This window comes from Falco rusticolus, chromosome 5, assembly GCF_015220075.1.
Source record: "Falco rusticolus isolate bFalRus1 chromosome 5, bFalRus1.pri, whole genome shotgun sequence".
Lineage (NCBI taxonomy): Eukaryota > Metazoa > Chordata > Aves > Falconiformes > Falconidae > Falco > Falco rusticolus.
Genome location: NC_051191.1, coordinates 1,985 through 74,073, shown reverse-complemented (window position 1 = coordinate 74,073; position 72,089 = coordinate 1,985). Strand labels below are relative to the sequence as shown.

General features: G+C 42.6%; 1 protein-coding gene and 1 long non-coding RNA gene across 6 annotated transcripts; both read right to left on the bottom strand.

Moving 5' to 3' along the window:
- Positions 1 to 33,436: 33,436 nt before the first annotated feature.
- LOC119148142 lies at positions 33,437 to 60,807 on the bottom strand. Of its 5 annotated transcripts, XR_005104315.1 has the most exons (4): positions 48,879 to 48,982; positions 47,746 to 48,235; positions 40,992 to 47,640; positions 33,437 to 39,892 (listed from the first exon to the last, which is right to left on the bottom strand). It is a non-coding gene; the product is annotated as an uncharacterized LOC119148142 (long non-coding RNA). The 5 variants fall into 5 exon arrangements; XR_005104314.1 differs by lacking the exon at positions 48,879 to 48,982 and adding an exon at positions 60,795 to 60,807 and having other exon boundaries at positions 33,593 to 47,640; positions 47,746 to 48,604; XR_005104317.1 differs by having other exon boundaries at positions 33,593 to 47,640; positions 48,099 to 48,235; positions 48,879 to 48,988.
- On the bottom strand, positions 52,989 to 61,197 carry LOC119148141 (casein kinase I homolog 3-like). Its single transcript, XM_037387854.1, has 7 exons — positions 61,053 to 61,197; positions 59,698 to 59,880; positions 55,245 to 55,308; positions 54,595 to 54,621; positions 54,149 to 54,224; positions 53,834 to 53,982; positions 52,989 to 53,328 (listed from the first exon to the last, which is right to left on the bottom strand). Exons 2-7 carry the CDS (start codon positions 59,727 to 59,729, stop codon positions 53,320 to 53,322), a joined length of 357 nt encoding a protein of 118 aa, XP_037243751.1. The 5' UTR covers positions 59,730 to 59,880; positions 61,053 to 61,197; the 3' UTR covers positions 52,989 to 53,319.
- Between the last annotated feature and the right edge of the window lie 10,892 nt (positions 61,198 to 72,089).

The window sequence follows — 72,089 nt, the reverse complement described above, 5'->3', positions numbered from 1 at the left end:
GCTTTTTTGCACAGATACCTGGGAAGAGCTTTTGGAATGGGTTTGGATTTGGGATTCAAATGCGGGATGAGGGAGGGCCTGGCCCAGGTGCTCAGGGCAGCCGTACGTGTGGGAATGGGCAGGAACCAGCTCATGGGCTCGCCCCCAGGCTGGAGAAGTGGAGGGACACTTGGCTGGTCTCTCCAGCAAAAGGCAGGCTGGCACCTTCCGCACTGCCATGAAGGACGTTCCTGAGCGTTCCCGTTCTTGCCCTGTTGGCTTTGCTGGAGCGATCACAGTGCCATTCCTTCACCTGCCCACCCTTTGCTATTTCAGCTGCCTCTTCCCTCTTTCACCCTTCCCCTTTCTAGTGAGGTGGAACCCAAAATGGGGGAGGAGCTGTTAAATACAGATTGTCTCACAAAGAGCCTGGAGACAGGAGCTTTCCCTTCGCCTTTCCATATCCCACAGAACTGATGCCAGCACTGTGGCTGCGTCCCAGACAGAATATACGTCCCTTGTTACTAGTGGCAACCATTTTCTGCTAGTCTAATTTTTGTCTTTTCAAAGAGTGGGAGGGGATAAAGTAGCATTTCTTGTTTGCTTGGGAAGCTCCAGTGTCCTTTACTTTCCTGCACAGATTGGTTCCCCCCCCCGCCCCTGCTTTTGCAGACCACAGTAATGGCCACTCGTTTATCAGCTTGGCTGCCCCTGGCACAGAGGGTTTTCCAGACACCTGCTGCAACCCTGTCTTTCCCCACACCGGTCGGTACCTGCGTGTGCGGCATGAGCCCCAGCTCTCCTGCCTTCTGTTAACCGGTCACTCAGCCATCCTCATTTTCTCTCTGCAGAATTATTTTGTCTAGCTTCTAGATAAAAATAATTTGGTTTTCTGGGGACAGATCCTAGAGAGATGTTCTCAAGAGAAAAACACTGAGCAGCAGAACAAATAACCAAAAGGGTACAATTTTGTGATAAAGTAATACCTTTGAATATACCTAGATGGTCTGAGAATAAAATGGTCAGACATTAAGGCAACAATTTTTGGGTTTCCAATTGTTTTTTTTTTTGTTTGTTTGGGGTTTTTCTTTCGTTTTCGTTTTTTTTGTTTTTTGTTGTTGTTCTGCCTCTCACAGAATAGGCAAATTCTCACAGTGCTTGCATCCATAAAGCACTGGGTGTAGTGCACCTTGTGGAAAGGTTTTGACCAGTTTATTGGTCACAGACCAGAAAGACCAAACGCCACCATCTGATGTGATGTGAAATCAGCTGGAAGGCCGCATTATGAAGGGATTATATTGCTGGTGTATGGCTTCCCAGGGACTTTTTAGTTCTTGCCTCCCATGGTCTGCTGCTACAAGAAAACCAGAGCCCTGTTGCTTAGGCATAGTTTCTATTAATTCAGATGATTTATAGATAGCTGTTGGAATATGTTGAGTTTCTTGCACTGCTTGAAAACCTCATAACTAAAGCAGGGCTTAAAAAATTAGGGTGACATAATTCCCATTGCAGCCTATAAAGTCAGTTACTGGGAGCTATGGATATGTTTTGTTGTCAGACTTTTACACTCACACATGAACATTTTGATCTCTCTAAGTTAGCTTTTGTGCATCTCGGTGTTGTGCAGGAGGCGTGAAGCCTTGCTACAGAAATCCCGAGATGTCCTGGTGAGCCAGGTGAGGTGCTCGGGGGCTTGCCCGGCTCATTCTCCGCTGCCATGTGCCTCTGCTGCCGGCCCCTCACCAGGGGGGTGCTGGTTGCAGCACACTCTGAGGGGTTTTCCCTCTGAGCTCAGCCAAACCTGCTCCCACCCCAGTCCTGGCAAGATGACATGAGGCACCCCACAGCGTGGATGCATGGCTTTATAGGACAAATTTCTTCCTAACATGGAGTAGGCTTCAATGTATTTCATCTTCACCGACTTCACTTCCAGCATCAGCTGAGGCTGTGGCATCTATTTTCAAGATTAGAAGAAAAATTGTTGCGTAAATGCAACTCAAAGTGCCAAACCCACACCCCCTTAGAAACCAGGGACATTTTTAGTGGCTTGATATCTCTCACCTGGGATCCTTTCTTCTTTCCTAGTTGGAGGCTCCAGTTCAAGCATTGCTCTGCTTGCCACATCTCCCTCAGAATCTGGTTCAAGGTTGAACTAATGGGTTGGCACTCAGCGCCCCTGTCCCCTCCCCAAGTCTTTCCATGATGGTGGCCGCTCCACCATCTCACTTTTGAAACTGCCAGTTCCAGTCCCCTTTGGTTTTACTTTAAATCTGATCCCTTGCTTATTACCCAAACCCAACATATTTATACTGGGGTCACCAAGTATTCTCAGGGAAACAGCTTTTCCTCCTATCCCACAGATTTTTTCCGGGCTTGTATTTTGTCTGGGATTTTAGAAACACAGTTGGAATACGTATTTTCTTCTTGTCTGCCCCTCTCAGAACATGGTCACGGGAATCACCCGCTGCTCCCCAGCTGGACAGTGGTGAGAGGGTTCAGAATACAACACAGACAGCATGTCCCACATCCTATTCCTTTTCTTTTAAAGTCCTGTCCCTCAATGCATACCATTTTTGACCTTTTCCATTTCATGCTGTGCAATTGCAGTTTGGATGAGTCCTATCTCCATAGGTTTGGAAAGAAAAAAACAAATGTAGCCTGTGGGGCCCTTTCTTGTCCTCTTTCTTGGTTTGGCTCTTGTGTGCATATGTCTCTTGAGTTCTTCAGTTGGCAGACTCCTTCCAGCCAAGGCAGCACTGGTATTTGTTCAGGAGGTTTTCTGGGTGTTACCACACTCCTAAAGACTGTTCTTCAAAAGATGTATCACTGAATGATTCATTGCTCTTGCATCCTCCTTGGTTGTCGTTCTGTAGTTACTCAGCTTTCTACATGCTTGCTTTGTGCTTTTTAAATGTCTTTTCCACACTTAGGATGAATTTAGGGGCTCTCAGTGTGATGCATTGCCTTCTGTCTGCAGAGAAATGTCAGCGTGACAGGTGGCACTGGTTCAGAGAGAGGCATGAGATGTTCACCTGATCCGACTGCTCATTTTATCTCTCTCTGAGCTAAACACGGGGAAGCCACTGTAGTCACCCACAAGCTCTGGGGTTTGGGGGCATTGCAAGGAGGTGGAGAGGAAGGGTTCATTGCTATGGCAGTGCTTTCCCATAATTTATTACTAAAAAACTTGACTACACTTCTCAGCCAGTTTAAACAAAGTAAGAGATGTGATGGATTTATGCACTGGTGACACCAAAGAGCATAATTGTTCTTTTCTGTCTCGATTCCCAGTCCTTGTCCGTCCCCATGGTGTGACCCTTGATGCCTGCTGATGCACATCATCTCCTTCTGTCCAAGGCCAAATTCCTCAGCGCTGGAGATAACGTGTCCTTGGTCACTGGCCCTTGCCCGTGCTGGCCCTTCCCTTACTGGGAAGTCATTACTAGATATGACAGAGCCAAATCTGCCCTTCAAGAATATGGTTTTGCATGCATTAAGTTGGAACAAAGAAAAAAATAATTCACGGGAAAAGAACCACAACAGTACAGTATCTGCCAGCGCTCAGGGTGGTGAAAGGCAGGCTCCGGTGATGATAATCCTATGAGACAATATTGTATTTGGCACTCAGACACTTGTGTGATCTGTGTTTTGGGATTCCTTTATCAAGATGATGAAAAAGTTTCCAATCTAAAAGTAAAAAAACCTACAGAAACTGGGAGTAAAAACTCACCTTGTTTAATTTATGGCATGTCCATGTTTACATCCTCCATAAATCTTGGAGAAGAAGGAGCCATTCCTTGCTCTCCTGCTCACCTTTAATCCACAGTGTTCCTCCTCTGCAGACTTGAAGTTCTAGAGAAACAGCATTTATCTTCAGAATTATGTGTCGGTTTGTTGGTGGGAGAATTCTGCTGTTTTCTTAACTTCAAAGAAAATGAGTCACTGTGCAGTGGGAGGCTTGGACACGAGGTTGAACAAGAATGAATTTCTTGGTTTTGTGAACTACAGAGTACAAACCCCAACACCTTTTAGTAAGCATTTGTTCACAAAGCTTTTCATAGTCTTTTGCTGTAGTTGAAACACTAATAGTTCACATTGCCAACAAGAATTTCAGGCACTTGTCAAGATTTTATTTTGTAAGTGTACAATCATCTCAAATATAACCATGTATCTCCTTCCATTTACTGTTTTGCTATTTTGCTATTTTAATTATAAAGCATTCAAAACTAAATCAAAGCCTACTCTATAATTTTTTTAAATTAAAAAGTTAGAAATTTTTCATAAATTCAAAGCCTAAAAAACTTCAATATATATTTTACATATCAGCACACAAATAAAATACATTGTAGAACCTTTGTTATGTGTGAAATATTTTGACTCACATAGGTGGTGATGAATAGTGATAGATATATATGTATGTGTGCATGTATATGTATAAAAACAGATTTGGTATGTGGTGACTGTAGCACCTCCTTAATCAAATATGATTCAATTACAAGTCATGGTGCATTTACTCTCTGGAAATGGCATACTGCTTTAATAAATTAATTCTACAAATGTGTAAAAAATTCAGATTTCAGATTTTGTACACATTTGACAAGATGTTATGCATGGTCATTTCTGCTCTTTCTTCTCTATTAGAAAGTAAGTAGTAACTTACTCTCTTATTTTTCTATATAACCAGAGAAACATTCTTACATACAGAAAATCAGATTGTGAAATTCCCAAAGTTTGCAAGGAGTCCAAAAGGCAGACATAGCACTTGTAAACATGCTGAACTGACTTTAAAAGCCAATAAATTTCAATTTGTGTGTGTCCATTGAAATCCATGTATAACCTTGCTATGGCAACAGCATCGCTGGGGAGAATTAACATAGAGATAGACTTGGTATTACTTTATGTCTTGTTTCAGACTGCTCAAATAACAATAGCAACAGAATGGAAGTGCCCTTTGTGCCAAGAACAATAAAGTGGATGCACAGAGTCTGAGAATTCTTGGCAACAAATACCTCACACAAATTAGGCTGTAATATGAAGTATTTTTAGATTTGGATTCCTGTCATTGGATGTGCAAAGGATAAGGCTCATTGGAGCACGTCCCTAGTGATCTTTTCCCCTTTCTGGAAAAGAGCGCAATTCTTGGAAGTAGGGCCTACATTTCATTCCAGGAGAAATTCTTAGTCATTTTAGTAAAAAACTTTGGTTTTTTTTTTTATTTCAGCACAGAAACTCAAAATGCAAATTGTGATATTCTGACAAACTCCAAAATGTGGTGAGCAACCGGTGAGAGAGAAGACTTTCTTTGAAGTCTCATGAGTTATCCAGTTATCCAAGGAAATCACGGTGTTCAGCATTTTTGATGAACCTTCAACAACAGGTCTGTGTGGGTGGTCATATGTTGCTACCATCTTGTGCCTCAAAATATTTTTTCACATTGTAGCACCAAGAGTTCTATTATTACGTGACACTAAATTTTCATTAAAAGAGGAGGGGGAGAAAGTCCATGTATAACCCTCACAACTGTGGAGCATGTGAATTCCAATCTCTTAAAAAAGAAGACAATTCTAATGCTTATCTGTTTTCAGGTCTTATGGTTAGATCAAGCACAAGATTTTCAGGATCTGAGTGGGGGTTTTTTGCATGGCATATTGTGCTTTACTTCCTTAAAAATAATTGTCTGCTTCTAGAAACAAGAGCTAGACTTAAGCATGCTTTTGCAAGGATTTCATTGTCTTAATTTTCTAATTGTTATGTTAACCACAACACAGCCATGGTTCCTGGGTAAGAAGGAGGATGATTTTGGTTCTGCTCTGCACAGAATTCTGTTCTTTTGCTACTGACATTAGTGACGAAAACCCCTCTGAATTCAGTGGAAGCAGGGTTGAACTAGTGACTCCTAACAAAGGCAGTATTGTTCAGCGTTGCAGGGGTCTGGGATGCTGGTGATGCCTTTTGTCTTTGTGCTCACTTCCTCTGGCCCATTAGGGCTGTGGCTTTTGGTTTTTCAGCTCCAGGGTGTATCTTTGCTATTGGGCATCAGTGATGTTTTGTGGGCTCTGGTGTCTACTGCACTATAAGGCAGATGTTCCAGGGATCCTTTCAAATGCAACATCTATTGCAGGGGAGTGGGGTCTCTTCTCCTAATTTAAATGCATGAAATCCAAGATTGGGTTTGCATTTCACTTTAGATTAGATTTGCATGATTTGTTGATTATTTTTGCCTGTTGTTTTTTTTTTTTCCCCTAATGTCATCAATGAAAGATAACTTAAACCCCAAGAGGCTGCCTTAAGTACCTGAGTTGCTCTTGTCTTTCTTGATGCATCAATCAGCAGTGCTTTCCTTCATGCAGGATGCCAGCAGGCTTCATTTTCTGTGCTGAAACAGTAGTAAAATACCATAAAGAGAGGCTGGGAAATTGGGAATTATGGGAGGTATCAAGACCTCAGTCTTGTAAAAGGTCCCTGGAGGAGCACTGATCAGTTGTTCCAGAGACTGCATAAAAGCACTAACACCCTGGTTAAGTAGGTGCAAGCAAGTCACAGAGAGTATTCAGGCAACTGCAGCGAAGAGAGTGGACAGTCAGTGTTAAGACGATGGTGGCTATTTTTTGTAAGCACATGCATAAGCTTTCAAAATGCTTATTTTAAAATTTTGATATGCAATGATACTGATTTTGCAGGCTAAACTATTGAAATTAATTACCTTCTATTTTCGTTCCTTATAATTACTGTAAAGGTTACAGAGATATATTTGTTCCAAACCAGATTTTATTCTCATGCTCAAGTACGTGTTTAGATTAATTCTACCTGAAGTGGATGAACTATTTTGGTTTTATGAAGCAATCTGGTCAAATTTCCCAACTGGGCATTTTATGAAGAGGAATCTGAAACATCAAATGTGCTAGTCATCCCTTGATGAAGAGACCTTTCCCCTGCAGGGAAATCTGCATTTATTGTTGTTCATACCACATTTCAAAAGCACTTCAGCTATGAATTGCAAAGATATAGTTGAAATACTTTTTTAATTACTACTAGCATTTCTTTCAGTCTTTCAAAGATGGCAGCTAGTTTGTTGAAGTGTCGTCGTATCTGGGTGCATCTGCTACCAGTGGAAGATAAAAAAGTCTCTCTGCTTTGGTATTTCCAGGTTAGAAATTAATTTCTATATTTCATTCCCAATTTCTTTTGTCCTCTCTTTGCAAGACTGCATGGCAGCTAAGGAGGTCTTGTCCCCAGCTTCCCCCAGCTTCCCCCAGAGCCTGTGGGGAGCCATGGCTGTGGGCTGTGCTGGCTCACTCTCCCTGGATAGGTCTGGGTGTTGCGGCTGCACAGACCAGCCCTTCTTTTCCACCCAACCCATGGTCCCCAGGGATGCAGGGCGAGGCTGGAGCATCTCCACAGCTTGGGAAAGAACCCTCCCTGAAGCGGTGCAACTACTACTGCCCATGCCCTGCCTCTTCTGAGCACATCTGGCTCCAGTACCCAAGGTCAACACCCACCACTCTCTCCTTTTAAGCTGCCTGTGTTACAGAGCCTGTGTATTGTATCCTGCCTTGGGAGAGTTGGAGGAAGCGGTGTGAAACATGTGTTTATAAAAGGATGTGAGATATAAACTAACACCCCTTTCTGTATCTGAAGATTTATCTCTCGGTAAAATTCTCAAGGGAGTGCTGCAAAAAACTTCAACCTTCATGTGTAATTAAGAACCCATAAACCACATTTATCGGAATTTACATATGGAAGAGAAGGTGGTATGATAAAAGAGATTTAACTATATAGCCCTCTCTGCAAGCATAAACACAGTTTCCGCTGTGTTTGTTCTAGACTGTCTACAAATGCATTTTAATACAGAAAAGGGATGCTTGGACCCCCGAACACAGCTCTGTGCCAGGGCTGAGCACTTTGTCAAGCACAGTGGCTGTTGCACACAGAGCAGTTTGCACACAAGGGCAGGAGCTACACCCATGACATGGAAGGCAAATCCAGGGCAGGATTTTGAGTGGGAAGAGCTGTGGTCAAAGGTGGGAGATGAGCAGTTGGGTAGGAGGACGTAAAATTATTCTGAATGAGAAGGAAGCATGCCTGAGCAGCAAGGATGAGCAAACAGGATAATTACCAGGAATTTACAGAACTGTTAGTGCAATCGTGGGATGGCCTTTGTTTGAGCAGAGAGAGGGTGGTGCAGGAGCCAGAAATAAGCTTCAGGTTAAGAGCTGTAATGATGGAAATTTTACTGGAGTTTTAATAGTCGTGGAGAAAGTGGGAAGGAGAAAAAAAATATGAAGTCAGTTTGAGATATTAGAGACCTTGCAGGAGAAGAGAGCAAGAAAATACATGAGTCGTCTGCTCACTCAGAGTTGTAGTGCAGATATGTAGTTATAACTGAGAAAAGGATTCACATAAGCAGGTATAAAAGGAATAGTGGATAACACCTTCCATCAAAGATAACCCTGAAGGAGAAGTCAAAAGAAAAAACAGGAAGAAAATCTCAATGAGCAAAGGATACACCTGGCTGTTGAAGGCGAGGGAGAAGTAGGGAAAAATGAAAAAGCAGCGCTTGTTCTTAAGAAAGAGGTGGAGATGCTGCTTCAGTGCCCCAGAGAGGGGGAAGCTGGTAAGAGGAAGAAAAGAAAATCAAAATACTGGAAACAAAAGCCTTGAGGTTTTGAGAATCCTGGATATGAGGGGGAGGAGGGAGAGCAAGCAGCAAGCAGAACAGGAGGTGGAGCTGGGCAGGCAGCTAAGGCCTCCTAGGCTCCCAGGGAGGAGGAAAGAAACCCAGGAAAGAACTGGTTAGTGAGAGGCTGAGTGGAAGGGCAGGGGGGGAGTGGGGACAAGAGCTACAGGATTAGGTCTGGAACCATGGATTGCACTGGGATCGTAGCAGGAGGGAGGGCTGGTAGTAACATCCTCACACAAAGCCTTCTCTCTTTGTGTCTGAATGTGTCCATTTCTGTTTATTTGATTAAACTAAGCAGTTGATCTCATTATCGAGGTGATGAGTGGGTGCTGATGCATAGCCCTCAGGAGCGCATAGAGCCTATAGGAATAATTGGGTCAGTGGCCAAATTTTTTAAAAATCTCTAAAAGAAAAAGCAATGTGGTCCCAAAGGAAACTGTTTTCCCATTTCCTTTTTTTTTATCTTTCTTTTTTTCTTACTTGGTGAAAGACCAGAGGCAGAAACAAAATTCTATGCGTCTGATGAGAGAGATTTTATATGTATCTTATATATATATATCTTATACATATATAAAAAATATCTGATTCAGGTCTTCATAATTAACACTGGAGGAACAAAGCAACAGATTTTTCCTCAGCTGCTGCTGCAGGAGACAAAGCCTTGCTATCCCCCATGGGAGAGTGCAGACCACACGCTGAGGAGCCGCATTTCCCTCCTGCCAAGAGGAATTTGACCCCCGCAGCTCTCTGGTGACTCCCTAAGTGCTGGGCTGGTGAGTTTCTGCCCACCACACTCTGTGCAAGGCACAAAGTCCCACCAGCGAGAACCGGTGTGTGTCTCTCCAGAGAGAGACAGGCAGGTTCACACCCACTGGCTGCCTCGTTCAGGTCATCATTCTTAATCAAATTCCTCTATCATGCACAACCCGGACCCTGCAGGGTGGTGTTTGGGGGTAGCTCTCCCTCCTGCTGGCAACCAAAGCTGGCCCACAGAAGAGCTGCTGGGACCGAAAGCAAGTGAGAAGAAAGAGGATGACTTTGGCTGAGCATGGTGTACTGTTTGAAGACCAGGAAAACAGGTTACATTTGTTTTAGATGGGCTGATTCTTTTTAAGACAGCATGGTTATTTGGGATGGTCTAACACAAGCTAGCCTCCCTGAAAGAGGCACGGGACTCCGTCACAGCTGTCATGCTGTGTCTGGTGGGTGCTGGGAGGCAGCTGGAGTGGTGCAGTTAGAACCATACGGAGGCGATGAAACCACCTAGATGCACACCTCGTTGGTGGGGGCTTGGTGTCTTCCTTTAGGAAACACCACAGGTCCATTTGCTGAGCTTATGGTACTTTGGGGCAGCAAATATATATTCTGGTGTCTAAATGTGGTGCTCAGAAAAGAAGAAATTAAAGGAGATCCTAGATATTGCCCTGTGCCCTGCCTCCCTCACCGCTTTGAAGCTGCAGTCTGCCCGCAGGGAAGCAGGAGTCACTCCTCTGCACAGCTCTTTGCTGCCAGCGGCAAAGAGCTGCTGGGTCCCAATTCTCAAAGCAAGAGCACACCAGCACCCACTTGCCAAAGAACCCCTCTGGGCAGTACCAGGGACCTCACACTGTCCCTGCAAGCCTCAGCCATGTTCCCCAGTGCAGCTGTTGCTCTTCAAGCGTGGTGTATTCCATGGGTTGCTTTGGACAGGTTTATGTAGACCTGCCAAGCGTCTCACCATGTGTGTGGCCCTGGCCCTTGCTGTTCCTCTCCAGCCCTGGTGAGGTGCATGTGCTTGGTGCCAAAGCTTCCCCATCACTCACCGACTCCACCACAGGCTTCCCCTTATCCCAGCTTCAAACTCCACGCCCAGGGCTGAGGCTCTTGGTCAGTTGTTCCATTTGGTCATATGAAGGTTTGAGCTCCCTGGCTCTCCGCTCCATCCCCGTTCAGTGGAGCTCAGTGCCACCTCTCCTACTGTGTGCTGCCCTGGGCTGACGCCGAGCCTGCCCACAGCGGCACTCAGCTGGTGCTGGCTAAGAGCTCAGTGTGTCTCATTGCTGAATTGAGGTCTGTTTAATACTTCTCTGCACTCAATGTGTAAATATTATGAGAAATCTGTAAAAAAGTCTGCTGAAAGCCACTTTACGCAGATGTTACCACAAATAGATTATTGTCCATTTATGGCCGAGAGAAAGACTTTGTAATTTACAGTGCATTTTATATCTCTCTGATTTCTGTGGCACTGGGAATAGCCAGCAAAAATCTATTAATAACAAAGAGGATGAGTTAGAATCTCTGTAACAGGAGAAAGAAGGATGGTGGAAGGGTGATTTATGATCACTCAAACAAAAGAATTTTATCTGTTTGCTCAAAGGTAGATTGTCTTCTTAAGAAAAAAATACTGCTATGTAAACAGGTGATAATTTATAATGAGGCAATTTAAACAGGTGATATGAATTACTTCTTCATGAAAGTACAAATACCATTTACTGCTGTCTTGGCAACAGTCTCATTAATGGTCCCATTTAATTAGCCCTGGCATATACTGCTTTAGGCCTTCCTTTACCCAGTCCACATGCTGCATGACCTCCTCCCAACAGCTTTATCTGGGGAGGTGGTTTTTGTACAACTGAAACTCCAAAATCCTGCCAACATTTAAAAGAATTGCAGCAGAAGAAAGCCCAGAGATTTTCTGATAACCTTAAAAGCAATGGGGAATGTAGCCTCACTCCAGGCATCAAACCCAACGTGGTGCTAGATCCAAGGGAAGCTCGTGGCTCAACTTTTGCTCATAAATTTGTGTGGTAAATCCAGGCTGTTAACGCTATGTAAACTGTATGTTAACAAATATGAACGCAGAGCCATAAACTTGGGCCGCCTTGTCCCTGGGAACATTGCAGCACTCACAGAGGAGCATAAGAGTTGGAATCAGTTGTGAATTTGGAGGGCTGAGGACACAGGGGACCAGCTGGGATGTACCTGACACAGCAGAAGGCCCTGGGCTCTGGTGAGTCTCAACCCCTCTGAGGGTTATGAACGTGGCAATGGTTTGGGTTTGTTCTTTATACTTAGTAAACTCCTATTTTATGAACACTCCTGGCTCGGGAATGTGTATCCAACTAAAAATAACTTGAAATGAATGTAAGCCAAAGTCAGCCCACCTGGCGGCTGCAAACACAGTTATCTCTTGTTCCTTCCTTCCTTCCTTCCTTCCTTCCTTCCTTCCTTCCTGCCTGTCTCCCCCAGCTCAATTTAACCAGAGCACAGGTGTCTTCCTGCACACCGGCGCTGGAAAGATGAAGCAACCACTCTTCTCTTAAACCAGTGGGGGTTTGATCACTCGTGTTCATTTACTTGTGAATCAGAGCAGGGCGAAGCTAATGCTTTGCAGATGCTTCCCTTCCAACCCTCAGCAGTCCCCAGAGGGAGCCGGTGAGGTGGGGCACAGGGGATCTGCGCCCCCCGCCCCTTCCCCCCCCCCCCCCCCCCCCCCCCCCCCCCCCCGAACCACAAAGAAACAGATCCTCACAGTGACTGTAAACAGATCTGACAGAGGGAGGAGGCAGTACTACATTGGCCAAAGACAAATATAACCATGAGTAATGTCAGCAAAGGTAGTAGGAAGTCCCATCCTGGGGTCTCTACCTTTCCTCTACTCCCTTCAGCTTCTCTTGGACTCTCAACGGTTACTAGTTGAGACCTTCTTTCCATCATAGTTGAAGGGAGATAAGGAGACGTGGACACTTGGATGGTTTTATTGAGCTAGACCTTTTTATGTAAAACAGATCTGATTCATGTTCCTTTGGAAGAACAACTTAAAAGACAGCAATTTCTTTTGGCACAACCGTGTTGATCCAAATCTTACCTGAATGCAAGGCAGGGCAGAGCTGCTCAGCCAAGTCCTGTCCTTGGAAGCAGTTACCAGCTGTGGACACTTTTCTAGACGTGGGATTGTGTGGAAGGGAGCACTGAGCTCTTTCTCAGCTTTCCCAGCAATTCCTGTGCGGACATGAACACATCACCTAAACCTCTGCATTTCCATATATGAAACAAGAGTAAAGATCACTTTTGAGTAAGGATTCACTTTTCCAACTAGCTTTTGGATCTACAGCAGAGAGGTGGACACCATATAGAGGACTTTGGAACATATAATCAGGACCAACAGGTAGCCTGCAGGCCATCCACTGCCTTCACGTTTGAGGTGTTCACTTTAGAAATCCTCCAAGGACATGCTACTGCCCTTGCGTGTGAGCTGGTGCCTGGACCTGTGAGCAGTGTGGGGTATATGGGGGGTCCAAAACAGGGGCCACCCCACACTGCTCTAGAGGCCAGCTCACCCTGAAAACACTTTGTGTTTGCATGGAAAATGGAGCTGCACAGTGTTAGCCCCATGTTTCAACACAGGTTTTATTTTTATCTTTGCATGCGGAATGGTAATTTGAAATGTCAGGTTTAACCCTGAATGAAGGACAAAAAATATGTTGGCAAGAAATCAAAACCTACAGCTGTTCTCATGTCTTTTGCTTCCTTTCCGTAAACTTTGAGAAGAGGCAGCAGCGGTGTGTCAGCAGCAGTCCCACCCAGCCACTGGTGCAGGGAGGAGGATGGGACTGTGTCTGCTGTGGTGTCTCCTCTCCATGTCCCCACCAACTCAACTACTGCTGACCTTCCTGAAATCTCATTTCTCAGCCTGCCTTTTTGTACGGTAGGGCTACATCTACACGGGGGGCAGAGATGGCCTCTTCTGCTTATCCAGCCCAGTCCAGCGATGGGCATCTCACTGATGGGCATGGGTTTGCCCCTCAGGGACTGCCACCACCTTTCCTGAGCAAATGCATTTTCCCCCAGCCACTGAAAGAAGCAGGACCTCCTTCTCAGGCCTCCTTTTTAACCAGAAGGGATGTGGGAGAAGGAGCCCAGGAGAACTGAGCTGTCACACCTCTGGAAGATGTTTGGGAGCCACTTCGTGCCATGCATGTCTGTGTACACCCCTCTTGGCTTGGCTTGTGCTTGGCAGGCAGGCTGCTTGCACTGGCAGTTGGAAGCATCTTGGTTCAGGAGGGGTTTGCATGGCCCTTTGGGGTGAGGGCCCTGGTCCCGACCTGCCCAGCACAACAGTGTATCTGTCTGTATCAACTGCAGCCCTCTCAGCTGGGAAACGGCTTGGTTACCTACTGCCTCCCCACAGAGCCCTAACATCACTCATTAGATTTCAGAAATTGGGCCATGGTGAAGAACCACTCAGAGCTAGTCAGAAATGTTATGGGGCAGCAGGAGAAGGGTGCCAGATGAGTCAAGGCGGCAGAGGAGAGGGGTGTTCTTCAGGGGAGCTGCAGAGAAAACAAAAGGTTGGGCAAGCCAAAGGGAAAGGAATCCTCTCTGCTGTGCTGGTTTTGGCTAGGATAGAGTTAATTTTCTTCATAGTGGCTAGTGTGAGGCTGTGTTTTGGATTTGTGCTGGAGACAGTGTGATAACGCAGGGATGTTTTCGGTGCCGCTGAGCAGCGCTTGCACAGAGCCAAGGGCTTTTCTGCCCCTCACCCCACCCCACCAGCGGGTGGGCTGGGGGGGGCACGAGGAGCTGGGAGGGGACACGGCTGGGACAGCTGGCCCCAGCTGACCAAGGGGATAGCCCAGACCATATGATATCACGCTCAGAACATAAAGCTGGGGGAAGAAGAAGGAAGGGGAGGACATTCAGAGTGATGGTGTTTGTCTTCCCAAGTAACCATTACACGTGATGGAGCCCTGTGTGCCTGGCAGGCTGAGCCTGCCTGCTGATGGGTAGTGGTGAATGAATCCCTCGTTTTGTTTTGCTTGTGTGTGTGGCTTTTGCTTTTGCTGTTAAACGATCTTTATTTCAACCCACAAGTTTTCTCACTTTTACCTTTCTGGTTCTTCTCCCCCAGGTCCCATGGCGGGGGCAGTGAGCGAGCAGCTGCGTGGGGCTTAGCTGGCCCAGGTTAAACCACAACAACAGCTATTGATAGAACAAATCAGAAAGGCAGAAAGAGGGAAACTCTGAAACTGCAAGATGCCATTACTTACCATTCTTCAGCTGATCTGTAAACATATTAATGCCCAGCACATTTTTTTTTTCCAGACAGACATCCAGCCCTCTTGTGAATCCAGAAGAATGATGTCTGTGCTCTCATTACTCCCTCTGTTCATACTACCATAAAACATGCAATTGATTTCTTACAGCATGAGGTGCTCTTTTACAGTTCATGGCTCCCTGCTACATGGAGAGACTCTTGCTTTAGTCTTTTTCCTGTTGCTTTTCTCCTGAGTATGATTAGATTTGTCAAACACAGCGGTCACCACCACCACCACTCTTACTGTGTCTTTTGAAAGCTTATATTGCTCTCAACTTGCTTTGATTTGAGTCTTGATAGCTCATGAATTCCTCATGACTATACAAAAGAAATTATTAGCATTTTAGTTAGGGGTTCATTAACAAATTTTATTAACTCTGGAGGAGTCTAGTCACTGTGCAAGGTTCAAATCCTACATCCACACCACATCTTTCCCCATCTTTCCTTTATTATTACTTTAATGAACTGCTCTTCATTTTGTTAATGCACATAATTTTCTTACTGAGCACAGGTTGGAACAAAGGGTTCAATAATATTTAATGGGATTTTTTTTGCTTTTGTCTTCACTGAGACTTTCAGCTGGGACCTGAACACTACCACAGTTAACACAGATGAGTACAGTAAATGCTGAAGCCTGCATAGGTGAAGAATAAGTTGCAGAATACATAGAAAGGGAGGTGTTTTCAATCTTCTGGGCTTGCAATTTATGCTGGAGTTGTTAGGAGCCAGCAGAAGCAACTGCAGACCCAGTAGTAACTGTCTTTGGATACTCAAGGAGGATGATGTTTAGGACTGGAAAATACATTGAAATATACTCAGAAAGCAGGGAAAGAAGCTTTCAGGGCATTATAGACCAGTTTGCCAAGCCTCAGTTCTCAGAAAAGCACTGGGAAAAACAAGAACATAGACAAAAAAATTGAAAAAGATGAGCAATAGCCAGCACATATCTGTCCAGAATATGTAATGTCAGATGCATTTAATCCATTTCTGAAAAACAGCAAGCAACTTTGTTGATAAGAAAAGAGCAGTTGACTTCACATTTCTTGGAGCGGTTGTCTACAGATCCATTCAAACTGAACAGGCACCGCATCTCATGGCCATAGTCTTTTCTAGCCTAATCATCATCAAACAAGTGCCTGCCCTGCCTTTGCTCTGTCAGGCAATGACCATGCATAATGTATAGTTTGGTTATTGCCCGTGCATCCTCAGATCACCTTGCACATCTAGATGGAACCCTTTTTATGACTGAAGCTTTCTTTGATCTAGCCTTAGATATTCAGCTTGGATGTTAGCTTGACTTACCCCTTTCATTCATTCTCCCCCTTTGGCACATTTCTCCCTGAAAAAGGAGAGGCATTTTTATTTAATCTTTGATATTCAGACCGTCAGAGCTGCTGAGCCTCCAGTCTGCCCAGAGACCTGGTGCATATGGACACAGTCTGTTTTTTGAAGTTCCATTTGAAGTCCAGATTCAGTGACCACACCCAAAGCAGGAGGATGTATGGGAACGTATGGGAATCCTCTGGGATGCATGGTTTAGACATATAACCCATTTGCTACAGGTAAAATTCCAACAGTATCAAGAGTTTAACCCTGGGATTCAAAACCAGTATGCAACAGAAAACTCTGGAGAAGAAAGTCTGCAGAAATTTCTCATTAAAATTTTCTGTGTCTTAACAGAGCCCTGGGCTTTGCAATGCCAGCCCGGTCCATATCAGCACCGAAGATGACATCTATACTAGTGTAATAAACAGGGTCTGGGTGTAGGCTGGAGCATTTGCCTGCAACTATCCCAGCTGCGCAACTGCTGGCATACTGCCTGGCATGGTTTTGACCTGTGTCAGTTGGCAGTCCCCAGACGATTCCTCAGGCTCAGTGTGAAGCTGCTCCCTACAGGCAGTACAGACAGGAGTGAAGGAGTTTAGGCCGGTGGATGTGAACCGTGCCACGCCATCTACCATCTGTCCTTAAGGCAAAAGAACAAGTCCTGTCCCAGTTTTATTTACCAGTATTAGCGAAGAGGCTGCCTTTTAGGATGACACAAGGACTTGCCCATTGGCCAAATGGTAAATGGATAAGAGGTCTTTGAGTTTACCTCTGGCACAATACAACCCTGCTCCACATTTCCTGGCCCCCAATGGCCACTAGTGAAGCTCAGCATTGGTATTCCAGCTCTCAGAGATGCTCACAGAACCAAAAACATTGGCTCGACAAATGAAGCTAAAGCTTAAGGACAAATAAACCCTACAACATTAAATGATGGGGAATGCAGGCAAAATGGATCCTAATGGGGAGCATATTCCCCATGCCCCTTGTCAATGTCAACTAAAACAGCTGCTTGAGTTCAGCAGGGTGGTATCCCTCCGCAGGGTCATTGTGGAGCTCTCCAGCTCCTCAGATCCTTTGGAGAACAGGCAGAAAGCTAAAGACAATCTAGTCCCTGGACTTCACAGGGGCAATCTGAATGTGATTCTGGTCAGGACTTGTCTTTCCTGAGGCTCTGTCCCTGTCCCTGTCAGGGACAGACATACTCTACAGCTCACCTGGGAGTACACTGTAAGTACACGGCTGCCTGTCTCTTGCTGGTGTGTGTTATTTAACTCTGCAAATAATACTGCACTATGCCAATTTCTCAGGAAAACACCCCATATAACAGGGTCTACTCTTCTGTATTGTCAAACTGATTGGCATGCCATGCCAGTCTTCCTCACATTTCTCTTTATCATGACTTATTCTTCCTTCTCTGCTGGAATGGGGACACTTACTTGTAAGACCTGAAGGCCCAGAGCCTTTGGTGACCCTAGGAAAGGGCTAGCCTACAAATTCCAGTTTTTTAGCCCCCAGAACAGTGAGGAAGGTCTCTTGATGTTGCCATATCCAAGTGTTGACAAGCCTTACAATACTCTGTATGAAGCAGCTGAGGATGCTCAGTTTCCTCTATTGTGCAGAGAAGACATTTATTTTGGGTTTGTGCATGACACATGTACATGTTTTTCCTCCCAGTGCTGTAACAACCAGACACTGAATACATTGCCAACTACCGCAGCCTGTTCTGCCCAGAGTTTCAGCAACAGCTATATGCAGTTTTCCAAAATACTCAAAGCTCATCTGTTTCCTTGGACTTCTACAGAAAAAAGGCAAAAATCTGGGCCTTCTAATAAATACTTTTTGATACTTTTTGCAGGACACATGTGAATTACCTCGAACTCTCTTTAACCTCCAGTACTCTGAAAGGTGAAGGTAGCTGTGATTGTGGTCAGCACAATCTTGTGGATGCAGTTTGATCCCAGAATGTAAAGATGCTATTGGCAAGGGACCATCTTCTCTGGGAAGATAACCTATAACCTATATTTCATAGCAGGAAGACCTATTTTTTGATTCACCTGGATCAGGAGACAACTTTTGCCTGGAAGTTTGAATAGGTCTGGCTCATCTTGGTAGAAACTGATTCTGCTTATCTGAGGTGAACAGCCTGTACTGAAGGAATCAAGCTTCCCATTAGTTATGGCAACTTGGAGCCCCTTTCAGGCCTTCACAGAGCCTTGTGTCCTTTCAGAGCACTGAAAAATTATTTTTCCTTGGGAAAAGGTGTGCTGAGATCCCTGTTCATTTGAAGCAACCTGAAACAAACCACCACGCACTTGTGAATACCTGGGGCACTGTGTGTGCTCACTGAGAGTTGACAGAGTGAGTGATATTCTTCAGCGCATGTTGATCCATGTACTAATTAACTTTCTTTTCTCCTTTTCCTCATAGCAGTCTAGTAAGTGTCTCCACAAACTTAGACTGAAAGAGCTTGTGGGCTTATGAATTCATGCTATTCTTGATCTTGGCTTGGCTTGGCCTGCTCCAATAGATACTGCTAGTACTGATAAAGTCTCCAGTCTCAAGTGCTTACAAGGCACATCCATCTAGAGACTGGATATGCATATGTATGATGTTCTTAGAGAAATACCAATGAGTCAGAGAAATGACCTACCAGTGACTTCAGCAAGACTTTGGTATTGCTCCATGAAACTCTCCCATGAGCATGTTAAGAAAATATGGACTAAATAAGTCATAAATCTGCTGGAAAACTGTGCTCAAAGGGTAGTTATCAGGGGTCCATGATCAGACTTGAAGGCCTTATTGAACAGATTCCCTATGGACCAGTCCCAGGCCAAGCAGAAGCCAATGTATCCATTAATGGTCCTGACATGGGAATAAACAACGCTCTCAGTGGTGTTGTGGATGATCAAAGCTGAGAGAGGAGAGAAATGCAAACACTTCGAAAGGCAGGATTAGAATTGAAAAGTTCCTGACCAGCTACAGCAAGAACCTAACATGGGTAGTAATAGGGAACTACATAAATGCAGACTGGGTAACTGCCTAAGCAGCAGCTCTTCAGAGATGGAGCAGATGATTAAAAGTGAGCATGAGTCATAGGCTTGGTGCTGCTGTGAAAGGAGGCAGATGCCACGCTCAGATACAGGAAGAAGAGTGGAAGGTAAGATGCAGTCAGTATTTCTTTCTTCACTTTATTCATCTTTTCAAGACTTCTGAAATTTCATGCATTTTCAATTACTACATTTCACAACTCCAACTGGACAGTGCCCTGAGGAAGGCATGGAGGAGTGTTTTGCTTGGAGGCCAAAAAGAACCTGGCCTGGGAAGAAGAGAAAGAATTTGGTTTGGTTCTTCTAGAGAAGATAGGGCTGAAGGGAAGGGCAGGGTGGAGTATGCTAATGCTTTTTGGGTTATGGTAAAAGATTGCTAAGTATAGTAGGGGGCCAAACTGTGTGTGTACCAAGTGTAGAGCAGCAAGTCATGCAGAAAAACATTAGGACAAACTCAAGGATAAGTAAGCTCTGGAACAGATGGCCTAGACGACCAGCAGTATTTTAGAAACAGATTGTAAAATACCAGTAAAGGCTGATCTAGGTATAATAAGATTTAGACACAGGGCAAGATAGCCTCTCTACTTGCTGTCACTCCCATCATATATATGATTCTGTGATCCTGTGATTATTTTTTAATTCAGTATCATACCAACGTCATTACATGTTCTACCTGACTTATTAACCTATTTACCTTTTCTCTAGCATTTCTTCTGCTGGTATTGTCCCTCTCTTCCTCTCCTGCTCTCTGATGGCTTTATCTCAGTGTCTTTGTTGTCTGTTTTTTCTTTTCCCTGAAAGGCAACCTCTTTGATATCATTAGTTTTTCTCACACCACCACCTCATAAACAGTAATTTTCTTCAGTTACACATTCAAAGTAGGTGTTTTCACCCTCAGATGTTTAAGCACACAAAGGTGAATCATTGGGTTTTTTTCCCTTCTTCTTCTTCTTTACATTCACATGCATTTACATGGGTTGTGCCCTCCCAGTGACATGCAGCTTGCTTTCACACCCACAGGCCAAAATCTCTGCATTAAGGATTTAAACAAAAGTGTGGTCTACAAGCTGAGAGTCTTGCAGATGCCTGTTTTCATCTTGTGTTATACATTTAAACAAGAACCTTAAGTGGCAAGCCTACTTGGCTCTGTAAGCATTTCTGGTGGATGATTCATCCTGACTAACACCCCAAACTATTTTCAACATGTAGCTGGGACAGGCTTGCTATCTGTCAGGCAACATGCAAGTTGCAATCAGGGTACTTAAAACTTTCTAAACCAAATAAATGACTTTCTGTCTGCTCTACTAAACTTTTAAAAACTGTGTTTGTATGTATAAAGTGTATGTATGCTAACCTATGATCATTGTAACAAACTTTTTAATTTATGTCTTTACTCATGAAGATGAATGATGTAAAAAAATACAAAAGTTTATAAATACTTGTGAAGAGCTACAACCAAAAAAAAAAAAATCCCACTGTGTACAGCTTGGTTGCAATGTACCTAATCTCTTTCAGTGTAAGGTGGAGCACTTAATGCAGGCTTCTCATCAGACTCAATTGATTTACTTTTTTATTTCCTTTTTTTACTTTGCTTTTGAGCATAATATTTTTGAATTTTCACTGAATCCACACAGGTCTGGCAAGAAATATTTGAGGCTCAATACGCATTCTATTCTTGCACCTTTATCTCTCCTTAGTGTGTCTCCATAAGCCCTACTGCAGCCTTCCCCCTTTGCCAGCCCAGGATCCCAGGCCGTGACCAGCCCCAGTAGTACCACCTGGGCTCAGACTGTAGAATAAATTCCTCAGTCTTGAGAAAGAGTTCTGAGAGGGTCTGTAAAAAGAGAAGGTAGAGGTGGGATTGGTGAGTCAGGATTGTTAGTAACTCAAGGGTTCAAGAGGAGAAATACCAACTTGGAAATGTATATAATACTAATGAAAAAAAAGTCTGCTAGAGGCTGGTTAGGAAGCTTTGGGTCAAGTCATCAGTCACCAGTATCCATGGAGCTAGGGGACAGTGGCAACTCAACAAGACTGAGAACTTGTCCCCAGAAGCTGCAAAGGCCAACCTTCCCCTCCTGCGTAGCCAGCAAAGACTTTCTGGGTGTTGTAATGGGGTACTGAGCACATGGATGCTTAGTCTAACAGCTTCTCAAATCCTCAATATTTTTTTGTGTGATAGTCAATTGAAAATTTCTTTTCATTTTCAAGTTGTATATATCCTGCCTACACAGTCTCTGCACCAACTTAAAGGTGTCCAGACAAATTGAGCCAAAACAAGGGAGGTAACATTATCCTCCTTCCATCTGCTGCTGTTCCCCCTTCACTCTCCACCTTGGAATTGCTACCTCTTTTCCTAGACAGCAGCAGCAGGTGAAACTCGGAGCTATTTGACTCCTTTCACTAACCCCTTTTGTAGTCCCATGGCAGTAACACTACAGAAATATCAGTTGGGAAGTATTTTTCCAGCCTGTCTGCTGTGGGTTTCTGTTAGGAAACAGCTGGTCCCAAACATTAAAACCCATTTCAGCCAATGTATGGAAATGTTATTCTTAATTAGGTAGCTGTTTTCTTGAAGCTGAAACCAAACCTTCTTCTGTATAGTAGTGTAAATATAAAATTTAATTCCTATGTTCCAATTGTGATTGTTTTTATATAGACTTTGTATAGATTTCAGATCAATAATGCTTGTGCAGTCAAAGTGGCATTGAAACCAGACCTTGATTTTGCTGTTAATAGCTCTAGAACGAATGAGAAACAAACAGTGAGAACAATTTAGTGAGGTTCACTGCTTCAGTAGCTAAACTTAAACTGATGCATTTAATAGAACTCTGAAGGTGTGAAGATGCTTTCCTTTAACACAGCACTTTTATTTTAAGGTTACTTGCAGTTTCTGGGTAACTTTGTCTCATCAAAGGAAGATACGGATCTGTTGCAGAGGTGCATCTGATACCTTGCAAAACTCAAAACTTCCTGCCTCGATGTTACGAACTGTAGAAAGAATCACCAACAAAGAACATAAAACTCACTTGGAGTTATTGGTTGTGGACCAGGACAACCATTTCTGAAGAGTGGAATTACAATTCTTCCTTAAATAGTGCCAGAAAATTGATTTGTGGTCATTACATCAGAGAAGTGGTGCTCTTTACCTACACTTTCTACCATTTCACATAAGATAATAATAATTTATCATTGCTTCATTTGTTCTCTGCTGCTTACAGTTCTCTACTGGAATTCAAATCTGCTTTTATGTGGCTTCAAGTGGCCCATATTTCTTAAGAAGCATGGTGATCTGTGGCAGAACTTCTGGTGGAAAAGCCATTTTGCTGCCAGTATACCAAATATACTGGAGCTATTCAAATCCTTAGTACCCTTTTTAAGGTTTTCTCGTTTCATGAGCCATTTTCCTGGCATCCGAGAATGGCTAAGTTCTGGTTTTATAAGGGGAAAGTACTGGATTTTTTCCCCCTTCTCTAATTCACTCTATCACAAAGGCGCTTTTGCATATGTAGTTTTGTTCCTCAGTGGGAACATGGTCTAAGCAGATGTTCCTGTACAATGATGATGCAAAGAAGCAGCATTTATATGGCTGGCTTTCATTAGTTTGAGATATCAGATGCAGAAATCTTAATTTTGGCTTGCAATTTCAGGTAATTGCTGTATAAAATTGTCGATTCTTTATAAACAATTGTTTTTCCAAAACAACAGAAGTCAAAAGTCAATGTTCTTACTCTGGCTTCTGTAGTAGCCTGACAATATAGGTCTGTGGATTTATCTGGGCTTTTCTTGGCCTGAGCTGATATTAGCTCATTTCAGTTGTGGCAACAACTATCTAAGAGTCAGGTTATGAATGTCTAAGGTTGTTGCAGTTTAGTTTACATTCATGACAGGTAGTGATTCTGTACGGAATGAACTGTATATGTCTAGAAAAAAATGCAGTGCAGAAGAGATGATGATCAGCTCGAGATGGTGATCAGCTCAAGATGATACCAGATATTCGAGATGGTGAACACAAATCAGACTTGTCCATCAATGACCACTGCAGGAGTGCACACATGTGAGTCAGTAAAGGAAGAGAGAGAAACAAGGAGAACAGAAGAACTGTGTAACTGGTAACCAATAAAAAGAAAGAACATTGAGCAGACAATCTTAAAAAAGTTAAAAACATAAACAGAAGTGAACCCCAAGAAAAAGGAGGAAAACAGCATCATTACTGCCATTGTCTACCTCCTGAGAAGAATGAAACCCTCATAAGAAGCATCACACTCCTCCTGGTGAAGACTTTGGGATGTTGACAACTTATGCTAAGTGCCACACCTCTTTTTTGTTGAGGAAGACAAGAACTGTCAAGATTAGGACCTGGAGGGATACTGGAAATTTGAAGATAATACCATAAGAAAGGGGTAAATGCTGGGATGGTTTTGTGCTAGAAGTTAAACAAGTTACGAGACTGTTTGTATTAACTAAGAATTTTGATTATCTGACTGTTAAAGAATGAGTTGGACTAGTAACAAATTCATAGCTTCTTATATAAGGTATTTTGCCCGGAACAACATTTTGAGAGTAGAAGTATTCTCATTGAGCCAAGCAGCAGATAGCAAACCTAATATGCCTGCTTACACACATGGGAATGAGAGAAAAGAGGAATGATCAAGAAAGTTTAACAAATTAAGTCAGAACTAATTCTTTCTGGTGAAGAGGGAGGAAAACAATTGCATTTTAATATGGAGATAGACAGAGATAGCTGTTTTCAGTAAATGTTTATAATATTACAATTATAGAGAATATGTAAAGGAATTCAAAGTTAAAACAAGGCAAATAATAAAAACTCGATCATGATTATTTTTGAGGAAACTGGAAAATAAATTAAGTGTTTCTAAGTGCAAACGGAGAAAGAAGCTCAATGGTGGACACAGGCATGATAAATGAAAGTTAGGACATAATAACTATTAGAGGCCTGGTTTCTCCCAAAGGAAGAGGCTGCATTATAGAGTTACAGGATGTTCCAGAAGAAAATGTTCAGCAGAGAAAAGCAGAAGAGGAAAGGGAGTGTATCTTTGAACTGTAGGAAAGTTAAAAGCACTCTTGAATGAAAAATAAAATCAATTTGGAAAAATTAATATGGAGCAACTGTCTAAGCACCAAAAAAATAAAGTGGTAACTTAAAGACTTCTCATTGCCAAATAAGCACAGAGTAGAGGACAGAAAAATATTTCAGCTGCTCTAAATTAGTACAACGGTATTGCTTTGAGTGGAGCTACAGTGATTTGCATCATCTAAAGATAAAATGAAAGAACAGTCTAGATTAAAAGAGAAGATGAAAGGTAACAGCAGTATTCCTAAGTAGGAAACCATGGAGGAACTTAAATGAGGACTATCATAAATGATCCCTCTTAGAGCTGAGTTTTATTAACTTTATCTGATCTGGATCCACTTAGGCTTTGGAGCTTTTAAAGCTAGATTCAAACTAAAAGCTCTTTGATTTGTTTTTCCCATAAGAAAACTTGTGAAAAGAGGAGTGGGAAAGAAATAGAGGAGAAAAATTCCAGTAAAAAGGGGCATGACATCTGGAGAAGAAAGAACAGGGCATTAAGAACTTTGCATAATACCTCAGAAAACCTATTCACTATTTTGAGCCAGGGTGACATTCCAGCCCTGATCTTGCTGTGACTTTGATCTGCTTTGTGGTCATTATTAACCAGATGGGGTATAATTCTCCATGAAACATAGCTGTGTGAAAAGGAGTATTACAAAATTTGTAAATCACCTCCTATACATAGAAACAAAAATATACATCCCATGTTCCACTCTCTTTTAATGGTGTTTGCAGGTTCAGGCTAGGATGTAACACTGTGTTTCTTAACAGTTTTATTACAGAATATGCTGTTAATTCCTATGTAATACATACTTAGTTCAAATTAACATCATTGTGATGGAAAAGGTCAAAATAAAGCAAAGAAAGCATTCAAAAATAATAGACTTTACGGGGGGGCAGTGTGTAAGTACTGAATATCATACAGACTCAGAGCTCAAATTCCCCATGTGTGTTGGAATTTACATTTGGAGATATAATGAATTTCAGATGCTGGTTAAAGTTGTACCTTTGTCCTACTCTTTGGCTCAATCCCTGCTGACAAGATAGGTTTCACTGACCTCTGGTGTCTGTACACATTTTTTCTCTGGTATGTAACCAATTTTGCTTCCAAATAAAGATTGCCCTGCAATGTTTCAGCTGTTTTTTTCCTTTCCTTTCCTCAACAGGCATAATCAAATGTAATAGAAATGCTATATTCTTATCCTAAATCCTCTGAATTCAGCAGGCTGTACTCAATAACCTTGAATTCCTATTTGATGCTTATAGTCTTAGTTGTCCTGAGTATAATAATTAAATCACCTAACATGAGACAATATGGTGAAAAAGAGAATTTGTACCAATTGCTTTCATACCCTCACATTTTACTAGGAGAAACAGTTGTTTCCATGACAGAACAGTTTTACAAACTACAGGGCGACATTTTGTCATCTTTATTGCTTTTATTGCTTTATTGCTTCTAAACATTACCTTAGTCTAGAAAGTCCTTTACAGAATTCATTGAGATATTTGTAAAATTAGATATAAATCAAGGCTTACACAGGTCAGAATCTGGATCAGGATAAGTGAATAGGGACAGAAAGATCTATGGGATCAAGCTGAAATGCAGCTTGGTTAATTTCTTGAAATTACAGATACATGCTTTAGAAAATATAACCTTCATTTTGACCTCTGTGATTTAAAGTCCATTTTCCATAATCAATCTGGGCATAAGGGTGCCATCAGCACAATGTGTCAAGATGCTTTATGATTCAATTAATAAAAATGAGGCACACTAAGATGATGTTCATGACGTTTCCTACAAGTACGATACAACTCTTAGCTCATACTTTCAGCAGATTAAAAAATCTGATTTTCAACTTGCACAATCATTTCAATGCTCTGTAATGAACATTACAACTAGATTTGTAAATGTAAAGCTGAAATAGGACCTTGACTCAAGTAGGCCAGGACTTGTGTAGTACAGCCCTGTCCTCCATCTATGGTTCTTGCTGGGACCTCTTAATGATTTTTATTTTTTTTTCACAATTGGAAATAAGTTTTTGCTTGCTTCCTCCATCAAAATTGTTGTCCATCAGACTACTTAATGTACAGTTGGGTTTTTAGACATTTGATGTCTGTAATTTCTATAGGCAATACTATTAAACTGCAAAAAGAAGTGGTACTAATATGAATCAGAAAATGTCTGGAAACACCATTAAGCATGAATTGTTTTTCAAACCCCAAATTTGTGGAGAAGAAAAATATGGAGCAGGTTTGATGCTTTCCTGCTTTCTTAACAGGGCCTTTGCATATGGTGGAGGGCCCTGTCTTGGAAGACAATAAACAAAACAGTAAAAAATACAAGGTGGTGTATTTATGCCACACGGAGGCATTACTTAAGGTATCTCATGGCCATCACATAACTGATGTCAAGTTCCTGACAACATTGCTCTTCGTCACAGTCCAGCATAGGTGTGGGGAAGGAACTGTTGTTAGATACTCAAAACCAGCTATCTCTGTTGTCAGTGGAGAAAGACAGGTGCCTGAAGAGGACAAACCAGAGCAGCAAAGCTGTTAGGTTATAAACAGCTGGTTCTAGCGGTCATCTTTGCAGAGGTCCATTTCTCCATGCTGACCGTAGAGGGAGCCCCATCTCTTAACCTGGGTATCTGTTAGATGCCTAAAGAGCGATGTTGTAAATAACCCCCTGAAACAGCTGTCCTTTTAGTAATGAATCATGTATAGTTATGAGGTAGGCCTTTTCCTCCTATTTTCCTTTTTTAAAAAAACTATATATACCTGTCAATTAAAATCTGTAGCTATTTCCAGGCCACAAAATACCTTCCAAACTAATTTCCAGTACCTTCTCCAAAAGTTTTGTCTGGCAAGCAATAGACATTTCCAGCCTTTTAATATGTACAAGGCATAGTAAATTGGCCATATAGAAAGAGGAATTCTCCAAAGGCCTTGCAGTGAGTGGAAAGACCTGCACTAATATCTTCTCTTCACAGGCCTTGAAACATAAAGGAAGTACATACACTATTTACAGGAATTTAATCTCACTCCAGTTTATTAAGGCTCCCAGTAGCTGGTCCAACTTTGACATGTGCTTAGACAGAAAATCATAATTTTGTGTGTTGTTCTCCATTCCCCCACCCCCTTTCCTGTATGCTTATGAACAATTCCTATTTAACAACACCTAGTGGAACATTTTGTGTGCACAGGAACAAAATGCTACACTGAAATAGGTGTGAGACAGGAGCGTCATAATGAGAAACCACACGCATGTGGAATGCCCACTAATTCATCCTTGCTGTGGTGGAAAATATCTGTTGAAATGTCAGAGGCTTTTAACGCTACTAAGCAGAGAGAAACAAACCATCTAAAACACCGTGTCGGCTCTCCGCTAGGCTCGGGCAGCTGTAATTGTAGTTTTCCCTTTTATATGGTTCCCCTTTTACAAGCTTGTGCATGTGATGGAGTCAGCATCATGGGCATATGATGAAAACCTCTTCAGGACACTCACAGCTTCTTTCCCAACCTGTACGTGTTTCCAGTTATTCAGTTCTTAGCAGCTGATAGTTTGCCACACACCAGAGCAAGAGAGGGGAAAATGAGAAACCTCTTCCCTCTAGCCCCTTGTCCCCCCAAAAAAAGATTTTGTTTCTGCTGTTTCATATTTAGGGTATCATTTAATCAGTTCATTTTTGGTCAAATAAGCAGAACTCATTTGTTTTGCGGATTCGTCTTCCATACAAAAAAAATTTAAAAAGATCACATTATGAATCTCAAGAGGTATTATCTGGGAAAGGCAAGTATGTTCCATTTGGAAAGAGAATCTCCTCTGCTCTTAGTCATTATTTGGTGAAAGGAATGCTCTTACCAACTGCAGATGAGACCCCTCTATTGATTTCTTTTATTCAAGAGAACATGAGACACTGGATTCTGCAAGGAAAACTGGAACTGTGGTTTTGTGTGTGGTTCAGTCTAGCTAGGACAGAGGACAGACAGGGCTGCTGCTGCCGCCTCTGTGGCCAGTTCCTGATGATTTTCACATAAATGCTCTGCGCACAGACTAACATTTGTTGGAGTCACCTTATGGGCATATGTTTTTGCAGTTCCCTTTGCTGATCCTTGTTAGAATCTGGAAACAAGATTCTCTTATTGTAACTGATCTATTTTTTCTTTGTTGTAGTATGCATGAGAATATTAAACAAGTATTTAATAGCAAAGGAAATATCAAGTATATTAGGTTAGATTGTAGATTGTCTTGGAGGTCTGTGTAAGTATCTTTATTTTGTGAAAAAAATGAACAAACCATAAAACCAGAACAAAGAAATCCAGGCTTCATCAAGAGAAGTTGTGATGAAGAACCTCTAAGATTTTGAACTCCATCCCATTTCTAGGAGCTTGTGGTTACTGCCACTTTTCAGTAGTTTGTGGTGGGACATATTAATCTCATCGAAGTCTAGTCTTTTACTAGAGAAGATTAATGAAGAAAGATTGGAACAGGGATCCAGATCCTAAATCACGGGTCTTAGGATATCACATATTGCTGAATAGTGCTTCATTTGGTAGTTGACAAAAAGGAAGTAAGAATTTGAGGGTGATAGCAATAATTCACTCAATATTATTATTTTTTAAATGTGGCATTATATACAATACTGCAGATTATTCCAAAAACAGTTACTAATTTGGAAGTAAATAGATGTCAATTTTCAAGACATTTTTCCATGTTTCTGTTAAAAAAATGAAAAAGAAACCCAGTAATGTGCTATTCCAGTTCATTAAAAGATGTTCCTTCCAGTTTTGAATTTGGAGGAAGGTATAAGGATATCTTTATAAAATAAAATGTAACTTTAATGCCTCTATTCTAGGCAGCAGAGAAATGTGCATTTTCAGAAGAAATTCTGCATTAATCTTCCTAGACTGGTAAAAATGGACAAAATTTAATTCAAATACATGCAACATTTAAACACTAAAAAGATTAGGAAAAACCAAGCGTTGTTTCCACAGCAGTTAGTTGAAATGGTTGTGTTCCCTTCTGCAACCAAGACATGGCACAGGTACATAACGTAGTAATACATCAGTGTAATGTACAGTTAAGGATGCTGAGTTAAAATAGGGCACAATTAAATATTCTTGTTACATCTTATGAACAGGGAACACACTGTATTTTGTGTTTGTGTGTGTTTCCATCAGAACCTGCTTTTAAAAAAGAGGGGAAAATTGTTATTTTTTCATGCAATTTTTGGTAAAATCTCACATAGTTTCCTGAGATTCATACACACTGTACTCACTTTCTCATGGAACAGAACCACATGAGAAGCCAACTTTTTGAAATAACACCTGGTATCTTTGCAATTTAGCCTTATTTAAACTTTCCATTCCTAATATTTCCCACAAATTTCTTTTTCCAGATGCAATGGAATGAGAGCAGCTCCACTGTTGAAGGCTTAAGATCTTGCCTGTGTACAAGGCTAAAGTATTCCTTAACATCCTAGCCTTTCTTCTGCCTGGTCTTGCTCATGTTGGGATTCAGCAAGCTTACAGTCTATCCATACTTTTCAGAGCAAGCTACTTGAACTAAAGAGCTCAAATGTGTTGGACACACTCAGATGTGTGGGAGACATAAACTGCAGCTTTTCATAGTGATGCTACCAAAAACTTTCACTAGCAAGATATATGGTGCTGTCAGCCAAAATTGGACCTGACACTGAAGATTTTCATGCTTACTGAATTTAACAGATTGTAGTGTACCCATAGTATAAGTTTTAGAAATTTATCTATCATAACCAATTTTTGGAAGAAGAGACCAGTGCTGGTGCATTAGCTGTCCTCCTTGTTCCACTGTAAGTTTTGTATATCAATGATATACTCAAGGATAAACATGAACATGGGGAAAAAGGTGGTTCAAAGCTGAGACAGGACATCTCATCAGACCTCTAGCAGGTAGACTGCTGACAAGAAAGTTTGCTGGTCTTGTCTGGCAGCTTCAGGAATTGATGGAGATCCTTATCCTCTCAAGATAGGTCCCAAACATGAACCCTCTCCTCCACAGAGGAGGTAGAACTCAGACTGGTGTAAATGCTTTATCCAAAGAAACCAAGTGGAGGAAGTTAATTTAAAGTGGCGTTTCTAGAATAAGACCATCTGAAAACAGGTTTCTTTTTTACAAGACAGTTTTTTGAGTATTTCCCATGAAAGAACAATTTGGGAATCTCAGAGAAATTGGGAATGAATTAGTGAAATATCAAAATGTTTGTTCATTAAAATTATGCAAAGAAAGGTGCCTCCTTACTTGTTTAGCTAAACACTAAAATATATCTGAAATAGAGTATTTTGGAGGAAAAGGTAGCAAACTTTTTTCTCCTGTTATTTTTTAGCAGTTGTCCACATCTATTGTAATTCTTCCCATGGTTTCACTTTACATTCCAGTGAAAAGCAAAAAAAAATAAAATCAGTGGAAGTCAGAGGTCCTGGTGCAAAAGCAAGATGAGAGATTCTACTTAACAAAAGTCTATCCTAGATTTAGATTATAAACAGAATTTAAGTATAAACCTTCAGAGAGCTCACAACAGTATTATAGAGTAATCAATAGCAAGGGTTACAAAGGCAACATCCAACTTTGAAAGAACAGACCAATGACTCCTAACTGTAGGCAGAAAGATACAAATCAGGGCAAGTTATTACTCTTTCACTCTTGGATAAGCTAAAATCTAACTAATCCCTCAAACTGCAAGACTTGACAATAAATATTTCAATCCTTGAGGTCTTTCCAGCCAGTCATAGAAGACACTTCTTCATTAATAACTAAGAATCATATTTGCTTTAGTCTCACATATGCCCTTAAAAAGCAAAGGCAAAATGAAGAGTCTAAAAGAACAGAATTAAATTTATTAAGGATGCAATTCTGTATGACGAGTCCAAGGTAATAACTTAGGCAAATATAATCCTAATATGACAGGGGAATGATTACTTAAGTAGCTGTTCTTCAGCAAATTTGGTAGTTAGAGTAGGTCCCAGTCTGAACATGATAGGTTATTTTGTAGTATAACTTGCAAAAGGCATGAAATAAACTTCTGCTTTGTTAACATTAATAAGGTCTTCAGCTATATCTAGTTTCTAGTAGGTCTTGTAGTGTACACCAGTGTAGACCAACTGGAGACAATGTAGAGAAAACCAAGGGGAAAAAAGAGAAACATCTAGAAAGCTTGACATACGAAAGGTGAAAGATGAAGGAGAGGAAGAGGCATCTAATAACAATTTTTAAATACATAAAATGTGAGAAAAAGAAACAGAACAGTATGCCCAGGTCCATGGTGGATGACATAAACTGAAGCAGGGAAAATCAGTTTAAGTACAGGATAGTTTCTTACCATAAGGAATATAAATACACTCAGGAGAGCTTGAGAAACTGGGGAATGTCATGTCTGCATCTGTGGGGCTCCTGAAGAGTAATTTTATTAGGACTGACAAAGGTATAAATGTTTCTGGTTGTAATTGAGGCATGGATTGGAAGACACCATACAACCCATTTTCTATGTTCTATAAGGCTACTTATTTATTTTTTATTTATCCTGGCTGGTGTTCAACTCCTGCCTATGATCTTCCCATGTCAGTTTCTAAAAGAAGTAAGCACTGACAATCTGAAAGAGCACATAGAGCTACCCAGATAGTCTCATCTCACTGAATGCTTAGCAGACTTTAGGAGACTATTTTGAATGTTTTGGCCATATGTACAACGGGGAAGGTGAAACAAACAAAAAAAGGAAAACTGCCAGGAAAAAAGAATAATTAGTTACAGACTGATGGAGAACTGTATTAAATACATTACTAGCTGGGAATGTTCAAAAGAAATTGCAAAGAATACTGTAATAAATATAAGAAATGAGATTTAAGCCCAAATCAAACATTTGGTTGAAATATCTTTAACTTTTGTAGGTTTTGCACATTCATATTCTTTGGATAAAGTGAAAAAGCAGCAATCTCTCAGGTCAAGGACTCTCTTAAGTTTGTTACATTGTGTTAAGACTGATCTTTTGGCTGTTTATGATGACAAACACTAGTGTCTTAACTGGTGACGAGCAAGAAGATCACTGGGCATACCAAAAAATGTGCATCACGCTGACCTTGGCTAAATCGGCACTCCTGAGCTTCCAGGGACATGACTTGCCTCACAGAGAAAAAGGAATGCTGGCAGCACTGTATTTCGTTTGAGCCAGCATACTGTTTCTTTCAAATGTACTTAAAAATGCATATATCCTTTGTGGAAAAAGTTAGGCATCCAACACCGCTGTTTGTATTCAGTGATAGAAAAGTGAAGCAGCAAAGTAAAAGCTGACGTTCAGTCTGGGCGAGGTACTGTTGCTTTATTTTTCAGTCTTTTTATAGCATCATTTTGTAGAAAGAAAACTTTTTTATCTTTGTTGTTGTTTCTTAGCCAAATACTATTTTGTAAATTACTTTCCCTCAGTAGGCTCAAGATGGCTGCAAATGTTCTGAAGAGGAAAAGCTTAAGGGCAGATTTTGTAAGAGAGTAACTGTGACTGCTTCCATCCTTTGTGAAAGTAGGACAATCAAACATGAAGAGTGCCAAGTAAAAAATGAAAAGAGTTAAAGAAAAAAGTTTCCGGTAGGAACAAAAATGTTTCCAGAAAGGAAAAAACTGGAGCAGGGAAGAGGTTCGTCTTGGTCATCATGGCTAAACTACGGTGAGCTTTACATTTCTGTGACACAGATGAAATAAGTCATATTTCAGATCTCATTTAGACACTGAGTATCAAAAACTTCAAATCCACTTCAGCTGTTTGGAAGTACCTTCCAGCTGTTCTGACTCTGTCCAGATGTGTAATTCCATACTTGATGTATTGCCCTGAAGTGAGACCAGTTAAAGCAACTTTCAAACACTGTCAGGCTCGTCAAATGCAGAGCATATATAGTTTACAGTATCAGTGTTGCTTAAAGATAATGTAGGCATGGTATCCATAGGAATCTTGATATAATTGGAATTGTCTTTCTATGAAACAAATTATTAATCTTTTACCAGAGAATTCAAAACGAAAAAAAGTGTATGTTATTACAAAACTCTGAGATTCCTGTTACAGAACTTGCAAGCTGTTAATATCTCTAAGACAGATGCACTGTTGCAAACATAATAATTCTGTCAGAACAAGATGCATTCCTTTGATTCTTAAACCTGGAAATCCTTCCTGTAGGAAAGTATCTTTGTGCCAGAGAACAAGACAAGCTGAAAAACAATGCTGACTTTTATTGAAGCAGATTATCTTCATAAGTGCCACGAACAGAACATTTGATAGCTTCAAGAATTTATGGAGGCAGAAATGCAAACCACCTTTGCATTTACCTTTGCATTTACCTTTGCATGTACCTTGAGAAACAAATTCTTCATTGTACCAGTTTACTGTAGTTATCTTCTTTAATATGTGAACAACGAATATTACAGTCATAAAACCACTTCAGCAACATTCTTGCTTTAACAACTATTCATAAATCTTAGGGCATATTTAAATCCAATTTCTACATCATAAATAATACATACATTATTGAAAAGTAATCCTTTTATACAGCGATGCTGTATTTGGCTGCTTACAGGTGTTGAGAGCACAGACTTCCTAGGACAGACTAAGAGACACTTGCAGATGACACAGACGTGAAGGAACAGGAGTGTGGGATGGTCTTTACTCTGGCAGTCCTGTTCCTACAGTGGTGAAGGACGTCTCTGCCAACTGCCAGTGAATGGCATGCCATAGGGATGAAAGTCCCATTTCATGTCAAAATTGATCACAGTTTGGGTAGGTTTGAAGAATAAAACGCGCTGCATAATTTCAAAGTAACATCTGACAACATCACCAACTTCCACCTCTCTCTGCACAGAGAGTGAAGAGCTTATGGGCTATGCTGAAAAAGTCCATGAGAACAAAACGTCTGGTTTCTTAAGGTTTCTATGCAGTACAAGTTGTGATGAACCATATAGGGAAAAGAAAGACTTTGGGTATTGGTATGTAAATGTTGATAGCCACATTTCAATGCTCCTCTTAACATTTCAACTTTCAGACCAAGAATAAGGGAACAAATAACTTCCAAGAGATTGCAACATATCTAAGAACAACCTGGAAGTACTACAGCTGAATTTGTCTTAAAAATCTCTCTAAACTTAAAACTGTTCACAGGAGGAAAAAATAAAGTGGTTGATTGCATTTCACTTGCAGGAAAAAATGTAGCAGGAACACACACAGAGAATATTTGGTATTCACCCACCATTTTTATTACAGGATTTTGATGTTGCTTCCAAAGGTAGTGGTAGACACATCTGAATCCTCAGAGGTGGAGCTCAAGAAAGACAAGATATTATTCAGAAAAGATGAAGCTTTTGTCATTTGGGATAAAACCTTATGTTCCTTAAACTAAGAAATCATGTTACATTTTTAAATAATGTAAAAGGTCTTTGTTAGACCTTAAGATGTTTTGGAGTGAACATATTTTTTCAGTACTTAATCTGTTCTGCCATTTATTTTGCCATTACTACATTTTTCAGGAGTCAAAATTTTGCATTTCCTTATGTTCATGCTGAGTAAGAAACTATCTGAAATGCAGGATTCCCACTGATGTCAGTGGGAATGGGACTTATCACTGCATGCATTCATGCTGTGAGTCATGCTAGCATAACTGTCAGATGATTACATTTCCTTTAAGCTTGGCTTTTTAATTTACTATAATTATTAGGATAAAAGGATCGTAGGATCATTCAGGCAGGAAAGGATCTTGGGAGGTCTCTAGTCCAGTCAACTTGAAGTAGCTTCAGCTTTGAGGTCAGACCAGATTTCTCAGGGTTTTAACCAACTGAGTCTTGAAAACTTCTGACGATGTAAACTGTGCAACCACTCTGGGCAACCCCTCTGGGTAAAAGATGACAGGTGGAGGAAAGGTGTTGGGTTTTTTGTTTTGTTTCTCACTGCCCAAATGTATTTGGATTGTCAGTAAATTAAATTATTTTTCCTCAATTCAAGTCTGTTTTGCCTGTGACAGTAGCTGGTAAGCAATCATCCTGTCTTTATTTTCACCAAACAAGCTTTCCCATCCTATTTATTGCTTTTTGTTGAGGAGGGGGACTGACCGAGAGGTGGGTGTCTGGCTGCAGGCCAAAGCTAACCCACTGTGCCAATACAGACCACTCTGATACTTCATTCGTTCCCAGCCTTCACATTGAGTTGACCTATTCACCACCACCCCCTGAGTCTGATCATCCAGCCAGGTTTTTATCCATCTTAATATGTATATAACATCCTAATGTGCTAATTATTTCAATACTATTCTTAAACTTTTTAAAATACTACCTATTTATATTTTATGGCCTTTATTTTACTTGATAGTGGACTTCATATATTTTACATAATATTCAGTAGTTCACAAACATCAACTGCTGCCTGAAACAGTGTAGAGATTCATAAACATATGAAACCTTGTCTGGATTACAGATAGAGATTGAGCCAGAGACATATCGAGCCAGAGACATATCAAGCCAGGAAAAAATGCTCAACTATTATCCGGAAGAAACTAATCTCTTTTATGGATGAAATCAGGTAAGGATACACTTTGGCCCTTACAGTAGCCCATCAACACTTTACATGAGCACATCCAAACTATTATTTTGTGAAATTTTAACATAAATCAGCGTTAAATGCAGCGCTTAAGCCAGCGGTTTTGTGACAAATACATTTTAGAGTTTTCCAAAGTCCAATCCACTTCAGATTTAAGAAGGCTAAAATTTGATGTTGACCCCTTCTGCAAGTAAATGGCGAGTTGAGGAAATTGTCTGAATTGCTAGAAGTTAAGGGCATGGGTAGCAGTGTTTCACGACATGTGTGTTTCACAAGATGTGTGTGTTAACTCTGGGAGATTACAGGTAGGAAGGCAGCCAAGAGGATTTATTGATACAATAGATACTTATATCTAATTTATATCTTGCAAAGAATTGAATGACTCAAACCTAGCTCTGTAAGTAGCTTATTTATAAAACCACATGGCACAAATAAGGTGGCAATTTCTTTCTTTTCCATACTTACTGTTTGTTACACTCAGATACTGTGCACAGTGGTGAATCTTCACTGCAGAAATTTTCTCTTGCCTGGCTAAAAGTGGTGGCGTACTCCCTGCCCTTGCCATCCTGGCCTTTATTTCAGTAACCCTGCACAGGTGATAACCACCACTGGAAGTTGTGATGGCTGCATCTGATTGTCATGGCTGTATATGACTCAAAGTTGATTCAGGTGAGACAGATAAAGATGCAATAGCCAAGGGCTAATTTGAACAATGCACCCAGCTACCAGGGCTGGTCAGGGTCCGACTCAAGACAAGTTTGAAAGAAACTGACCTCAGTAGTCAGTGGGCGAATAGGACTGCAAGTCAATTATCTTACTCCATAAATAGTGGATGACCCAGGGCCCACTGAGCTCTATTCCTGCATGTCAGGATGTCCCTTTCAGTAGGGACATCTTCTGAGGTTATTCCTTAAGGCTGAGAGATTCCTTGCTGCAACAGATTCTTGGTAAGTGATTTAGCATGCTAAACTTTGAAACATTAGCTAAGTGGTATAAAGGATTGATTGTGCACATATAATCCTTTAGATATAAATCATTGACCAAGCCTGAGACTAAGTCTGGATCCATCTGCACATGAAATCCCCTCTGAGAAGGAGTTTAGAAAGCAAAGGGATTGTTTCTGAACCTCATGATTCAATGGGAGGGTCTCACTGACAGTTTTGTCTGACCCTGTCCTCTCTGCAGTAAATAAAGTGTATCTTGCTATTGGATCTTCTTAAACCACTGTCACATTTACTGTGAAACTTTGTTAAATTGCTGTTTTGTACCAATAAATTATTGCTGCTTCTCTCTTATGTATGCGTAAAGATGAAGTGCGTCAGTCTGTCTGCAACACTGAAGAGCTGCCAATATTTCCAAGTTCAGCATATTACAGTATCCTTCACCCTCCCATCTCCTTTAAGTCCTCTCAATCAGCTGTAGACTTTCATTACGAAGCAAAGACCAATTTATTTAATTTCTCTCATGCTTCACTTGATTTAAATTCATTTTTCTAATACCTTTACATTCCAGTAACTTTTATTCCTTGCCTGGAATTTAGAAAGAATTTAGATCCCAGCGAACAGGAAAATGCAGTCAGTATGGAATGTTTAATACATAAATATGATATAAATGCTGGAGCATTTTTGTTTGTAACATTTTGGTTGCATTGAGGTAGTAATTATAAAAATCTAATTTTGTAAGAAATGGTAAACTATGCTCTGTCACATCCAATTAGTTACACAAGCAGCTTTCAAATGTAGTGCACTGATCACTGCAAAAAGCTGTATTTGCATCTCAGCTGCAAGGGGCTCAGACCAGAGTAGAATATTCTGTAGGTTTTGAGGGCATTCAGACAGTCTTTGGGACAGCTGCTTTGTATTCATAAGCCAATGTCAATGGCCCCAGAAGAGCTGAAACCAATCTCTTATGTCTGAGAAAAAAGGAGAAAAAAACCCCCCAAAAGTGGGCTAGAACAGTGGTTAGGGTATAACAGTCTGTCAGTTTTATTCCTGCCAGCTGAATGTCAAATGCCTGAAGGATTTAGAGAACAGCAGCCTTAGTTTTGCACCTCACTTTCCTATCTGTGTAATTAGGATGTTAATTATATTTCTGTTAATCTCAGGAGGGTGTGGGCTATTGAAGGCTGCAGCCTCAAAAGGAAATAGGTATGTCAGCATTGCCGTGTTTGAGGTCTGGAAAACAGTTCAAATGCAGAAATTGATATCTAGGCTCAGGAAAAATTAGCCTATTCCTTGTTTGGGCTATGGCTCCTGGTCTTCTGTGTATGCCCCATCTGCACGCCTACGTGATGCTTGAGCTGAGACCTGTGCGCACACCATTTCCTGGCTGAGCAGGCTGGAAGGGAAGTGTGATGCATTTCAGCATCTTCTGGTTTTGAATAGCCAAGAGGTCAAGACTGCAGTACCAGTGTAGACTTAGACACCTCTGAGTAGGATTCATGTGGGTAGGTATGTAAATGTGTAAGTATCCTATGGTGTTCTTTTCCCTCTAAACGTTTAGCAACACTGTTAACTGTGCAGGTGAGAAGCATTTCTTTTACAACATGTTTTATATACAGACTTGGGAAGATGAAGTGGAATTTAAAGCAAGAGAAGTGTACACACAAACCATAGGGAAGACCAGCATTGTCATTGCTGCGTTTCACGAATCATTCACTTTCAGTGTTAATGATGGTAGTAGTGAAGAGGAACACATTCTTCATTCTGGAGAAAACACCGCTGTCTTTTCCTTGATCTGCCTTCTCTCTTGATTTTTCTGCAGTTTTGTATCTGTTCTCTAGGTGCTTATATCAAACAAATAAAAGTACAGAGGAGTTAACTGACCTGTGTACCCGAGACTGAGTCCCCCTTCACCCACCATGCCATCCAAGCCAAAGTTTGCTTCCCACTGGCTCCCCTTGTCTCAGCATCAACAGACAGGAGCTTTTATTATCACCTGTGGCTGACTGGGAGCATCTGACCCATTCTGGTGGAAACTGTCTGTACCAGAAAAGCATATCACATTAATAGATTTCCAGCCCTCATGAGAATCACAGGTGCTAAAGTTAAAAATTACAAAGCTACCAAACATACGTGGCGAACATATTTCACAACTAATGTAAAAATGCCTAAGAAACTGTGAAGAATGTTAAAGCTCCAGGGAGCAGTTCCAAAAAATACAAACTTGCCTGTTCCTCTCAGCAAGGGCCCTTGATCATAATTCAGACACTGCTGTTGTGAACTTCATCATTCCTCAACAAGCAAAAGAGGCAGCCACAAACTATGTTATTTTCTGTGAATCAAGTCTTGCGTTGTCGGCCCAGCTAAGTCAGTGTCATTTACTGCAGTTCCTCATGTTGTTGAAGAGGTGGGTAAGACCTAGGAAATGTTCATACCCACCTGAAGGACTCCAGATGAACTCACACAAAAGTGTCATGGGCACAAAGATTATTTTGTAGAAAACACCTTGTTTTGGTGTTTGGGTAGATGAAGTAACCAAGTAGTCCCCATTTTTTCTTTTTTACATCTTTATGTCAAGCACCTAAAATATAGTGACCTTCCTGATGAAAGTCTGTAATTAAAATTAGGATGCATCTATGTGATATTCCCTTATAATGAGGAAGATGCATATTCTGAAATCTTTGCAAATCTTGTTTCTGTTTTTAATGCTGTGTGTTAAAACACCACAGATTTTTCTACTAAGTCTGCCCAGCAAACTTATTATTTAAAATTATATTGAATTAAATTAATCATAGCATATTCTCAGCTGATGAAATTTCACCAGGACATTTTTAGCTATAACACAGATTTATTATTCATAAATAAGAATAAGATAATAATAAGAAATGCGATGATAATAATACTCCAATTTATAGGTCTAACAGTATTTCCTGAATGGTTATATCAAGTTTTTCTTAACTTTTCTCTAGTTCTGTGATTTTTCATAAACACTCATTCTTTAGACAATAGGTATTTTCTGTTTTAGGTCTCCATACTCAGGAGTTTGTTGCAGAGTTTGAGATTTTCCTCAAGAGCAATGATCTCCTAAACCCAAGAATTTTTAATTACAAGCATTATGCATTTTTCCAAATTTGAGGTTTCGTTTCTGTAAAACAGAAAAAATAAATAATTTAGGATGAAAACAAAATACCTGGGAAAACCAGGTAAAAATAAAACCTTTATACAAATGCTTCTGTTTGTTTAGAATAGATGAAGAAAAAAAATTCTCCCACAGAACCAAGCAGGTGCAACAATGACACTGTCAACTCAAATGTAACCCATGCGTGATAACACAGGTATATGCAGGACATGTAAGCATGAAGGCAATGTTATGATGTGTTTTCATCAGCAGTTTCTAGTATAAATGGTCTAAAAATGCATCTCAGACCTGAAGTGCATTGCCTAAATTCAGGTTTCCTCTGCAGATTTCTGATTCTGTAGTCAAAGGAGAGAGAGAGAGAGAGGGGGACACCTTGGGAGGCTATCCCTCTGAGGAAAAGATAAACGTCTCTTTGGCAGTACCTGTCTATTAGTTCTTTACTAGATTTTGTTTAGTGATATCATTTTGAATAGAAAAAATGTGGACTCAAGAATATTTGTCCTGCAGTGCTAGGAAAACTACGTAACCATTTTATTTTATTTTTTCTTCAGGTACTTTAAAACTGCCAGGCTTGACTAGACATTCAAATAGCAATAAATTTTGCCTTCTTCAAGATAATTTTTGACGTACTAGCTGTAGTTTTTATCTGCTGTCTGTGAGTTCTGTCAGCTCCTTCTTGGAGAAACAATCTAGGCTTGGGCAAATAAAGTTGCATTTGCAGCAGTGATTTTGAGGACAGACTGTCCCTCGGACTGTTGTTACTGAACGACTTGTCTGCTTTCCAATTGTCATAGCAGCGACAGTCTGGAAAAGTCTCCAGAGAGTTTTTGAACCCAAGATCACAATTTACATTCCTGGCCGAACTATATGCCACCATAAAACTCAGAGAAAGCCATCCAAAGGCATAAGTAGTCTAGAAAAGCTCTAAATTTCCTTCATGTTAACGTCCGGGCTGTGACCGGTGTTAGAGAAATGCAAAGCTGGTTGAAATGAACCTTTTCCCCATGCTTTCCTTTGTCTCAAATTCCACCTAAATATCTACTTAGGAAGCACTTCTTGTGATGGCAATTTAATTTTCTTTGCAGCTAATCAAATGTGGACGTACCATTCCTGGATTTTCTTTACAATTGTCAGTCCAGGAAATTCCAGAGCTGCAAGGCAAGGTCTGCAAAATAAAGATGCCTTTTGGCTTACCTTTTTGCTCCCTATTAATTTATCTTCATGAACAAGTGCAATTGCCAATAAAAAGATTCACAATCTGTCTTTTGATTTATATTAAGTTCTGACAGAATTTCTCTTGGAAAGATGCCTGCCATTTGACGTCAGAGCTCTTGATACATTTGCTTTTCATCTAGTGGTTGGGTCAAGAAAGCTGCCATCTGCCGATGCCTCTGTTTCCCCCATCATGTTTCTTGAATGTTTGATTCCAATGATGCAAGCTTTGAGGGTTCCTTTCTCAGGGTTCCATTTGAGGGTTACTTTGAGGGTTCCATTTCCATACAGGGAGCTAGATGCCTACATCTTGCCCTTAGAACTGTAATCATACCCGAGACCATGTCAGTCCTTCCCTTGATTCTCAGGTCAAGTGTGCCTCAGGCGGTCCAGTTTCCCTGTGTGAAAAGGATTGAACAGAACGCCATGCACTGTACAGACATTGTAAACATAGCGGTTAGATGTATTTTCATTATAGATGTAAAAGGCCAAAATTAAAGTAGGTCACATGGTCAATGCACGGAGATGCGATATGCTGGGATATACCTTGACATACTTTCCGAAGGCACAGAGGGATTCTTAGCTGAAATCTGTCACAGCTACAAAACTAAATGAAGCCCATCTGATTCAATGCTACCGTCATGTCTGTAGCATTTCATGTATATTGACAGATTTTCAGGAAAAATTCCAATAATCATTTCAGCATTGCATCATATTTCATAACTGTGTTACATTGCCTTGTAAAGGTCTGTGTCCTTATCTTCTTCAAAAGTCTGTTTTTCTTGCCTAAACTTCATCTCCCTTAACGTGACATCGAGGTCAACTGGCCCCAGATGTGTTACAAACGGCACAGTCTTCTTAATATGAAAAGGCTGAGAAGTGACAACTAAATTATAGCCACTTTGTGGCCAAATCACCACAAGCGAGGTTTAAAGACATGAAGAGCTCAGGATTTATTATCACTTTCAGTCTCCCCTGAGGTAGTGTCAAACATAGCCAGGTCAATCCTGACATGTTTCACTGTGAAAAATGTCTGCTGAAGGAAATTTCACTTATTCTCTGATCCACTCACCCACCTGCCCACTGAGTCTGCAGGTAAAAATGTCCAGACTAATTAGACCAGGGGTCCTCAAACTTTTTAACCAGGGGGCCGGCGCGCAGATGCAGTGGCAGGAAGCCGTCTGGGGCTGCTTGGTTCCCCCCCCCAACCCCCGGCAGGGGGGTTCTGTAAATACCGGGGGCCGGATTAAGGACCCCTGGGCCATAGTTTAAGGACCCCTATTAGACTATCTTCAAAGTACAGCACTATGTAGAAATACTGTCATCAGCACCACGCAAATAAGGAAATTTATCTTTCCTGTCTAACATGAGGCTAATTAATGTAATTTGACATCCACCTACATATATATATATATGTATGTATGTTACATATTGAAAAAAAAAAAATTTCGTGTCAACACATCAAAAATGTGATCTTACTCCAAAAAAGTGCCAATACATAAAACTATTATATATGAGATAGAAAAATTAATATTTTGATATCCTCAGAGCTAGTGTGACCTAAGCTGGAAAATAATTTTCAGTTCTAGAGACTGAGACTTCAGAAGAGACGCTGATCTGTGAAAAGAGTGCAGAGCAGATCCAGATATATGATACAGGGTTTTTTACATATGTTGAAAAGTCATGAAGAAATGTACATATGAGAATGTGGAGCCCCTGAATGACTAGAAGACACTCGAGATTTTGAGAAAAAACTTTGTCAAATGCTTTTCCCTAGTTCCACCAAAACCTTTGCTATGGCCACAGTTTATGTAGTAGAAAATCCATTGTGTGCATTTGTTCATGGACAAAAATACCACCTTATTTGCTTCTAGGACCCCATCATTCTTCGCATGAAATCTTTAATGTTATAAAGCTGAGGAGAGGTTGTAGGTATCTATTGCCTTTAAAAAATTAAATAATCCTTGAAAAGTAAAAAAAGCTTTTAAAAGGCAAGTAAGTAAGGATTTCTCATGTTAGTGCTTCCTTATATTTAATATTACTAAAGGGTATTTTGTTATCACTTTTTTCACAAACATTCTTTTTGAAATAACTATTTAAGTTCTAATAATCTAAACAAATAACAATGACCACAACTGGGAATATGTTTCTTTATTTGCATCTGTCACTGCAAAATTAGAGAGAAGAAACCCTGCAGAGTTAACATTTTTGGGAAGCTGCAGTTGAACAGAACCCATTAGAAAGAAAATGTGGGTCTTTTTGATATTTTGGCACTATTTCATGCAAAGGGTATAGGCTGCAGCAGAAGCATCAGCCATAATTTGTGATGCAGTTAACATGAAAAATTATACAAGTAGACTTTCAGCCAGTTACCAAGGCCCTTTGCATGCTACAAATGCGCTTTTTTGCTTCATATCTACAGAAGTAACATGTTCATAAAGTATTGAGGTCCTTTGCCACTCTTTTGCTGATAGATAATGTCAATGAGTTTGAGTCAGCCTACTATTTGTGGAATATGTAGATTGTGCTTCTGGAAGATCATGACTTAATGTTGAATATAGTCACTTAATGTGACTATATAGAAACTAATGTTTCTATATAGTATAGAAACAGTGATTTGTTTCCTTTGTGTTGGTGTGTCAATACAACTAGGTGATATTCAGCTGTGTTTGAAGAGTCCATGGTTGCTGAAGGAATAAAGCACCAGCCATCACCATGTCATTACTTTTTGTAAGGCTGTGTGGTAAGTGAGGACAGCAGTTGGTTAGACCTATATCTAATGTTTAGGAGGCATAAAGGAATACATCCAAAGACATATATTTGTGCCACTGGCAGAAATGTAAAATGCCCCTTGAATTTGGTATAAGATTCAGATTTTGAAGTTTATTTTGACTATCATTTAATAACCAATATTGTCTGACTTCAATTTCCAGGAATATAGTTATTTAATATGCTAAAAGATACATTAGAGTAAGCATGTAGAACTTTATGAATTTTTTGAAAGTAATGCAGAAAAATCAATACCTCCTCTGCTGTTTTCTGTTTCTCATACTTGCAAACCCTCACAAACTTGTATTTTTTAGTTTCTGGCTGCATCTTCATACCAAGAGTGGATTGGCATGTGGTCAGCCTGATATGCACAGTTTCAAATCCCAAGTCTGGCACAGGGAATGCATTCTAGGGGTCAACTGATTGCACTGCCCAAGCCACTATCAAATGACAGCTTCAGTGCTGAAACTGAGAGCATTGACTCACTATGCTTAGGCTGGGAAAGGACGGTCCTGGGGATGGAGAGGGCACTGCCTTCATTTAAAGACTGGGGAAGTACAGATTCATCTTCCTCCTCTAAACTCCTTTTCTAATCAGCTTGTCTGAAGGGCAACCCCTTCTCTGGCATGCTTTCTGGGAGCTCTGAGTGTATGTGAGGAACAGCAACCGTATGGAGTGGAGACAGGTCTGGAAATCCCATTAGCCCAGCCAGCAGGCTGGCTCCAAGTGAGCTGGTGGCCAGTGCACATACCGACCAAGAATACCACAGGCAACGCTTCCACTCTGCTGCTGCTTTATGTGGAAAATATCACAGCTGATTTTCTGAAAAAAAAAAAAACCAAAACAAAAAAACCAAACCCAAAGAAAAAAAACAACAAAAAGAGAAGGTAGTCCAAATGTTTTTAAGTGATCAGCAATAGGAGCTGATTAAATGAGGCAATTTGAAAGGTTATCTAATGGTGATTGTCCCCTTTTTTCACGTTCACATAATTGTCATGACATACGGAAAAGAACTTTGCAGTTGAGGTGGAGGGACAGCATCAAACTGTCACATTCTGTGTAACTTAAGGAGTTCTGGGATTCTCTGACATGCTTGTGCTGTGCAGGCAATGTGTGTGAGAACGCCTTATTACTCTTACGGTGTTTGTTCCTTTCTGAGAGGAAGAGAAGTACAGTGATGGAGGATTTTTATTTTCTGGTCCTTCAGGCTTATAAACTGTAGGGTAAAGAGGAAGGCAGAACTGGTACTAATGTCAGCCAGGAAATTAAAGGAAAGATATGGTCACTCTTCAGACCAGGGAGCCATTACAATGCACTTCTCCAGAATAATGTCAGCACGAGGTGTAAAAAAGCAGCAGAGTGCCTCTTCTCATGAGGCGTCATCTGCTTCTGCTCTCAGAAGAAGCACAAAAGAGAGATGTGGTTGAAATAACTCTTTGCTACTTGGGAAGTTCACTGTCATGCTGCAGCTAGGAGTCTGAGGCCACTGTGGGTTCCTCAGCACATCTGGATGAAGGTGCAACATGAAGCAGTGGAGCTGTTGAATGTGAACAACTTGACGACTGAGGCAACGGTGGACCAATGGCAGGCAGCAAGAACTCCTGAACCTGCACTACCAAGGGCAGGATTGAATGCCATAGATAAGACCACAACTATCAGCTGTTTTGACATAAGATTCTTCCAGATTTGCTGGAGTTTCTGGAGTGGATGTGATACCCCTCTGTCCCTTCACAAAAGCAGAGCAAATGTGTGGTGGGCAAATCAGTGACCCACTGAAGGAACCACTCTGTCTCTAGCAGTAGGGGAGCACACCAGCTTGGCTGCTGTCTGCAGGGCACCCCCTGGCAGCCCTCAGCATCCACTGTCACTGGGTTAGCAATGATAGGGACATCACATTCCTACTGGTACCTCTCAGCCTGACACCTAAAACCCTACCCATTCATTTTTTGAACCTTCTGACACTGCCCGCCTCCATGATCGCCTACAGCAGTGGGGGCAGCCCCAGCCTTGGGCATCAGGCATCTCCGGAGGATGGGGATGGGCTGAGGCTGGGCAACAGAACCACACACAGCATCGAAGGTGTGAGCGCACAATGCTTTTATCTGATTGCAGATGAGGTTTTCTATTGCTGTAGATTTATTTACATGGTGGGGGTTTTCTTATTTTTTTTTCTCCTCAGTGGTCCTCTTGAAATGTCCAGCTCTCTATTGGCTTTTTTTGGCTATTTTTGTATTTTGAGCTGACATATAAAGATAATCATCAGAGAACTCCAATGTTCCTTTCCTGCATTGCAGCCACCAGTTATGAGTTTGGTGTCACCTAAGTATAGTTTAAATTATTTCCTCTAGGTCCATTTTTAAGCAAATAACTGATTCTTTGGACCTGAACATAGATGAAACCATTTTGCGAACAAAGACTCCTTTCAGCTTAAATGAGAAGGTAATGTACTACCTTCTCCCTCATTCTTTCTTACCCCTTCCAGGTCTATACAAGCAGTTGTAATTCATTCAGACATAATACTATTGTAAAGACATGTGGTTAAGAAAACTGAGACAATGTTAATTTGTGTACAATACGGTGGCAAGTAAGGAGGTGCAAAACTTCCCAGAAAATAAATTTTAAAACAAACAGAAATTAGCTTTGTTTGGGTTCCTCTGTGCTAAGGGCACTTAAATATAGTAAGGTAGATATTAATGATATTGTCATCAAGAGTAAAACCACAGTAAAAGGAGAGGATGAGCAAAACCAAGGTAGAAACTGAAGACTAAAGAACCACCAAATGGCTTACAGGAATCACCCTGTTCTGTGACAGTCTGGCAATGTATAGCATTTCTTCCTAACTCATGTTTCTACATGACTATTATTTTTGCCCATTTTTTCCCTAGCATTAATTTCTGGAGCTGCGCAGCACGCCACAGAGTGCCAAATGCAGTCTGTCTGAGGCACACTGAGCTGACACGGAGGTCACATCTGATGCACCTTTCCATCATTGCTTATGCTAGGCCACCATGCAGACAGGATTTCCCGTAGTTCCCTTTGAAAGCAATTAAAATGCTAAAAATAATTTACAGAAAAGCAGGTTTATGGTGTAACTGAAATTCCTTGAGATAGTCTGTACCTAGACTCACGCTGGCTGTGAACAGGCTGAAATGGCAAAGGACTATCAACCAGGCCCAAGGGAAGGCTCAAAGGCTGTAAAAGCTAAAGAATAGTCAGGGAAGGGATTTTAGCCCAAGCCCAAGCGGGCAAAAGGAGATGACATTAGTCCTGCCGCCTGCAGGTGTGTGGGAAAATCACCTCGAGGTGGGGGGGAATTCGAGAAAATTGCACCCTAAAAGAAGCATAGCATTACGGAAAGCATTTTTAGGGTAAAATACAGCTATGGCCTTCAGGATGGTTGGCATGCACAGAATCTGTATCACCACAGTTCCCTAAGCAGCAGCTCAGCGCACATGGATAGTGGTGACGGAGGACGCACTTAAGGCAAAAAGCCAAAAGCAAACCCCTCAAAGCCCAGAACCATTCTCAGGAACACAGGAGTTAAGCCTAGAAGTGGCTAAAAGCTGCCTCCTACCTCTTCCCCCACCACTTTTCCCCCTTCAACATCAGCACATTTCCTTGTGATCCCTTTTCACAAAAAGATGGAGGCCTGTGGTATCAGCTCGGTACCGAAGCACCACGATGCGCTTGCTGGCTACATGCTCTCTTAGAAGGCTGACAGCTTCTCCGCACACAACAGCCGAGGCTTCCAGTCTCTCTGGCCTTCCCACGCCCTGTGAAACATGAGGAAGGCAAAGACCGATAACATCTCCGGGGGGGTCAGGAGGAAGTCAAGATGCACTACATCTAGAGCCCAACGCATTACCCAAAGGAATTACCACAACAGAACAAGAGGCAGGAGCGACTGGTAGACAGGCGGATAACATGCACAGCAGCAATACCCAGTCAGACTTGCAGGGCTTCCAGTCACTTCATCCCGCAACTTTGTTTTGAATTTAGTTAAAAGGTAATCAGATTCTTAATGCTCATTCTGCTTTTATAACTTCTGGAGAAAGGCTAACAAGTGGCATTGGCATTACAGTCCAATTATTGCCCAAGCAGCAGCGCAGCACTCGGAAGCAGCGGGCACACGGAGCCTCGTGGGCCCTCGGCAAGTACAAAAGTTATCCCTCCAGTCAGCAGTGCGACTCACAAGCACAAGGCATATGTGGAAAGTAACATCTAGGCTGACCTTCACTTTAGCTCCCCTTGATTTGTCAGCGTACATTGTTTTTTCTTTGTATTCATCCGGAATGAGAAAGAGCCCCGTTTCACTGGGAAGCAAATCCAAAGGCCTCTTCTCCTCGGCTGCTCCCGCACGGGAGCTGACTGTCACGACACAGGATCAGCGAGACACCTGAGCTGCTGCCTCCCAACCCTCCCCGGCAGTTAAACGCTTGCCCTTTGCAGTACTTTTTAGAGAAATCAGCAGTCGCGGGCGAGGGGTGGGGATCCCGCCGCCGGCTTGCTTTTCCTCCCCTTGCCCGCTCGCAGGGGCTGCAGAGGCTCCTGAGCCGCCCCCCTGCGACAGCGTTACCGCGGGCCCCGATGCAGCCCCTGCGGCCCCAGCCCGCTGCCACGGCCCCGGCCGGCGGCTGGGGGAAAGACAAAGCCCCGCGCAGAGCTGCGGCGGCTGCGGCGGCTGCCCGAGCACCCGGAGGCGGCGGGGGGGCGGCAGGGCGCCGCGGGCCGACCCCTCTCCCGGGCCCCGCCGCCACAAGGGAGCACCGGGGCCGCCCCGCCTCGCCTCCTCGCTGAGGCAGTACCGCAGCTCCGAGAAAAAAAAAAGGCAGCACCGTGAGCAGCCCGCTGACCACCGTCACTGCCGGGGAGACCAGAACCGCCGGCAGCCCCGCCGGGCCCGGGCCGGGCCGCCCGACGGCCCGCCACGTCCCCCCCAGCCGGCCGCGGCCCGACGGCCGCGCCCGGGCTCGCCCACCGTCCCCCGGCCGCCCTCAGCCCGACCGCTCACCCAGCGCGGCGCCGCACATCCCGGCGCGAAAGTCTTCCGGGCTCCCGGGAAAGCCCCGCACCGCCACCGCCGCGCCGGCCGGCAAAGAACCACCCCCGGGCCGTACGCGCAGCCCGTACGCGCACGTAGCCGGAAACCCCGCCCCAAGGCGTCAGGCCATTCTGCGCAGGCGCTGCCCTTAGTTTGGCTGGAGCGCTGCTGCCATCTAGCGAGTAAAAATGGATACTGCAGCCATTCTCTCAGACGGCAAAGTTTATTATAGGAATGGAATCAATAATAAATGCTGAGAAAGAGAAACAGCTGAGCAGTTTTTTCTGAATTATGGTGGCTGAATTGGATGAAAGGAGGAACCAAAAATGCCATTTAGCAGACCCTTGGTATCACCAAGTACTCTTACAGAATGAGGTGTTCCCACTTGGCTAGCACTAGCTAGGATAAATACTGGTAACAATTGTTTGCTGTTTCTGTCCCCTAAAGTCTGCTCTGAGGACTAAGTGAGACATTCCTCCTCTGTGAATATCATTAACGGTATCTGGCTTTGCTTTCCTTTGGTTGTTTCTGTGTTTTTTAGAAATCGTATTTGCCTATGTGAAAAGGGAAAGACATGATGCTTACTTTTTAGTTTAATTGCCATGGCTGAAGTGGAAGAGTCCAGAAAAATGTAAGCTGGCTGAGGAAATGGGTCGACCTCAAAGCTGTGTCTATCTCCAAACAAGGGAAATCCTGTTTCTCCTGATGAGGAAGGATCATTGTTAAATAGCCATCACATTACCACATCACCAACATATAATGCCTAATGTTATGTGTTTGTATATGTAACAAAATCATACGTGCATTTATTTCTCGTTTGAGAATGCGGTCTGTGGAGGGTTTCTCTGCGCTGTAGTTCAGAGACCTGTAACTTAGGCTTAATTTAGACCTGAATACACCACCTAGAAATGAATCCAGTTTTGATGCAAAAGCAAAGGGGACAGATGTTCTACTTCTTTTAGAAGTTGTTCCAGTGGCTAACTGCCTTCACTGAGACCTCAGTTTCACTTTTTTAAAAATGTGAATGGTTTTAGTGTTAAGCAATAGGTTCTTCACATGTCTTTTGCATAAATGTCAGTTCCTGTTAAAATCAATTTATAAAATATGACACCAACTAACTTTCAGACAAACTAGAAAGACGCTGATTTGAAACTCTTACATTGTACAACCTGCTTTCCCAAGCTCAACTTTTCTGCCTCTTCTCTGTGTTACATACCGTTTTCCAAGAACTTAAGATTCTGAGAACTGAACTAAGCATAATATTGCAGCATCTGTCTCATTAATGACATGAAATCATGTCTCCATTGCTGTTCATTACTATACCATACCTAGATTCAAGGATGAAGTTACTCCCGTTTGTCATGACATCACACCAACCTCTCCACCATTACACCTAAAGCCTCCTCAGCCAGCGCTTACCACAGATACAGTTCCCACATACGAGACGTGGGCTCCACTTCATCATCCTAATGGGGGTTTGGAGTACTGCAGTAACGCACATTTCATTTGAATAGGCTTTACCTGACTGCTCAACTTGAACGTTCATCACTCTCAAACATCTCACAACTTGCTTGTAGCTGTTGCATTCGCTTCCATATAATCAGAACTACTGAATAACGCGTGACATCGAATTTACATAATTTCCTTATAAACGCTGAAGTTTCATGAACCATTTTGTAGACCTGCTAGCTGTTACTCCAATAAACCCTCATTACTACTTAGTGTTTCAAAGCGCTAGCCTTTCTCATGAGAAAAATTTAGGTACTGCGTGGACAGTACCTTGGAGGTGGGGAATAGACGTGACACTTTGCTATCCTTACCAATTACCATTCTTCTGAGAGTACTAAATTTCTCTGGGAGGAATGTATTTTCCATAAGGGAATTTTCATTCCTATTAGCTACATTCCCAGCCTTAGCTTTCAGTTTCAGACCGAACTAATCTGAACTCATTTTAAAAAAAACAGATAAAAATGCAGAGTCATCTTTAAGAACTCTACCTAGAAGTAAGCAGCTTTCATTATTTCTTTGAGTAACTTCTGCAAATCTCCATTGCCTAGAGTTCAACAGGCAGCAGCCCTTCCTCTAGACTATGAAAGGTGGGGATCGCAGATGCAGCATTGACTTAGCAAATGAAGGCATCCACATAAAATAACAAAACTGGTTTATCAAGTTATAAATAAAAAACGTAGTCCTTAACATAAGACATCAGTAGATCTGCATAGCAAACTTTGCTTTCTACCAGGAGTATGGTCTAAGCACTTCCTGAAACAGGAACAGCAGCAGCGTATTTACTTAGGACTTACCAAGGAAACTGACACACTTGGAACGGGTATGGACAAACAGCTGCTGTTCTTTACTGTTCTCCTGGTAAGAAGCGGTATGAATGATTTTCTATAGTCTTACACTTAGCCAATCAAAGTTCTCCTTAATAACCTTGCCCCATGACCCAGATACTTGAGGTTTTCCTGACTAAGAACAAGGTATAAAGATAACGGGAAAACCATGACTTTAATTGGTAACCCGGTTAACATCTAAGGGTGCGTTTTGATTATGGAAGAATTACTTTAACATTATGAAGGTAGTAAGAGCACAAGCTATGAAAACTTGCAACAATTTGAGCCATCTTGCCCGCTACGGAGTAAGCAAGAACTGGGAAAATGAAAAGCAAATTTTCTCTAACAAGCTCAAGTCTTTCTGGCTGAAATTATATATTAGTAATTTACGTTAAGAAAGAAATTCTAACAGAGAGCACAAGAAAAGTTGATTAGTCTTTCCTGCCTGTTAACCCCAGAGAAAAAACACCGTTAATGAATGTAAAGGAACACCTATGAAGGCACAGTTGAAACAGATGGAAGCCAGTAAGTTTTCACACAGCCATGACAGAAACCATAGTTCCCATTGTCATACCTAGCTGCTGAAGCCAAGAGCGTGGACAGAATAGGGACAGCACTCTTGGTGAAAGATCATCAATATTCCCTGACGGCAGCGAACGTTAACAAGTTTTAAAATCGATTTAAGTATCATTTTGCAGGGCTCAAAACCACCTCATTATTACTGTGGCGTGAATACCAAGCTGAGAAACAGAAAAGCTTTGAAGCACGATGCTAGGATATAGGAGGGTTTCTTACACCTCTCACAGATGCTGACCATCAACAGGCCAAACTACGTGAACCTGGAATGACAATTCTCAAGTGAAACAACTGCAATAGGTGCATCTGACTGCAATCCAATTAATTCAAGAAACAGTACCCACCCATATGAAGAAATGGGTAGTTTCTCAAAATGCTGTTTGCTGTCAAGAGTCATCCAGCCAACACCGACGCATGCACACACAACACAGTGCAAATCAGATGTACTAAGCTACCCTTTGAATTGAGGGCACCTCAGGGATTGTTTACTAATAGTTAAGACAAAGGATAATTAGAAACGGTCTATGAACAGAAAGATCCCAGTCTTGAAGGCACAGTATCTCTATCACAGACACGCCCAACCATGGGCAGGGTTGGGGGAATTCAGAAAAAAAGAAAAAGGGGAAAAAAAAAAAAAAAAAAAAAGAGAGAGAGACACACACACACACAAGTAAAAAGACTGGTAGGATTCAGCGTAAAGCAAAAAGAAATCCCACTAAACCATGAACACGTAAGCCTAGTGCCGCAGAAAAGTAACTTACAAGAATATCCTTTTACACAAAACCTCAACGGGTGTAGACATTGTCTTTTCACCGATAACGTTCCTATTTCTGCCTCTTTGTCGCTGCTTTCAGTCCCTGCCAGGGGAGGGAGCCCAGGTTAAAATACATCAGTACGTAGCCCAAGGACTCCAAGTCATCTCCGTGAGATTGCTCTACAACAGTATAAAAAAGGAGTACTGGAAAAACAAAAGACTGTGCAACAAGACCGTCATAAAAAACCTTTGAAAAACAAGGGATAGCTGAGTTACTATGCCCACGATAAACAGTACAAGAAAAAGCCTATCACCCTTGCAATTATTAAAAAAAAAGGTGCTAATTCCTGAGAATTACAGTCGGACCAATTCCCACCCAATCAAGAGATAAGAGGCCAAGCACACTGCGCTGTTAAGTGCCATAAATAAGGATCATACTCTATGCCTCATTAAAGCAACATCTACTTGTGCTAAAATTAAGTGCATCGACACTTTCAAAGTTTTTATTTATTGCTTTCTCCAGCTCGCTGATTCCAAGATGCGTGTTGATGGATGCATAACAGGCGGTTCCTGTTAAGTTTTTATTTTCACGATATGGGATATGTTGGTGAGTTTGAGAGTCTCGCTACTTCTTTGCTAACCCAGAGTCTATTATGTAGACAAGATTGCCTTTCTTCCCAAGGCCCATTAAGAAGTTGTCTGGCTTCACATCTCAGTGGATGAAGTTCTCAGAGTGAACGTATTCAATTCAACTAATCTAGATAAAGAGGAAAAAAAAAACCAAACCAACCATAAATCACTCGAGAGAGACTAGGCATACACTTTTTTCCGTATAAAAACACTAGCAAGATTGTCTTAACGATAAAAGAGGTAATGAAACTTTTTATTGTAAAACGTAAGGGCATTAAAGAGAACATAATTCGACAGACAACACATAAACCTCTCCAGCTCTTTCCCCGTGTCTATTTTACATTTGTTTCCAAAAACTTTCTCGGGCGAATTTCTTTTGTCTTTGAGCAGTGCAACAGACGGTTTGCAAACAGCGCAAGTCTGCTTTTTAAAAATCAATTAAAACTTTGTAATCACTTTAGATGGGGCACTTTGTATTTAAGCGCAACAAAACCAATGTTGAGTCTTTTCTTTCATGATAACAGGCCTATTCACCTCTAAATTACAGAAACAACGTATTTGGTTCTGATCTCTCAAGGAATCTGAATATTCCAACACACTGCACCGTCAAGATCAGCAAAGCAGGTTCCTACCATTTGGTCAGCGAGTAATAGGACTGTCTCGAGACTAAATTTCCTTGAACAAAAACTGAAGAGATCTTCAAGACTCGGTCCAAACGGCTCCATCCCCATTCCATTGTAGTCCCCTTCAGCTCCACACCACTTAATTGTGGGAACGCACACTAGAGAAAAAGAAACAGTTTATCCAGTATAACAATTTGATTTATATACAAGTCTTCAAGGCTCCTAAGATGAATTCTAAGAGGGTCACGACTGTGACTGTTTGTACTCACAGTGAAGCTCAATATTTGATGCAACCGTCAGCCAAGAAAAAGGTGAAAAACTCACCATCGCTGAACATTTCATCATCTGTAAGCTGCCCACCCTTAGCATAAAGGACTCCAAATTTAAAATTCACAGGTCCCTGAGAAATAAAACCAAATAGTACAGGATAAACAGACAATCAAACAAAAGACCCAAAACAATGTTTCCTCTAAGGACTTTTTTATACATCTTTTGTATACGCCCTCACACGGGAATATACACTTCATGCCAGCTCTATTGCATGCTCAAGTAGCAGATACCTAATAATTTACTTTTGATCATAGATTATGAATTTTATGATAGCACTAAGTTGCTCATCTATTAATAGGATATATTATGCCGGTGCTTTAAATGATTTTCCATCTCATATTTGCACAGAAATACCACATTTTTTTACTGCAATAAGCAGTCAGTACCGAAGTTGGTATAAGTCACTAAGTAAGTGCTAGGAGTGAAAAGTTTACATTTACCTCTTGCTCTTCAAGAGCAAATAAATCCTGTAAACAAATCAATATCTTTAGCACACTGGTACTGAAGACAGCACAAAACCCCCTGGAACATACTCGTATATTTGTTTAATTTCAAAGTAGCCAGTTCAACCGATAAAGACAGCTTATTTTGTAACTGTAACCCTACTCCTCATTATTATCTGTCGCGACGGAGGGAAGACACAGTCACTCAATATGAGTGATCAGCAGACTTCGTTTATTGAACCTTACAGTCACCTTTTATGCCTTCTTATAATTAGCTCATACATATTACAGAAGTTAAGCTCATTATTGGTTAGTTGCCTAAATACCAAGCCCACCCCTAGTTTCTCTTCTGTAGTTTTCTGTTCCCACCTGCAACATTCTTTTCCCACCGAAATCTTCCTGTTACTGTGTAACAAGGACAGCCAAAGACAGTGTATTTTGCTTTACTTCAGATAAGCTGAGAGCGATGTGCATTTTTGTCCAGCCAGCTGGACTATGTCTATGCGACCCTTTTCAGCTAGTCAGTTATCCACAATTATCCTGCTACCGAAAGGAACAAACCACTAGCATTCATACCCAACGACTTATTTTTCCAGAAAAGAATAAAAAGCCACAACCAAACAAAAAAAAAAGAAGTCGCCTCCTACCTTCTGTATCTCAGGATGAAAAATTTCCCTCGGGCTCTTCCCAAATTTGTCAAGACTCACAGCACTGAAATGCAAACGAAATACTGCTTTATAGGAGAGCAAGTATACATTTCAACATTAAACTGCTAACTGGCTGTAGTTAGAACCGATTTCAAAAAGAATTGTTCAAAGAGCCTTGCTGACGTGGAATTTTTTGTGGAAGAGCCATTTATTTCCCACAATACTAACCTCTAAGACTTCCTAAACTTCTTTTGGATTTTAAAAACAGAAAGAAACCTGATCTCCGTGCAGGGTCCTAGTTAAGTGTACTGCATTTACTTGTAAAGCACAGAATTTTATTCCATCATCCTTCACTTTGGCTTTATACATAATCCTTGTGAGCATTTTAGGAAGACTCAATAACCTATTCTATTTCATAAGCTTCTCTTCTATCTCTTTTAAAATAATTCTGGCATGTCAAATGAAAAACGAGTCGTTCAGCATCAAGTTCACACCCCAAAGATCCACAAGCAAGATCAACTGCCTCAGTCAACAGAAATACCTAATTTATAGCATTTCTTCCTAACTCATGTGTCTACATGACTATTATTTTTGCCCATTTTTTCCCTAGCATGAATTTCTGGAGCTGCGCAGCATGCCACGGAGTGCCAAACGCAGTCTGTCTGAGGCACACTGAGCTGACACGGAGGTCACATCTGATGCACCTTTCCATCATTGCTTATGCTAGGTCACCATGCGGACAGGAGTTCCCATAGTTCCCTTTGAAATTAAAATGCTAGACTTAATTTACAAAAAAGCAGGTTTATCGTGTAACTGAAGTTCTTTGAGATAGTCGGTACCTAGACTCACGCTGGCTGTGAACAGGGTGAAATGGCAAAGGGCTATCAACCAGGCCCAAGGGAAGGCTCAAAGGCTGTAAAAGCTGAAGAATAGTCAGGGAAGGGATTTTAGCCCGAGCCCAAGCAGGCAAAAGGAGATGACCTTAGTCCTGCTGCCTGCAGGTGTGTGGGAAAATCACCCTGAGGGGCGGGAATTCGACCAAACTGCGTCCTAACAGAAGCGTAGCATTACGGAAAGCTTTTTTAGGGTAAAATGCAGCTATGGCCTTCAGGATGGTTGGCATGCACAGAATCCGTATCACCACAGTGCCCTAAGCAACACCTCCTGGCAGCTCAGCGCACGCGGATAGTGGTGACGGAGGATGGTGCGGAGTGGAGACACCACGGCCAGGCCGTCGTGCTCCCTGCAGGAAAGGGAACCAGGTGGCACCACACAGCCGATAAGCTGCACACCAGCTGGCACACGAAGATCCAGGAGATGTCTGTGGCTGAGCCAACCGTTATGGTGAAATTACTTTCCTCAGCTGAAATAATCCCATTGTAATACTAACGCACACCTCCACCTCAAAGCTGCCTGCCTCCAAGGTACTACTACACCTCGCTGGGCACACAACACCAGTTAGTAACAACAATATGCATGACCAAAGTCACTCAAGCTCCGCCTAGATGTGATGGAAATGGACCGGTCCTGAACTGAAACGAGTCCAAAGGGGGGGGCGGGGGGATTGTCTAAACTCCTCGGTTACCCAACTCTGATTCAGTGTTCACAAAGCTAGGTCAAGCTGACTCACTCTCTACAGTTGTTATGCAGGGACTTCTCACCAAGGTAGTCAGCCTTGGGGAGGATGAGAAACAAAGAACAGGCAGTGAAAACAATGCCAGTACCTAAGTTATGCAGAAAGAAACCTTCAAGTGAGGAAAGTTCTGGCTACGAGAGGAAACGGGATGATAAAGTGTTGCAATCCACTGACATCAACAGAAAATTAGTTGAAAATAAGACAAAGATAATTGCCTTATTCTTAGCGGGAGATCACAACCTCCAACTCAAACAGCCCCCCCAAAGGAAGGCAAAACCCCGCCTGAGGAGCATGCGTAGTTAGCAGAGAACTTCAGCAGTGCTATCTGGGGATACGTACTAATTTGTATTAGAAGCCAGAAACTTGTAACTAATCCTGTGTATGAAAATGAATATGCAATGTACTATGAAGTATAAGAAGTGGACAGATGAAGGGAGAAATTAGGGAAGACTCCATCGGAACTTCTGGGATCCGTCGATGGGCTGAACCTGTCTTCTCCCCCGTAGGGACACCTATCGGGTAAGAGCTCTGTTTTGTGCATGCTAAATAACTGACTCATGCTAGCTGTTATTAGCGATTAGAATTCAGTTGGATGTAGTTGTATGTAATTCAAAGCTTGGTTTTGCAGACAGGCCCTATCACTGGCAATCACAAACCCTAAATTGTCACCATTTCTTATTAATAAGGAGTGTTATTCCGTGAACTGTTGGTGCGAGTCCTTTGTGGGCGCTGGCAGTTGCCGGCAGCGGGTAACACATTCAAACAAAGTGGGAAGACCCGCTGAGGGGTCCCCCTAATGCTGCTAGTGTGCCACCCTGAACAAGTCAGTCGATTTGCCCTTCGATCCAGTGGGACTTTTCAGTGAAGGGTCTGACAGACTGGTCGGGAACAAGGGTCTCAGCTTTCCTGGGGCGCTAACAGACAGATCAAACACCTTGGGTTGAGAGGATTGCATACTGCTGCTCTCCACCCCCCCACCCCCCCCCTTCACGTGACAACATGGCACACACCTTGGGAGAAGCAGGGAACGAGGTCTGAAAGAAGCCTGCACTTTCCTCGGTAGAGTAGTGGAGCATCAAAGGATGGAACACGCGAGGGCACTTCAGCAAAGGAGTTACGAGTCTAGTTCCTCCACCCTGGGATGCCTGACCAAAAATGTATATGTGGGTGAGAGTGGAGGGAGAGGCTGCGTTAGGACGGATGCCTAGGAAGAGGTATTTCAGCACTGGTGGGCAGGCACAGAAGACCAGGTGCTCACGCAGGTACAACATGCAGTACTGACAACTGGGAACACTACTCAAGCCAGTACCGTAGGAGCTAGAAGACAACACTTAGCTCATCTTGATGAAAGAGATCTGAAGTGTTTCCCACTCACCATCTTGACACTCCAACCAAGCCACAGCTCAGGAAATCAGAATTAAGACGCAAGGCTCAATGGACCTGCTAGCCCCTCTGGCAAATTCGGTGGTCTGGGACCTCTCAGACATCTTGTACAGGTGTTGGAAAATCCAGATCTGATGGTACTGACTTCACATCCCAACGCACGCACTGTTCCCAGAACTCTCCTCTCACATCAGGACTGGCAGTGTTATCCCACGTACCAGCTGCAAGCAAGCAAGCAAGAGGCATTTGCTCATACTCTACAGTGACCAAAGGTTCTGAAGACACGCAGACTGCAAAGTCGGGACAGCATTACTGTTTGACTGCAACACTACCAGAATCGTTCCCAGTTTGTACTGAAGTACAACAGTAAGTCATAACATGTAAAAAAATGCAGAGGAGAGGTTTATGTAGCCAAGGACCACTTACTCCAACTTGTAACTGATCCATCAACTGAAATCTATGAATCAGGTATCCATTAACACACACAAAGCAAACGTAGCAAGACGCAACTTTAGGCTTAAGGGTCAAGTCAGCGGAGCCTTCCCTGGAGAGAGGGCTCGTCCCACTGTCAGCCTCCTAGGATTTAAAGATGCAACCAAAGTCAAGTTCTGCCAGACCAGCTGCTTGATTTCCAGTAGGAAAAGCCCGTTCACTCAGCAGCTTTGCTCCTGAAATGCATCGATGAGTCCTTGTCCCAATTTCAGAGGGACCGGGCAAAGACTTGCCTCGCAAAAGTACCGAGTATAATATATATGCACACACACACAGAGGAGCTTGTCTGATCTGCCAGTGTAATACATTTGTGTCCTATAAACTCTTCAAGAGTTTGTGGTGTTTAAAACGCTGTGAATTCAGCCGTCCCTTGTTCCCATGAATATCGTAGCAGGCATACGGTGATGGAAAGGCTGTGAGAGCATCCATCCAAGAATGGCAGAATAGCATCTTACCGTGTCTGTCGGCTTCTGGAGTCACACGACTGGCAGCTTTATCCAAGCATTGTTTAAACGGCTTGTGCTCTACGTCCTGCTGCTGTTTTCCTGTTACATCCGTGGCATCGACGCTCAAATCTGAAAGCAGCGAGCAAGGAAAGCGGTCTATGAACACACAAGTGTCATGGCCTGTGACAAGCCGAGGAAATGAAAAGACAGAATCTTTCAGCCAGCAGGGTAAGAACGTGCCAAACTGGGAGAGCGCGTACGGCTAGGGCCAAGTGACCGACGGAGTACAACGCAAGGTGCCGCACGCTAAATGGCCCTCCCAGGTACGGGGTTTGGTTTGGTGTCCCAGAAGGACCGTTTCCAACTTCCAAGAAAGCGTTACCCTGAAAGGTAGACGCGCTTAAGGCAAAAAGCCAAAAGCAAACCCCTCAAAGCCCAGAAGCATGTTCAGGAACACAGGAGTTAAGCCTAAAATTGGTTGAAAGCTGCCTCCTACCTCTTCCCCCGCCACCTCTCCCCCTTCAACATCAGCACATTTCCTTGTGATCCCTTTTCACAAAAAGATTGAGGCCTGTGGTATCAGCTCGGTACCGAAGCACCACGATGCGCTTGCTGGCTACATGCTCTCTTAGAAGGCTGACAGCTTCTCCGCACACAACAGCCGAGGATTCCAGCCTCCCTGGCCTTCCCACGCCCTGTGAAATGTGAGGAAGGCAAAGACCGATAACATCTCGGGGGTCAGGAGGAAGTCAAGATGCACTACATCTAGAGCCCAACGCATTACCCAAAGGAATTACCACAACTGAACAAGAGGCAGGAAAGGTCGCTAGACAGGCGGATAACATGCACGGCAGTAACACCCAGTCATACCTGAAGGACTTCCAGTCACTTCATCCCGCAATTTCTTTTTTAATTTAGTTAAAAGGTAATCAGATTCTTAACGCTCATTCTGCTTTTGTAACTTCTGGAGAAAGGCTAACATGTGGCAGTGGCATTACAGTCAGAATTCAAGTACCACAACCACGGCAAAGCTGTGCCTTGCCAAGTGACTTCCAAAGCAGGCTCTCGAGCCTGTCAACAAGACAGTCAAGTCTGGAGTCCCAAGGGAACTCTGCGCCAGCTCTGGCAGTGCGACTGAGCAATCTGACCAAGTACACTGCCGTCCAGAAATGTAAGGGGGCTGAAACCTCAGGCTCATTTACAAACTAGAAAAATGACGCTACCTGACTGGACGCGCTGGTTCAAGCGCCCAGCAGGCCCGGCTGCGTAACCACGAGGCACCAGCAATTCCTCGCGCTTGCCCTTTGTAATACTTTGTACAGAAAGACAGCAGCCGCGGGGGCGGGGGGGAATTTCCGCCGCCGGCTTTCTTTTTCGTCGTGCCCGCTCGCAGGGGCTGAAGAGGCTCCGGAGCCGCCCCCCTGCGCCAGCGTTACCGCAGGCCCCAGGGCAGCCCCTGCGGCCCCAGCCCGCTGCCACGGCCCCGGCCGGCGGCTGGGGGAAAGACAAAGCCCCGCGCAGAGCTGCGGCGGCTGCGGCGGCTGCCCGGGCACCCGGAGGCGGCGGGGGGGCGGCAGGGCGCCGCGGGCCGACCCCCCTCCCGGGCCCCGCCGCCGCTCCTCGCCTCCTCGCTGAGGCAGCGGCGCAGCTCCGAGTGAAAAAAAGGCAGCACCGCGAGCAGCCCGCTGAGCACCGCCACTGCCGGGGAGACGAGAACCGCCGGCAGCCCCGCCGCGCCCGGGCCGTCCTCCCGCCCCAGCCCGCCCGCCGCCGGCACCAGCCGGCCGCGGCCCGACGGCCGCGCCCGGGCTCGCCCACCGTCCCCCGGCCGCCCTCAGCCCGACCGCTCACCCAGCGCGGCGCCGCACATCCCGGCGCGAAAGTCTTCCGGGCTCCCGGGGAAGCCCCGCACCGCCACCGCCGCGCCGGCCGGCAAAGAACCACCCCCGGGCCGTACGCGCAGCCCGTACGCGTACGTAGCCGGAAACCCCGCCCCAAGGCGTCAGGCCATTCTGCGCAGGCGCTGCCCTTAGTTTGCCACTAACACTATTGCGCGTGCGTATTAGGGCTAGGGTTAGGGTGAGGGACAGGGTTAGGTTTAAGTTAGGGTTAGCGTTAGGGTTAGGGTAACCCAATAAGCTTAATATTTAAGACTTAACCGTAAGTCTTGACGGCAGGACTAAACACTAAGACTTAGGGTTAAGTCTTAAGGTTAAGTTTTAAGGTTGAGTTTTAGGGTTAAGTCTAAGAGTTAAGTTTTAGGATTAAGTCTTTAGGCTAAGTCTTAAGGTTGAGTCTTAGGGTTAAGTATTAAGGTTAAGTCCTAGGGTAAAGTCTTAGGGTTAAGTCTTAAAGTTAATTCTTAAGGTTGAGTCTTAGCGTTAAGTCTTAAGACTTAAACTTAACACTTAACCCTAAGACTTAGCACGAAGACTTAACCTTAAGACTTAACACTAATTCTTAACCCTAAGACTTAACTATAAGATTATCCCTAAGACTTAACCCAAAGACTTAACATGGAGACTTAGCCATAAGACCTAAACCTAAGACTTATCCTTAAGACTTAACCCTAAAACTTAACCGTAAGAGTTAACACTAAAACCTAACCTTAAGACTTAACCGTAAGACTCAACCTTATAACTTAATCTTGAGACTTAACCCTAAGTCTTAACCGGAAGACCTAATCCTAAGACTTAACCCTAAGATTCAACCTTAAGACTTAACCTTAAGGTATAACCTTAAGAATTAACTTAAAGACCTAACCCTAAGACTCAACACTAAGACATAACCTTAAGACTTAACCCTAAGACCTAACCCTAAGAATGAACCCTAAGATTTAACAGTAGGACTTAACCGTAAGACTTAATCCTAAGACTTAAGCATAATACTTAACCTTAGGAGTTAACCTTAAGACTGAACCCTAAGAGTTATCCTTAAGACTGAATCCTAAGACTTAACCATAAGAGTCAACCTTAAGACTTAACCATAATACTTTACACTTAGACTTATCCCTAAGACTTGGTGGGGGAAAGGTTAGGGTTAGGGTTCGTTAGGGTTCAGGTTAGGGTTAGAGTTAGGGTTAGGTTTAGGGTTAGGGTTAGCGTTAGGTTAGGGTGTAGGGTTAGCGTTGGGGTTACCGTATAAACTTAATATTTAAGACTTAAGCCTAAGACTTGACGGTAGGACTAAACCTTAAGACTCTAGGGTTAAGTCTTAAGGTTGAGTCTTAAGGTTAAAGTCTTAGGGTTAAGTTTTAGGGTTACGTCTTAGGGTTAGGTCTTTAGGTTAAGATTTATGGTTAAGTCTCAAGGTTAAGTCTTAGGGATAAGTCTTAAGCTTGATTCTTAGGGTTAAGCCTTTAGGTGAAGTTCTAAGGTTAAGTCTTAAGGTTCAGACTTAGAGTTAAGTCTTATGGTTAAGTCTTAAGATTAAGTCTTAGGGTTAAGTCTAAAGGTAGAGTCTTAGGGTTAAGTCTTAGGGATAAGTCTTTGGATTAAGTCTTAGAGTTAAGTCTTAAGGTTAAATTTTAAGGTTGAGTCTTAGAGTTAAGTCTGAGGGTTAAGTCTTAGAATTCAGTTTTAAGATGAAGGCTTAAGGTTGTGTCTTAGGGTTAATTCTTAGGGATAAGTCTTAGTGTTAAGTCTTTAGGTTAAGTCTTAAGGTTGATTCTTAGTGTTAAGGTTAAGTCTTAGGGTTAGGTCTTTAGGTTAAGTCTTAAGGTTGAGTCTTAGGGTTAAGTCTTATGGTTAAGTCTTAAGGTTAAGACTTAGGGTTAAGTCTTGAGTTAGGTCTTAGGGTTACGTATTAGGGTTAAGTCTTAAGGTTAAGTCTTATGGCTAAGTCTTAGGGTAAAGACTTATGGTTAAGTCTTAGTTTTAAGTCGTATGGTTAAGACTTAGGGATACGTCTTAGGGTTAATTCTTGGGGTTAAGTCATATGGTAACGTCTTAATGTTAAGTCTCAAAGTTAAGTCTTAGGGTTAAGCCTTAAGGCTGAGTCTTAGGGTTCAGTCTTAGGGTTAAGTCTTAAGGTTAAGTATTAAGGTTATGTCTTTGGATTAAGTCTTAGAGTTAAGTATTAAGGTTAATTATTAAGGTTAGGTCTTATGATTAAGTCTTAAGGTTAAGTGTTAGGGTTAAGTCCTAGGGTTATGTCTTAAGGTTAAGTCTTAAGGTTACGTCTTAGAGTTAAGTCTTAGGCTTAAGTCTTATGAGTAAGTCTTAGGGTTAAGTCGTAGGGTTAAGACTTAGGGCTAAGCCTTACGGTCAGGTCTTAGGGTTTAGACCTAGTGTTAAGTCTTAGGGATAGGTCTAATGGTTAAGTCTTAGCGTTAATTCTTAGGATTAAGTCTTAGTGTTAAGTGTTAGGGTTCAGTCTTCTGGTTAGGTCATTAGCTTAGGTCTTAGGGTTAGGTCTTATGGTTAAGTCTTAAGGTTGAGTCTTAATATTGAGTCTTAAGGTTGAGTGTTAGGGTTAAGCCCTAAAGTTAAGTCTTAGGGTTATTTCTTAGGGTTAAGTCTTAGGGTTAAGTCATTATGTTATGTCTTAGGGTGATGTCTTAGAGTTAAGTCTTATGTTCAGTTCTTAGGGTTAAGTCTTAAGGTTAAGTATTATTACCAGGAACCGAGGTATAGTTCTCAAGATCTTGCAACTTAGTCTTCTGCAAGATTGATCGATAGATAGATAGTCAGACAGACAGAAAAACTATGCAATAGCTGCCGTAAATGGTTCAGAGATTTGTTTACATCAGGGTAGGTTGCAGAACTTCCTACAGTGGTTATCTACTTCCTCACGCTGCCAAAAACTCCATCGTGTTTGCCATCACTGCTACCAGTTGCTCTGTTCCTTGCTTCTTTGGGCAACTTTGGAGCCTTTGCTGTGGAAACAGGCTGGTGTGATGAAATTTAGCACATAGGAATACTTCATGGTTTGCTGGCTCTTCAGCAGGGGTTTCCTTCCTCCACTCCCTGCCCAGCTCCACCCCTGTTCTCTTCATTCCTCTGTCCCTCTCCTGTCCCTCTCCTGCCACCACACCGCCCCATCTCACCCCCCTCTGCTGCTCGAAATATTAAGGGAACTAGACCTGTATTGAAAAAAGTGGGGTTTCTCTTTCCTCTCCTGAGGATTTACCACCCAGAGCAGGCTCAGGTTCTGATCCTGCCAACTGCTCCCCAGCGCCTGGATGCTTGCTCTGGGAAACAAGGACAGCTGCTCAAATTCTTTTGCAGGCACAATCTTTGTTTAAATTCTGGTTGAAATGAAATAAAGAGCTGTCATCAGTCCCACCTGTGGCACAGAGAGACACCTGTGTTTCATGCACATGTCTGCACAGAAACACACGCAGAGGGAAAAAAGCCCAAACCGCTTTGTGCAATGAAGTACGTAAACTCTCCCTATCAGCATTGCTGCTTTGAGCAATTGAATTGTTCTACAGTTATCCGACAAGCCGACACGCTGCCCATCAAATGAGAACCAGAATGTATGCCATTTGCAAGATGGGGCAGCAATAAGCTTTTGACCACTTTCCTGCAAGATCAATTCAAGCAAGGTGGTGTATTCATGGATTTTCTCCTCTGCAAAGCCATGAAGAAAACATGAACCGCACTCCCCAAAGGCAAAGGAGCAAACTGAGGGAGAGCAGCTCATCGGCGCCTTTCAGAGCTTCAGCAGTCTGGGGAAATGGGAAAAAACCCCATACAAAGAGAAACAGCAGCCAAGAAGCACTTTTATAAAATGCATATTGGGGCCTGTTCCAGACCTCAGAATGACTTTCAATATTGCTTTGCATGACTATTAGACCAAGGCCTAAAGTGGAGTGATAGCTTCTGCTTGCCGGGGCATGAGAAGATCACTCAAATGAGCGACACAGTAACAAGTAAACACCAAAGGCAACAGCGGAGCTTACCATTTCCCTCCACTGGCGACCAGCTGTGCAGTAAACCAGCTTAACCAGCCTCCCTAAGGATGGCTCTAAAGTCACTGAAAAGGAAAAAAAGAAGGTAAGTTCTTAGACTGGAATGTAAAGGCACCACCTTGGCTCCCAGGCAGGTGGCACTGATGGCCCAGCAGGGTCATGTCCCCACGTTCCAGGAAAGATAAAAAAAGCGCAGGACGTCTTTGCGGGGTGGGCTTGATGCATCCTTTCCGTTTGGTGAAAGCCTGAGGAAGGATGTACCCCACGGTGGGACCGGTGGCACTTTAGACCTGAGGTTAAAAAAGTGCTGCACATCAGTGACACTGCCCAAGCTGCTTTCACCACCAAACAAAAAAAGATTTGCTTTCTCCAGTATGGTGGGAATGATGCCATAAAGTCGGTCATGGAGAGAAACCCTCTAAGCCTTGCTTGCAAGTTTCAGAAGGCAGGCATTCTTTATGGCAGTGCTGGGAGCACGGGGGAATGTTTCCTCTGAGCGTGCTCACCCAGTTACTCGAGGGCACGCACTATGGACAGCAGAGCACTTGCACACTCATAGCGCATTACACATGCATTTTCAGTCAGGCACAGGATGGGTTACAAGTTTCTTGCTTTAATACAAATGAGCACACACCCTCAGACAGCACTGCTGAGGTTTTTTACTAGCTCCCCGTGCTCCCCAAGCGGGGCCTTGCCCTCTCTCGGGGGGCTATCTGAGTCAGAGGTCGCGATCTCCCCCCACAACAATTACCTCTGCCCGACTTCCAACCAACATTCTGCGGATCGCAGCACTCTATCGGCTTGTCTCCTCCTGTGGCCACAACGTCCTCACCCGGAGGCTCTTTCTGCATCACTGAAGAGAACGGAGATCTTTTCCCCATCCATTCTTTGTTCCCCATCCTTCCCAAGGCTGACTCCCTGGATGAGAGGTCCCTTAATTTGTCACTTCTAACAGCTTTAGAGAGTCAGCTTGGCCTAACCTTTGTGCGCAGGTGTGTTTAACGTAGAGCTAAACACCAAATCAGTGTGGTAACTGGGGAGCTCAGACATCTTGTCCCTTTGCCGAGCCAGCAGCCTTCCCTTAACAGAATCCCTGGACATAAACGTATATACAGTGGAATCTATACGGTGGCATCAAACGTCCGCCCAGACACCACATCCGTCCCTAAAATCCTTCCCCCCAAACAACCCTGAAAGACTTCCCTTGACCCCCTCCTCCACCCTGGCTCTTCCTGAAATCATCCCCCACCTCCACCACCCCGCCCTGTCCCTAAAACGTTTCCCCCAGACCCTGGTCCAGCCCTCAAGTCCCTCCCCCACCCTTGGTCCATCCCTAAAGGCCTTCCCCCAACTACCCGGTCCTTCCCTAAAGGCCTCCATTAACCCCCCGTCCGTCCCTAAAACCCTTCCCCCAGGCTCCCCACTCTGTTCTCTAAATAACACACACACCCTCAACCCTCCCCCCCCCCCCGTTTTATCAATACACACACCCCCACCTCCCCCCACCCCCCACACCCACTCCCACAAACACACATCCTTGCCCCACCCCCACACACCCCGCTCCATCCCTAAACACCTTCATCCATTCCCACCCGTCCGTCCCTAAACCCCTTCCCCCCGCCCCCTCCCCTGCCCCCGTCCCTCTGTCCCTGGCACGGCCCAACTGCCCAGCACCACCAGACCACTCTGGCCCAAACACCATAAGGCAATGGTTCCCACCTGCCAATAGCAAGTCGAGGAACATTTTTTCTTCTTAAATAGAGAGAGTTTTACTTCATACGATGCTGACTACGCCAAATTATGTTTTGCTGACTGACTGGATACACAGCAAAGCTGAACTCCAGATCAAATGTAATCAAATCTATCAAATCTATCAAATAATGGAATATATCAAATGCAGTTTCTTACATTTCAATAAAAGAAAATAGCATGCAATATGATAAAAGGAACCAGTAGCAGTTACTGTGAGCGATATGATAAAAGAGCAATAGGGGTGAAGCATCCAATTGTTTTTGCAAAGTGTTAACGTGACTAAGGAAAGGAGACATCACCAATTCCCACCCCAACAACACCCAGGCCCACCCTTCGGCTGGGAGCCCCCTTGCAGCCGGTGCCAGGAGTCTCTCCGGAACTGGGAAATTCCCCTGGAGAAGGTACCAGGAAGGAATTCTTTTGCTGCTTCCCACCGTGCATGGTAGCCATGTGAGGCACAGCGCAAGAGTTCTGCTCCCTGTTTCTGTGGTGAGAAAATTGACATAGCACTTTTGAACTCATACAGTGACGTACGGAATTAGACTCTATAACTCGAAAGTTATAAAGTAGGTATGTTTATTGTGCGCAGATGCACAGGGGATCGCTCCTCCACAAGCGTGCATACCCGAAGTGACGAACCATCTCACATTTATACAATAAAACAAATGAATATTCAATTAATGCCTATACATATTCGTTACCTAAACCCCGCTTTGTATGTTAATTAGCTTATCAGTCCATTGCCTGGAATGTGGTGGTCTTGCAGGTCTGTAGGTGATTCATGTCCTTGTGACCATCCGATCTTCTCCAGCAAGGGGACTTAGCACTCCCTCCCTCTAGATAGCATTGGAATATCTCTCATCCTTTTCTCATTCTTTTTAAATAGCCCCTTTGTTAGAGGAAGAAGGGCAGGGTCTCCTCAAAACTGTAGTTGTCCCCTCAGAGCTGTGTGCCTATGTGACCAGACACCGCACCCATGACTAGTCACCATACCCACATTCCTTGAGCGGACATATACAATCACAATCGATGTCCATTGTCCCCATTTCACACTATTTCTCCATATCAATCCCCCCTTTTCTATCAAACTAAGTAAATTCTTTTACTTAAGCAGCCTTCCCGAATGATATAAAGCATCATACATAAGTGTTACCCTTTTAAGCATTCTCCAAACCCACAAATATAACATAATGGTTAGTATTAAGGAAATTCCTAGACTGATCAATAAGATCACAATGGGGTGTACCAGAGTGTTAAGAATTCCTGTTGCAGAAGGTGACCAGCCAAAGAGAGTATCCCACCAATTATGGTTTCCATCCTGTTCTACCTTTTTTAAAACTTTCTTGATCCCCTCTACATCATGATGGATCATAAGAAGAGTTTCGTGTCCCTTTTCTTTGGTTTCTTCCAGTATACGTTGTAAATCTGCATGTTTTAATAGTTCTTTTATACTACTTATATTTAGTCCTATGGGGGTAGGAATTATCATCTGTGATAGGGTAAAGTTGGATTTTAAGAATTGATGAGACACTACTGGGGCTGAGTAACTAAAATTGCATCCTGTGATTCCCGTGAATTAAAGCACATGGTTGTATTTAGAAGGGTAAATTTCTTATCTACCTTTCTGACATTAATCAGGGTGTCTCCCGTAATCTTGGTGTTATCCTTTTCATTATATGTTTGACACCCTACTTTTATCCTATCTCCTAATTTTCCCCATAATTGGTCGACTTTGTGTACATCCTCCCGGTCCCATTGATTCCTTTGGTATACCTCATTTTCAGAAAAAAACACCACAGCTAGTTTTGTCTTTGAGTCCACCTTTCCCATTATTCCAGTGTGTTTTTTCTGGGCATGATTCCAAGGCCAGTTATCAAACTCTTGGTTGTAGGCAAGAGAGAGGGTACAAAAAACCACAAATGGTTTAAACCCACTATTGATCATTTTAAGAATCTAAACGTTCCTCATATATACATATAAAATCTGTTTTGATCAAAAATATCTTTGTTTGAGTTGGGGCTTACTGATAACAAGTTGGGCAAGACTGGCCACTGGCTCAGTCCCCGACTCTTGTTCTATATTGTTTGTTGTGGTGCCCTTCCCATATGGTGGATCCGCAACCGCTCAGGTTCACTTACTTGCCACCCACATTGTTCCCATTTGTCCGAGTAAATTTGAGTTTCAGTTCTTTTTTATCTGGGGTTACTTTCCACGAAGTTGCAGGGGCTTTCTTAATCCGGGTATGGTGAATCCAAGAATTCTGACCCTCAACCTTGATTGCAGTGTAGGTGGTGAGTAGGACTTGAAAAGGTCCGGTCCACTGTGGTTCCAGGGTTTTATCTGCAAAACACTTAACGTATACATAGTCCCCTGGTTGTATATCGTGAACAGGTCCATCCAGACCCCTACTGCGTGTTCCCATCACATGCTTCTCAATTCTTATTGTTTGTTTAGTGCCACCATATAGGAAGTCATTGTTTCTTCACCAGTCTGTGAAGACATCCCCTTTTGTACCCCATAGGGTTGTCCATATAAAATTTCAAATGGGCTAAGCCCCTCTTTTGCTCTTGGTCTAGTTCGAATTCATGTAAGAGCTAATGGCAAAGACTGGGGCCAAGTTAGATTTGTTTCTTGACCTAACTTGACAATCTGTTGTTTGATTAGATGATTCATCTTTTCCACCTGGCCACTCGATTGTGGTCGGTATGGGGTATGTAATTGCCAATCTATTCCTAGATGGTGGCTGATCTGTTGTACTATTCTGGACACAAAATGTGGTCCTCTATCCGAGGACATTACCGCTGGGACTCCAAACCTAGGTATTATCTCTTGGAGTAGTATTTTGGTCACTTCCCGGGCTTTAGCAGTTCTGCACGGGAAGGCTTCTGGCCAACCTGAAAAGGTATCCATTAGTACCAATATCGATACCCCCCTTTTCTAGGAAGTTCCGAGAAATCGATCTGCCAATGGTGCCCTAGAACATTCCCTCTACTAATGTTCCCTAGTTTTATTTTATTTGCTGTATTGGGATTATTGCGTAAACACATTTCACATTGCTGAGTCACCTGTTTTATTACAGTATACAAGTTTCGCCCTTTCAATTTTTGATTTAGACTTTTATATAAAGTATCAGCTCCCCAATGCGTCTTATTAATAATAGGGCTGTGGTCCATATTAAATTGGATGGTACCACTATACAACCATCCCTTAAATAAATCCACTTATTTATTTTTATTTTATCATTCATGTCCTGAATTACCTTTAAGTTTTCTTTAGAATAGTTTGGCTCCTGATCTGTACTTACAGTTTGGATTTTATCGTCTTGTATTAAGGATAATTCCTCCTTTCCTACCTCCTCTGTTACTTGTCTGGCCTCATGGTCAGCCAGGCGGTTTCCAATTTCCAAATCAGTGCCTCAATGGGCCATCTTATCTTCTTCCTTCCTGGATGACCCTCTTATAACAGAGGGGGCCATTCCTCACATCAAGGTCTGGCATGGCACATGTTCCCACCGCTCAACGCCTACTGGGTTGCAGCCAACAGCGGAGCTCAAGATTCTTCTTGGTGGCAAACACAGAGGCCAACCCAGTCTTGCCCTTGACTATGGTAGGAGGCACCCGACCAACCTTATTCCTTGTACTTCGTTGTCAATGCAGAGTTTCATTTGGCATCCCATAACAAGTCACTGTCATGGTAAAACACAGATTTACATTAGTAGAACTACTACAGAGTGTATTTTATTTCACTTTTTCTGCCAATATTCCCCACAGCCTTGCTGACCAAGGGATATTGTTTTTATCTGAACTGGGCAGGCCTCCCCCTTAACATTTTTACTGTAACAGGTAAAGCATTTTTCACCTTTCCTGGAATTTATTTTCAGATACACCTGGTTAAAAATTTCTCTTACTTCAGGGAGGTCCTCTTTTCCTCTTTTATGCTGAATTAAAGATAAGCTCAATATTTCAATTACTTGATCATATTTAACTTTTAATTTCATTTCCCCTTCTTTAAACGTCTAGATGTTCTAATAAATCTCATCCCAGCAAAGATTTTAGTGAATTTGGCATTCTTATTTGTTTTCTTAGTTTGTACTTTAAAGGTTTCAGGATGTTTTCCTCGTGGCCAGCAGCTCCCACAACTGTAACAAATTTATTTATTTATTTATTTATTACTGAAGTTTAACAAATAAGTTGGTTTTGTATTCACTAAAATTCCACCTCATACCCATTGCCTGCCCTATAGGGGCCGTTACCGGTCCTGTTGTACTGCAAATGCTGCAGCAATTGGGGTGACATTGTCAGGTCCTTCTGCTCAATTGTCAGCAACAGCAACCCCCTCCTCCTCACCATCAGAAGGGTTCGGGGCAGGAGATGCTCTTCCTGCTCTGCAGGTTACACAAGCCTGCCTCTGCTACAGCACTTCTGTTTCAACTCTTTCTGACCCTGAATGCAAATCTGCTACTTGTTGCTTTAAGTCTGTTATTACATATCATGCCTTTGCAGGCAAACAGCAAACACCCTGCCATGCGTCCCAGCATGATGCAGTCGCACCTTCGAGGGGGTACGGGGGTTTGTACAAACTCACCCCAACGCTTTCACAAGATCTTTGATTCTACACACACACACACACACGCCTCAGGTTTTACATACATCAGTACAAGTTTTTATCTTACATCGTGTTTCATTCTGGTTGCTCCACAGAAGGAACCACAACCTGAGATTTTTAACACAAAAATTTCAACAAGAACATCTTTCTAGTTTAGGTCTCAGGTTTTTTTCTATCCTTTTCAGGAGCCATAATCAAAGATCAGGTGATGTAATCCCGCACACTTTCTAGTGCTAGTACCATAGGATCCCGAGGGGGTACTAATCCACAGTCCTTTTGCCACTCAGGTTTGTCCCGGAGGACGAAGAACATGTCTGCATACGATACTTCGTCCCATTTTCCTTCTCTTCTCAGACACAACATTAATTGCAGGAGAGTGTTATAATCTAACATTCCTCCCTCCTGAGGCCATTTCGCATCACTCCCCAATTTATACAAAGGCCACCGCTGATTACAATATTTAACCAATTTCCTTCTATTTTCGGTACCACCCTGTCCTACGATATCGCTCCAATGTTTTAATATACAACCCAAGGGGGATTTTTCACAGGGCTTACTCCTTCCATTTCCCATTTTGCAATTTTAATTACTTTGTTTTTCTCTGGCCGCCTTAGCCA

Coding starts and splice junctions, on each gene's coding strand:
- LOC119148141 (XM_037387854.1), bottom strand. CDS start 59,729: ATGTTGAAGGGGGAGAGGTGGCGGGGGAAGAG. Junction 55,309..59,697: donor GAGAGGTGGCGGGGGAAGAG/GTAGGAGGCAGC, acceptor TTTGCATTTCAG/TGCTGTGAGTCTTGACAAAT. Junction 53,983..54,148: donor TGATGAAATGTTCAGCGATG/GTGAGTTTTTCA, acceptor CTTTTTCTCTAG/TGTGCGTTCCCACAATTAAG.